Here is a 65,837-nt window from a genome sequence, read left to right as displayed (position 1 = left end):
TCTAATGATTAAAACTATGACTAAAACCCATTATCTTAAAAAACAATCGATATTACACAAACAATATTAGCAATCATAAATACACATAACTTAATGGTCAGAAGAGGGGGGGGGTATGTGCTATTTGCCCCATGCCTGGCGACATAGATAGGTCTCACAAGGGCAACGTTTTTTCCCTCTAATTCTAGCAAATAGTTTGTGAGGTGAATTCCTGGGAGGACCCTCACTTTGTGTCCCCCCCCCAAATAAAATCATCAGCAAAAATGGCTGATATCTTGGGGCAGTCTCCCAAAGGACATCTAAATGAGGTCCCCAAGGTCATGTTTTCCATTTCTAGCCCTGTGGCCTGTTTGGCAATGGCCTCAAACCTGGAAAAAAAAATCACTTTAACCCCTATGCAGTCTGCTCTTTAGTCTCAAGGACGTTCTTGGAATGGGGCTGCCCTCAAATGAGAGGAACAAAAAGGCCCAGTTTCCTTTCTCCACAGCTTCCTCCCCATTGGAAATACTGTATTCTGTTCTTGTTCTGCAGCTGTGGATTTCAAAAAAATCTCTACTGTGAAGGTAGAGATGACCCTGATCAATTTTCTGCTTTTAGTTATTCTAGGTGCCCATCTTACGCAACATAACCTTAATTTTCTGCTTTTAGTTATTCTAGGTGCCCATCTTACGCAACATAACCTTGGGCGGCTTGCAAAGAGCAGTAAAAGCATTAGGCACAATAAAAGCATAAAAACCATTACATCAAACTCTTGGCGTCTACAATAACGTACATCCTCCTCAAAAAAACCTTTCTGCTTTATCCTACCCCCAGTGCTTGTGAGAAAAGTTAGGTCTTTTGTGGCTTTGTAGCTACAACTGTTTGCTAAGAGAGAGACAAGCAGGAATTTGGAGAGTCGGACAGTTCTAAGAAAAGTCACACAAAGAATGAGAGATCTTTAATCCTACAATTTTGCAGCTGCAGCTTCTGTTTTCTAGAACTATTTGGTGACCATGATGGGAAGGTGTGAAAGAAACCTCCATGTAAAGAACAGTATCACTACTCTTAGCAATCATTTGGAAATTATTTGCTCTTCCCTAACTTTGTGCACATATGCGCAGGGGCGGAGGAATGCAGGGGAGGTTGAGTATGCATGCAAGGGGGGGGTCATGCACGCATGCACGTGGGAAGGAGGAATCACACATTGCATTATGGGTGCGTGCACGCATGCATGCGTACTTTTGACACACAATGATAAAAAGGTTAGCCATCACTGGTATATATCAAGCACATTAGACTACATAAAGAACTGTCCTATATTATACTTTTTGTATAGGAAATTGAATAATTAACTATTTTCACCTTAACCAGGAGGAGGCAAAATTTCTTTTGAAAGTGTTTCTCTCTCTTAAAACTGCTTTTTTCAAAAATAACAACGGAAACACCAAAACATTTCATTTTTAAAATAAAGGACTAATTAAATTGTATTTCATCAATTATTTTAAATACATCTACAAATATTGGCAGCTGGAAAGAGAGAGACGTATACCAGACAAGGTGTTAGACCGGAACCAAGGGGGTCTCAATTCAATTGGATGAGTGAGTCATTGGTCTCTTGCTGCCAAGTATACAGGTAATCCTCGACTTACAACCAACCAACCTGTTCAAAGTTACAATGGCAATGAAAAATGGGACGTTACAACCGACGTAGCATCGCCACAATCACATGCCCAGGTTCGCCTGGTGCACCAGTTGCGGCCCTATTTGGATAGGGAGTCATTGCTCACAGTCACTCAAGCCCTTATCACCTTGAGGTTCGATTACTGCAACGCTCTCTACATGGGGCTACCTTTGAAAAGTGTTCGGAAACTCCAGATCGTGCAGAACGCAGCCGCAAGAGCCATCGTGGGGCTTCCCAGATTCGCCCACGTATCTACAACGCTCCGTGGCCTGCATTGGCTGCCGATCAGTTTCCGGTCACAATTCAAAGTGTTGGTCATGACCTTTAAAGCCCTACATGGCATTGGACCAGAATACCTCCGGAACCGCCTGCTACCGCACGAATCCCACCGGCCGATAAGGTCCCACAGAGTTGGCCTTCTCCGGGTCCCTTCGACTAAACAATGTTGTCTGGCGGGCCCCAGGGGAAGAGCCTTCTCTGTGGCAGCCCCGGCCCTCTGGAATCAACTCCCCCCGGAGATTAGAACTGCTCCCACCCTCCTTGTCTTCCGTAAATTACTTAAGACCCACCTATACCGCCAGGCATGGGGGATTTGAGACACCTTTCCCCCAGGCTTATTATAATTTATGTTTGGTATGTATGTGCTGTTTGGTTTTTAATTATGATAGGGTTTTTAGTTTTTGTTTGTTTGTTTGTTTTTTAATATTAGATTTGTGCCTGTATAATACTGTTTTTATCGTGTTGTGAGCCGTCCCGAGCATAGTTCCCTCTAAGCTGAGCAGTGAGCAATCGCTCACTTAAAAATCATCATCAACTCAGAGTTTTCCAAACCTGCCCAGAAGCCAAGAGGGAGAGAGTGAGAGGGAAGGAGAGAGAGAGGAAGAGAGAGAAACAGATAGAAAAAAGAGAGAAAGGAAAAGAGAAAGAAAATCAAAATCTAGTTTGAAACTAGCTCAACTATTTAAGTGGCATTTTGATATTGATAGAGTTGCCCTATTATGAGCTCACTGTTATAGACACACAGTACAGTATTTTATTTTGAAATTCTCTGAGGCAAAACAGGGTTGTTTGTTTGTTTGTTTATTTATTATTTCTGTGCCGCCCAGTCCCGAAGGGACTGCCGCTCAGACAGTATACTTTTCCGCCCACCCCCCAAAAAAATTAGAGGGAACACTGGTCCCGAGTCTTCGGAAAGGGGCGGCATACAAATCTAATAAATTATTATTATTATTATGATCAAAATTTGGTTGCTTTGCATTAAGCATTTATTTACAATGGTTGCAGCATTCTGAGGTCATGTGATCCCCATGGCTTCCAGCAAGCAAAGTTAATGGGAAAAACTAGAATTGTTTAAAGATGGCATGATTCACATAACAACAGCAGTGATTCATTCTCTATACGGGGCTGCCCTTGAAGAGCATCTGGAAGCTCCAGTTGGTGCAAAATGCAGTGGCCCGCACATACATGTGCATCTCCTACATGTGCCCTGCCCCCCGTGCAGGCACGGCAGAGACCCGAAAACCTGCTGGCCGGTGGGAGGTGGGTGCACATGCTTAGTGCAGCTGAGCTGGGGCGACGGCTCGTATGCTGGCAAAGAGGGCTCTTCTTGCCAACTGTGGCATGCATGCCATAGGCTCATCATCACGGCCTTAGGGAGATACACCTGGTGGGACCTTCTCTTAGGTGGCTCCCTCTCTCTGGAACATCATTCCCTCATAGATTAGAATGGCCCTCACTCTAACACTCTTCCAGAAGGTGCTAAAGACTTGATTCTGCCAGCATGCCTGGGAAACGCAGAGTGGGATGGAGCCCATTGGATGTCTTGTGTAATGTGTTGTCGCTGGGGTGGGGGGTTATTTAATTATTTTATTATATTAATTTATAATATGATTCTTTTATTAGTTTTATTGTTTTTTATGTGAGGTTTTTATATTCTTATAAGCCGCCATGTACGAATAGATGGCAATATACATTTCAAAAATTTCATAGATAGATGGATGGATGGATGGATGGATGGATGGATGGATGGATGGATAGATAGAATAACTTAAACTCACGGGACACAAGCCAGATACGTCCACCTCTATTTTAGCGAAGGGGGAAAAGTCACAATACATTACATGACAATGAGTTTGACACCCCTGGCTTAAAGCATCCAAAAGGTTGTAAAATTGGGTGCAACTCACACAACTGCCTTGCTTAACAATGGAAATTCTGATCTCAATTATGGTCATAAAGCAAGGACTACCTGTAACCATAGTTCCCTCTAAGCCGAGCAGTGAGCAATCGCTCACTTAAAAATCATCATCAACTCAGAGTTTTCCAAACCTGCCCAGAAGCCGAGAGGGAAAGAGTGAGAGGGAAGGAGAGAGAGAGGAAGAGAGGAAGAGAGAGAAACAGATAGAAAAAAGAGAGGAAGGAAAAGAGAAAGAAAAAGAATGGGAGTAAGGAAGAGAGAAAGAAAATCAAAATCTAGTTTGAAACTAGCTCAACTATTTAAGTGACATTTTGATATTGATAGAGTTGCCCTATTATGAGCTCACTGTTATAGACACACAGTACAGTATTTTATTTTAAAATTCTCTGAGGCAAAACAGGGTGGGTTTTTTATTTGTTTGTTTGTTTGTTTGTTTGTTTGTTTGTTTATTTATCTATTATTTCTGTGCCGCCCAGTCCCGAAGGGACTGCCGCTCAGACACTATACTTTTCCGCCCCCCCCCCCCCCCAAAAATTAGAGGGAACACTGCCTGTAACAGATAAAATGGTTACTCTGTCATCAAACCTATACAGGCTGCCATCTTGAACAATCAATAGAAATGCAGGAGAGCAATACAATCAAATGCAGTATCTATTTTGCAGATAGCGTGAAATAATGAAATAGTATTATTGCTTAAATTTGAAAATCCCACTTTAGGGAAATTCCAATCACGCTTTCTAGTTAGAGCAATTGAACAGAGTCAACTTTCACTATTTTCCCTAAATTGTAATTCAGACATTTCCCCTGAGCTGATGGGAATTCTTGGCCTCTTTGCAGCTTTATACAAGTATTCTATATCAAGCTATCATCTTCCGCCCTAAAATTTATTATTATTTTTATGTTGGTGAAAAAGCTATTTAATGTAAAAAAAAATTGATGCAGAATATGGTTGATCTGGAGAATTTACTACAGGAGATAATCATAATAATTTATGAGGCTAATACTTTGCTGAAAATAACATGCAAACCTTCAAGCAAATATAATTAGCTTTTCAGGGAAAAATTAAAAACAATAAATACCATTTATTAAAACAGCTTAGTCAACTAATTTGCTTTGAGATGACATTTATTTATTTAAAAGATTTAATATGGGCACCCATCTTGTAAAACCTAACTCTGGGCAGCTCACAACAATAAAACAGAGGAGAGGAGAAAAGAGAAAAGAGAAGAGAAGAACAGGTTGGGACCCCTTTGGGGGTCGAAAGACCATTTCATAGGGGTCGCCTAAGACTATGGGAAAAGACAAATTTCCCATGGTGTTAGGAATTAAAATTTCTATTCTGGCGCCTTGAAATATATTTTCACAATCTGACCAATCAGGCGTTTACAATGGGGGTGTCCCTCTGACCTTCCTGCCAATCAACTTAAAGCTCAGTTGGGAAAATTGGCGCTAGACTTATGATTGGGGGTAACCACAACATGAGGAACTGTATTAAGGGGTCGAGACATTAAAAAGGTTGAGAACTACTGATCTATATAATGCTTCAGTCCCTGGGGGGGTTAAAACCAACCCTTTACAGCTTTTCAGAAGGCTAAAAGCATAGGAGTCTGCCAGATCCCAGGGAGAAGGGTGTTTCACAGGGCAGTACTACTAATAGAAAAGGCATACTTGCTAGCCTCATTAAATAGCAACCCTTAAGGGATGGATCTCAGGGTGTGCCTATCCTGTCTGGCCTAGAGAAACAAGCAGACACCTTCAGGAGAGGCAGTCCTACAAAGAACTTGACTTTCTGCCATGTAGGGCTATAAAGGTGGTAAGCAGCACCTTAAATTAAGCCCAGAAAGAAACTGGGAGGCAGTGCAGCTCACATAGCAGGTGTAAACCAAGGGGTGCCCAGCACTGTGTGAGTTCCGGCATTCTGCACCACTTGTAATTTCCTAATGATCTATGTAGGACACACTGCATTTCCAAGAAGTAACCAAAGCATGAATGAGTGTGTGAGCAAGGCCTCAAAATCCAGGAGTGGAACAATTGGTGCACAGTTGTATCTCTGCAAAGCTCACTAAATGTGATTGCCACCTGCTCTTTGAGGCCACAAATTCAGAGGAGCTCCAAATTGCATACCAGCTCTGGCTGGTTTTCCTGGAGATATTTAAAGAGGAACAGTGAAACACCCAAGTCTTAAGGTGTTCCACATTGTGAGGAGCTAAAACTAGGTCCACACGAACACTGACTAGCTATGGAGAAACCACTCCAAAATAGTGCCTTTCCACTCTCAATCCCTGAAACTGGTCCATGATTGATGGTATTGAAAGCCACTGAGCGATCCAGTCGATCAAAACAGTCATACCACCTCTTTCCAGATCCCTCCAGAGGACACCCCAAAAATCAAACTGTTTTCATACAATATCGCCACCTCAGCCCTCTGCAGTTGAGACAACAACATTAACAAAAGTTTAAGCAACTCCAGAACATTGCAGACACCATAATATTTTTACCTGAGGATGACACAGAGTTTGGGAAGAGATCGTGTCTGCACATGTTACATTTCTAGACATTTTGTTCTGTAAACATTCACACCTACCTGTTTGACGCACTGCACAGAGAGCTGAAACGGGCAAATTCAGTTTTAAATAGGGGATCTTTGGAGTATGCTTAACAAATGCATAATGTACTAGTTTAGGACTACAATCCCCCCCCCAAAAAAAACATTGACTATCCTATCAGAGAAACACCATCATATGCTATTGTACGTAGCAATCTCCAAAACAGGGGAAGGAGCCTGCCTAATGCAGTTCTTAAAGATTCTTTTACTTAGATTAAAGTGGATGTTAGAAAAGTAAACATTCTTCATTAATTTGAATAGGATGAATGCTTTTAAACTTTACCAGATTCTCATCCTTTAGCTTTAAGGTTGCCTTCACCAATAACACGGCCATCCAATAGATTTGCTACAAGTAAGATTATTAGATGCCATCTAGATCTAGACTTGGGAAGAAACAAGGTCCCCAGCTTGTTGGTGAAATAGAATAGACTGCCTGATAATAATGTTTTGTTTACCTGTTGCAAGGTTAAGGTTGACCTCTTATGGGAAAGCAGCACTGCTTGCTAACCGTACTGCCATCTGTTGAGTTTCAGTACACGAGCAACAGTGACCCTGTTAAGCCTCGTACTCCTTTTCCAACAGTGTCTTCCTACACCAACTATTCTTGCACTGTTCTTTTTCCCTGAGGTACACTGGAACCTTCCCTTCGCCTGTCTCTTTAATCTTAAAAAAAAAATTGTGCAGCAGATACTCCACCTGCTGCATCTTCTGGGCTGGAGGACATGGTGGTCTTTTTCCCCCTCTTCTCTAACATCTTGGCAGAAAGATTAAGGAGGGTGATTTTCAAGCTCTACTTTCAGGGAGTGCATTTCACATCAATTTGCTGACCACAGAACCAGGACAAATGAGAAGGAGCAAGGAATGTTCTTAAAAAATTCATACGGAGATAACGGAGGGGTGGGGTTCCTTATGATTTCATACAGCAGGAATTGAATAGCAAGGGGCCAGTCAGCTTTTAAAGATTTCTTCGGTGAGAAATTGCAAGAAAAGCGAAGAAAAAAAATAGCTGAATTGGGAGAATTCATAGCTTTCAAACCTGCAATTCTCAGATCATCCCCATATGTTAGTGAACACCGCAGGGAAAACCTAGGGGCATGCAGATTTAAGGTAGGCATAGTTGCACCAGTAAGCATTGCTGCTAGGATACACATAATATTATTGCCCCCTTAGATTGGTTAGCAAGCTATGAAGAGTTCTTGGAAGATTTACACTGATTTTCTGCTGTCTCAAGCACATTCATTCTTTCCATGTCATGCTGAGCGAGACATGCTGATTCAAAATTGGGCTGGAATTTTGTTTTAAGGTGGAAGCTTGGGCTGGTTTGGTTTTGTTCTTCAAGCCATGTTCTTAGGAGATTTACTTCGAGCATCGGGTCAGATAAACTTGCAAAAGTTAGCTCTGGAGAGTAACATGGAACATCCATTCCTCCCCAACTTTCCAGTCCTCATTGCAATGCAAGGCAGGGAGACGGAATAGGCTTAGTCTTAGAATAACTTTGAATGTACAGTACACATTAGCATACATTAATCAGCAAACATAAAAATGAAATCTATCTATACTATATAAGCATGACAAAATAAATAAATAAATAAATTGCACATACCCAATCTATACTATATAAGCATGACAAAATAAATAAATAAATAAAATTGCACAACATGGGTACACATGCACACACCATTTCATTGGTTATGACTTATAAAGCCCTTCATGGCATCGGACCAGAATATCTCCGGGACCGCCTTCTGCCGCACAAATCCCAGCGACCGGTTAGGTCCCACAGAGTTGGCCTTCTCCGGGTCCCGTCGACTAAACAATGTCGTTTGGCGGGACCCAGGAGAAGAGCCTTCTCTGTGGCGGCCTCGACCCTCTGGAACCAGCTCCCCCCCGGAGATCAGAACTGCCCCCACCCTCCTTGCCTTTCGTAAAGTTCTTAAGACCCATCTCTGCCGTCAGGCATGGGGGAACTGAGACATCTCCCCCGGGCCTATATAGTTTATACATGGTATGTTTGTGTGTATGCTTGCTTTTAATAATGGGGTTTTTAGTGTTTTTTAAATTATTAGATTTGTTCTTACATTGTCTTTGTTATTGTTGTGAGCCGCCCCGAGTCTACGGAGAGGGGCGGCATACAAATCTAATAAATAAATAAATAAATAAATTTTCAGCCTTCTGGACATAGGCACAAGAGCATTCAGAAAAAGAACTATGTCCTCTTTGCAGCCTGTAGCTAACTCTGGAAATGGATTAAATAAGATTTTCGGAAATACATAAACCTCAATGTCTTTCCCAATTCTGCTTTGAATCACCATCCGTAAAAATACTAATTTTCCAATTCTACTTTAGATTGCTCATGCTATTTTGGAGAAGTCATTTGCCTCATTCTGCTAGTTCCCTTTATGCCTCTGAATTAAAACCAAAGATACTCTACAACAGAGAGGGACAGGAGACAATGGCAGCTCCAACAAGAAAGGTAAAAACTCCCTTTATTAGCTTTCCCTAGAAACAATATTGAAGCAGTTCGCCACTGCCATCTTCAAATAGGTTTTATCACCTTCCCAGAATATCTTATGGCCTTGGATTTCTCTAGAGATGCCCCACAAAAATAGAAAACTGCTATCGATGTGGCCTTGTTTCTATGGTGCGTTGGGGGCTCTGCTGATGTTTGTGCTTCGGCCCAATGAGCAAGAGTGATTTCAAGGGGACGCGAGAGGTAAAAATGCAAAGTTAATGAACAGGTTTTTTCCCCCCTGGGCTCTGTAACATAATAAGGAGCAAGATGGCATTCGTCTCAACCAACCTTATTTTCAGACATGATGAAAAAACACAAAGCATAACCACCACTCTTCACAAAGAGAGGACAAATTCTTTTCCCATCTCTTGAATTCCAGTTGTGGAAAGCGGCCTACAACTGAATATCCTACAATAGCCTAATCAAGAAACGACCACAGAGACAAACTATCAAACAGAAAATACCCTAATCAAGGAGCTACCAAAGAAAAGAGCCACCACCATCACCCCACTACCAAGACAGGCAGCATAAGCTGTAAATAAAGAGTGAATTCCACATATACCACAACTGGTGATGTTACCGAGTTGGGTAATTCAAAGTCTGCAAACAAAGAGCCAAGTTCAAAGAGTACCAAGGATGCCAAAGCTTTTCTTCCTTTGGCTTATAGATTTTTTTTTTTTAAAGTATCCATGTGGACTGACAAGGTTTTAACGAAATACCAGGCAGGTTGGGCGGTGGGAAGGAGCAATGGGGATTAGACCCAGACGAGTGTGTTGCTTTAAGAATGATTCAGACTATCATTCCACACTTCTCAAACCCCAAAGAAAAACATCTATTAATACCATAGAAAGGATATGGATAGATAAAGTGGAGATAAAGCAAGCAAATGATAGAATAAGACCACAAAGGAGCTACCTAGTTTTTCTGTTGTCACTCAAATTTGAACTACAGTGATCCCTCATTTTTCGCTGGGGATGCGTTCCAAGACCACCTGTGAAAAACAAATTTCCGTGAAGTAGAGGAAAGATATTTTTTTATGTATTTGATGAGTATTTGGACTTTTAAAACCCACCCTTTGCATTAAACAGTCATTCTATAATGTTTCTCAGCTGGAACTACATGTGATATCCTACCAGTTTCTTTAATAGAGTACAGTAGTACTGTAGAAGAATTTTATGAATTTTTAATGGATGTAAGCCCCCTTTGAAAACCCGTGAAATAGCGAATCCATGAAAAATGAACCGTGAAGTACAGAGGGATTACTGTATATCCAAAGTACCATGCATCTAGGCCAGTGATGGCAAACCTATGCCATGGGTGCCACAGATAGCATACGGAGCCATATCTGCTGGCACACGAGCCATTGCCCTAGCTCAGCTCCAACGTGCGTATGTGTGCCGGGCAGCTGATTTTTGGCTCGCACAGAGGCTCTGGGAGGGCTTCCAGAGAGCCTCCGGGAGGATGGGGCAGGGTGTTTTTACCCTCTCCCAGCTCCAGTGAAGCCTTTGGAGCCTGGGAAGGACAAAACACGAGCCTACTGGAAGTTGGGAAACAGGCCGTTTCCAGCCTCCAGAGGGCCTGTTTTCACCCTCCCCAGGCATTGAATTACGGGTGTGGGCACTCGTGCATGTACAATAGTGTGCGCTCACACTCTTTCGGCACCGGAGGAAAAAAAGGTTTGCCATCACTGACCTAGGCCTTCTGTGGGATAAAAGCTCATGGATTTTGAAAGCACAAGCTTGGCAACTGGGGAAAAAAATCAGGCACGTTCTGCAAGTGAAGCATGTACACACACATCTTTAAATGACTAATCCAGATAATTTGAACCAGAACCAGTGCAGAAATAGGCCCAAGGGAGAAAAAGAGCGAGAGAAAGAATAAAGAAGGGACATTGAATGGCTGGCATTGCTGTGTCTGAGTTGAAGCCCAAACAAAGGGCCAGGCAGCATCCTTTTTCAACTAATCCTTTCGTTTGAGCATAAGTCATCAAGAATTTGCTCTCTTCCACAAGATTTTGGGTTGTTTTAGAAACAGACACCCTACTATTTGAAAATGAGCTCCCAATACACATACACATCTCCCTCCCCCAAAGACATTCAAACAAAGCATAAAGGGGGCCAGAGGCTAAATCCTACCCATACACACAGAATTAAATATCCTGCTCTCCAAGTCCTGACATGGAATTATACGTCTCTGCACACAGAACCCAGCCTTATGCATACAGATTGGAACAGATAGTATAGCCCTGGTCCTTTTGCTGATAACAAGCGCACACAAGGAATTAGGCCATATTCTATGGCAGCGGTCCCCAACCCTTTCGGCTCTGCAGACCGGCAGTGGTAACAGCAGCGAGGTAGGGAAGGGGATATTTTTTCACACATTCCCACTGCTTACATAGAAACATAGAAGAATGACGGCAGAAAAAGACCTCCTGGTCCATCTTATATTATTTCCTGTATTTTATCTTAGGATGGATATGTGTTTATCCCAGGCATGTTTAAATTCAGTTACTGTGGATTTACCAACCACGTCTGCTGGAAGTTTGTTCCAAGCATCTACTACTCTTTCAGTAAAATAATATCTTCTCACGTTGCTTTTGATCTTTCTCCCAAGTAACCTAAGATTGTGCCCCTGCATAAATGGAGCACTCATGTGCTTTCAGCTGCTACTCCCATGGCCTAGTTCCAAATGGGCCACAGCCTGGGGACCCCTGTTCTGTGGTCTTGTACCATCAAAGGCAGGTATGGCAAACCTATGGCACATGTGCCATAGGTGGCATGCGGAGTCATACCTGCCGGCATGCAAGCTGTTGCCCTAGCTCAGCTCCAATGTGCATGTGCGTGCCAGTCAGCTGATTTCCAGCTTGCACAGAGGCTCTGGGGGGGATAAAGGGGGCGTTTTTGCATTCCCGAGGCTCCAGGGAAGCCTCTGAAGTTTGGGGAGGGTGAAAAATGGGCCTACCAGGCCCACCAGAAGTTGGAAAAATGGGGGGGGGCAGAAGTTGCCATTTTTGTCCTCCCCAGGGAATGAATTATGGGTGTGACACTCACGCATCCACGATAGCGTGCACACATGCTCTTTCGGCACCCAAGGAAAAAAAGGTTTGTCATCACTGATCTAAGGCATACGATCAGATTTTTAAAATCAAATGTCCAGCAAGCCACTTTTGAGTCTTTAGAGACCAGGATTGGGTTCATGCCATCCTTTGCTTAACCATAGCTTGGTGAGTGGCTTGGTTCATAAGAACATAAGTAGAGCTATGCTGAATCAGGCCAAAGACCATCGAGTCCAGCATTCTGTGTCACACAGTGGCGCACCAATTGTCCATGGGGATCTTGAGCAGAGAGAGAAGGCAGAACCCTCCCTTTCTCTTGACCCCCAACAAATGGTACCCAAGGGAACCCTGCCTGGATTCCTCTGGGTACCATTTGGGAACATGCAAATAGCATGTTCACGCATGCTATTTGCAAGGCACTTTATAACACTGGAAATGGAGCAGCCTAAAAACCAAAAATCAACAAACAGGACTGTAAACCATAGCTTGGTTCAGCCATTTTCCATATCATTATTTCTCAATTGCAAGGCTTTAAAACAATCTTTCAAGGCCCACTGCAACAATATCGCCAAAAAAGCCTCTAGAGTTGTTAACCTGATACTACGCAGCTTCTGCTCAGGCAACCCCACTCTACTCACAAGAGCCTACAAAACTTTTGCCAGACCCATCCTAGACTACTGCTCATCTGTCTGGAACCCATACCACATCTCAGACATCAACACCCTTGAAAATGTCCAAAGATATTTCACCAGAAGAGCCCTTCACTCCTCCACTCGAAACAGAATACCCTACGAAAATAGACTTACAATCCTAGGCCTAGAAAGCCTAGAACTACGGCGTCTAAAACATGATTTGAGTATTGCCCACAAGATCATATGCTGCAATGTCCTACCAGTCAATGACTACTTCAGCTTCAACCGCAACAACACAAGAGCACGCAACAAATTCAAACTCAATACGAACCGCGCCAAACTTGACTGTAAAAAATATGATTTCAACAATCGAGTTATCGAAGCGTGGAACTCATTACCGGACTCAATTGTGTCAACCCCTAACCCCCAACATTTCTCCCTTAAACTCTCCACGATTGACCTCTCCAGGTTCCTAAGAGGCCAGTAAGGGGCGTACATAAGTGCACTGGTGTGCCCTTCGTCCCCTGTCCAATTGTCTTTCCTTTCTCTCACTTATCATATATATTCTCTTTCTTTCATATATCTTTTCCTCTAAGCCCACTTTCACCCTTTTTATATTATCACATGTCTATTTTCTTCCTATATACTTGTGTATTGGACAAATGAATGAATAAATAAATAAATAAATAAAAAGCAATCTTTAAAACAATCTTTCAAGACAAGTACAACTGGCGATACCGTGTAACTTTTAACTCTTATGTAGAGGCCCGCCTTGCCATTGCAAATTCAAGTGTGCAAATCCACATGCTGTTGTCAAGCACATGATACACGTAAGATAAATGAACTGTTAGTCTGCTTCTCAGACGCTGAGAAACCCAGTCCTTCTGTTGGAAGGGTGCAGGCACCAGCCTTGAATATAGCACTCAGCAAAAAATCCCCTGAGGACACGAAGAATCCTCTCGTGTGTCATTTCACATCCTGACATGTTCTGGTGTGAATCATAAATATGTTTTTCCTAAATCCTCAATTCCACTTCCTTCATGTATGCGTACATCTTTTTGCTCAAGGCTTGCTTGTGCTGCAGTTTGCTGTGAAAAGGCATTACTCAGAATCATTCCATCAAGGTAAGAAATGCCTATTCAGGCCGTCAGCCCTCTCACTCAGCAGTTTTTTCTGTTTCCTGCAGACAGTTTTTCCCCCCCTCGGTTTACCCCAGCAGTGGTTGTTAGTCAGTTGCTTTCATTTTGCTCAGACTCCTCCAGGCAGCTAGATTTGCTGCTGCCTGCCTGCTGCTGCCCATCAGAATGTCGCAAGGTGATAAATTTTGCAGGTTTCCGCAGCAGTCTCTCTTTCGCTCGACCTGCATGGTACTGCTTTCCAAGAAGTGGGATGTGGCAGTGCATGTCACTCAAGAGCCAAAGGCAACTACAGTGATACCTCGTCTTACAAACACCTCATCATACAAACTTTTCGAGATACAAACCCAGGGTTTAAGATTTTTTTGCCTCTTCTTACAAACTATTTTCACCTTACAAACCCACCGCCGCCTCTGGGATGCCCTGCCTCCGGACTTCCGTTGCCAGCGAAGCACCCGTTTTTGCACTGCTGGGATTCCCCTGAGGCTCCCCTCCATGGGAAACTCCACCTCCGGACATCCGTATTTTTGTGATGCTGCAGGGGAATCCCAGCAGGGGAATCCCAGCAAAAACGGGCGCTTCGCTGGCAACGGAAGTCCGGAGGTGGGGTTTCCCAGCGAGGGGAGCCTCAGTGAAATTGCAGCATCGCAAAAACACAGAGGTCCGGAGGTGGGGGCTTCGAGGACTTCCATGTTTTTGCGATGCTGCAATTTCACTGATGCTCCCTTCGCTGGGAAGCCCCACCTCCAGACTTCCGTTGCCAGCGAAGTGCTCATTTTTGCAATGCTGGGATTCCCCTGCAGCCTCGCAAAAACACAGAAGTCTGGAGGTGGGGTTTCCCATGGAGGGGAGCCTCAGGGGGATCCCAGCAGCGCAAAAACGGGCACTTCGGCTGACAAAAGGGGTGAATTTTGGGCTTGCACGCATTAATCGCTTTTTCCATTGATTCCTATGGGAAACATTGTTTCGTCTTACAAACTTTTCACCTTAAGAACCTTGTCCCGGAACCAATTAAGTTTGTAAGATGAGGTATCACTGTATTTCCTAACAGTAGCAAATGATTTTTTAATTTAACATTTAAGTTGTAAAAAGCAGAGGCAGGAGAAGAACATACAGCACTGTTTTCTACTAAGCAGGAAGCCCAAGCTGGACAACTAAAGAATTCATGTTCCAAATTTGGCGGTTAGAGAAATGAGGAGGAAAAGTTTACACAAGTGGTATCATACAACTCCTCGACTTGGGTGCCAAGACAGAGGGTGTTTATGTATACATTTTGGGAAGGTCTAGTAGTGCAAAAATTCTGGAAAGCAGTGCAAGAGGAAACTAATAGGATGTTAAATATAAGTTGGACAATTACAAAGGAAATGGTGGTACAGTGGTACCTACTTATTTACTAATTTAATTCGTTCTGTGACCAGGTTCTTAAGTAGGAAAGTTTGTAAGAAGAAGCAATTTTTCCCATAGGAATCAATGTAAAAGCAAATAATGTGTGCGATTGGGGAAACCACAGGGAGATTTCTAGAGAGGCCCCACGGAGGCTTCTCCCCGCCTTTTCCGGCCCTGTTTCCTTCCAGGAGATTCCTATACAGGCCCCGCGGAGGCTTCTCCCTGCCTTTTCCAGTTACAGTTTTGGAGGCTTGGGTTTGTAAGTGGAAAATGGTTCTTGAGAAGAGGCAAAAAAAATCTTGAACACCCGGTTCTTATCTAGAAATGTTCGTAAGTAAAGGCGTTTGTAGGTAGAGGTAACACTGTATTAGTAAAAAGAAATGAAATGGGAGAGTTTAGAGAAATTAAAGAAGCAGCTATAGAAAGTACCCAAGTGGTAATAGTTTTAGGTTGGAAGGTTACAACAAAATGGACAATACAAAATTGGTGCCGATACACGGTGGAATTCGAGACCAAGCTACAAAGAATAAATTGGAATTACTTTATAATATGTAAATAGACATATTGATCTTAGTTTAAAAGGCTCTATATAAAGTGTACCCTCATTTTGGTGGTGGGGTTTGAATGTTGTCTAGTGCAGTGTTTCCCAACCTTGGCAACTTGAAGATATTTGGACTTCAACTCCCAGAATTCCCCAGCCAGCAAATGCAAATGCTGGCTGGGGAATTCTGGGAGTTGAAGTCCAAATATCTTCAAGTTGCCAAGGTTGGGAAACACTGGTCTAGTGGTGGGTGCACAGATCACTGAGCTATATGTAGTGTGTATGTTTTTATCATTACAAAATCAATAAAAATTTATTGTTTAAAAAAAAAAACAAATTTGGCCAAATAGGAGCCATTCACAAATTTAGCAATACACAGAGAGAGGGGGGGGGGGAGGAAGGGGGAGAGAGAGAGAGGGAGAGAGAGAAAGGGAGGGAGGGAGGGAGAGAAGAATGTTAACCAGACTGCCCAATTTACAATTTTGGAAAATTTAGCAGCAAATTAAAACCAAATCCAATAAAAGAGAACAGCTTTATTTATTCCAAAGACTGAGTCCCACCTACAGAAAGTTAAGTTGGATCCCATCCCTCTCAATGCACTCGAAATGGGGACGGTCTGCCCCAAGTTCAAATAATAAAATGGTGTCAAGATGTGAAGTAGAACAAAAGCATATGTTCCTGTCCTCTGAAGACCCAGCCACAACTACCACTATTACTACAGCGGAGCAAAAATAGCAGCGGAGCCTCAGGCCGACATACATCTGTTTATTTATAGCTGCAACTGGTCACAATGCCGTGTCTCCACACCGATCAGAAAGGGGGAAATTGCAGACAAGGAATGAATGTGCGTCTCCCACACACAAGGCCCTTAATCATTTTATTCTCTCATGATTATCCACCTACCACTCTGGGTAAAAGCAAGGGATAAGAAACTTGATGTCTAGCTTTTTTTTTAATAGCGTTTTCACACAGTCAAAGGCTCTTATGTGCAATATCCCACCAGATCCCTGTTATCGCTATGTTGAAAAGGAATTTGGGAAGCAGCCAAGAACAGGGGCTTGACAAAGGCTACATAGCAAGTGCATTGCAGGAGCCAAACAAATCTTCTCCCGGCTGGTCCTTAACCCTCCTCCATTTCATCCCTAATGTTAAAGGATAAGCAATCTGTACCACATTTGATGATCAGCTTTACGATTCATTTAATCAGTTTTATCCTGCCTTTCCTCCAAAGAGCTCGTGTTAACCCACATCTGCCTTGTCCTCCCCACTCCCACATCCCTTCCTCGAGATAGAAAACGAGATTAATCATTTATCTGAACCACATTGGAGAATCAGGCATTCGGGATCAGCTAGGAATTCAACTCGGATATCCCTTTTTGTAAGCATTTGAAGAGCCAGGACTTCATAGGCACCGGACCAGCAGGATGTAAACATAGATGGTGAGGCTGTTGTAGTGGCTTACGTGATTGCCTACAGCAGTGTTTCCCAACCTTGGCCACTTGAAGGTATCTGGACTTCAACTCCCAGAATTCCCCAGCCAGCATTCGCTGGCTGGGGAATTCTGGGAGTTGAAGTCCAGATACCTTCAAGTGGCCAAGGTTGGGAAACACTGGCCTACAGAGATGATCAGTTATAGTTACAGCACCTGTTACAGCTACCTTTGAAAAGTGTTCGGAAACTTCAGATCGTGCAGAATGCAGCTGCGAGAGCAATCATGGGCTTCCCCAGGTATGCCCATGTTACACCAACACTCCGTAGTCTGCACTGGTTGCCGATCGATTTCCGGTCACAATTCAAAGTGTTGGTTATGACCTATAAAGCCCTTCATGGCATCGGACCAGAATATCTCCGGGACCGCCTTCTGACGCACAAATCCCAGTGAATAGTCAGGTCCCACAGAGTTGGCCTTCTCCGGGTCCCGTCGACTAAACAATGTTGTTTCGCAGGACCCAGGAGAAGAGCCTTCTCTGTGGCGGCCCCGACCCTCTGGAACCAGCTCCTCCCAGATATCAGAGTTGCCCCCACCCTCCTTGCCTTTCGCAAGCTCCTTAAAACCCACCTCTGTCATCAGGCATGGGGGAATTGAAATTTTCCCTCCCCCCTAGGTTTATAGAATTTATACATGGTATGCTTGTTTGTATGATTGGTTTCTTAAATTGGGGGTTTTTTAGATTATTTTTTAATATTAGATTTGTTACATTGTTTTCTTTATTGTTGTTAGCAGCCCCGAGTCTTCGGAGAGGGGTGGCATACAAATCTAATAAATACAAATACAAATACCTGCCTCTGGTACACAGGTAGTCCTTGACTTACAACAGTTCATTTAGTGACCGTTCAATCAAAGTTGAAAAAAGCGACTGCTGACTGCTTGTCACGTGACCTTTACAGCACGTGACCTTTATAGCTTCCCATGGTCACATGATCAAAATTTGGATGCTTGGCAACTGATTCATATTCCTTTTCTGATTCATATTCATAGCCAGTTGCTGTGCCCATGGTCATGCATAACAGCTTTTGTGACCTTCTGACAAGCAAAGTCAATGGGGAAGCCATTCACTGAACAACCCTGTTACTAGCTTAATACCTGCAGTGATTCGCTTAGCAAATTGTGGCAAGAAAGATCGTAAAATGGCAATTAGCAGTATAAATTCTGGGTTCGACTGTGGTGGGACGTCAAGGACTATTTTCTTCTTATTGTTTGTGTTATATTCTAGATCAGTGATCGCGAACCTTTTTTTCCTTGGGTGCCAAATGAGCGTGCATATGTGCTATTATGCATGCACGAGTGCCCATAGCCAAAATTCAATGTCTGGGGAGGGCGAAAACAGCATTCCCCACCCCCTGGAGGCTGGAAATGGCCTGTTTCCCAACTTCTGGTGCGCCTTGTAGGCTCGTGTTTCGCCCTCCCCAGGCTCCAAAGGCTTCCCTGGAGCCAGGGAGGGTAAAAATGCCCACACCCATCCCCTTGAGGCTCTCTGGAAGCCAAAATGCCCTCCCAGAGCCTGTGTGCAAGCCGGAAATCAGCTGGCCAGCACACACGTGCATGTTGGAGCTGAGCTAAGGCAACAGCTCGCGTGCCAGCAGATATGGCTTCGCGTGCGACCTGTGGCCCCCGTGCCATAGGTTCGCCATCACTGATGCTTTAATTGGTTGCTAGACACCAATAACTTCATGGTAAGTGGATAGATGTGTAAGTTGAATGAAATGATATAGATATAGGATAGATAGACAATAGATAGATGATAGATAAACGATCGATAGATTGGTAGATGATAGATGGATGGAGAGAGAGAGAGAGAGAGAGAGAGAAACATAGAAGACTGACGGCAGAAAAAACCTCATGGTCCATCTAGTCTGCCCTTATACTATTTCCTGTATTTTATCTTACAATGGATATATGTTTATCCCAGGCATGTTTAAATTCAGTTACTGTGGATTTACCAACCACGTCTGCTGGAAGTTGTTCCAAGGATCTACTTACTACTCTTTCAGTGAAGTAATATTTTCTCACGTTGCTTTTGATCTTTCCCCCAACTAACTTCAGATTGTGTCCCCTTGTTCTTGTGTTCACTTTCCTATTAAAAACACTTCCCTCCTGAACCTTATTTAACCCTTTAACATATTTAAATGTTTCGATCATGTCCCCCCTTTTCCTTCTGTCCTCCAGTCTATACAGATTGAGTTCATTAAGTCTTTCCTGATACATTTTATGCTTAAGACCTTCCACCATTCTTGTAGCCCGTCTTTGGACCAGTTCAATTTTGTCAATATCTTTTTGTAGGTGAGGTCTCCAGAACTGAACACAGTATTCCAAATGTGGTCTCACCAGCGCTCTATATAAGGGGATCACAATCTCCCTCTTCCTGCTTGATAGATAGACGATAGATAGATAACTGATAGATCTGTGGATGAGATTGATAGATTAATTGATTGATGATAAATAGGTAGGTAGGTAGGTAGGTAGATAGGTAGGTAGATAGATAGGTAGGTAGATAGATAGATAGATAGATAGATAGATAGATAGATAGATAGATAGGATAAATGATTGATAGATCGGTGGATGAGATTGATAGATTAATTGATTGATAGATGATAAATAGGTAGGTAGGTTCACAAAGAGCATGGAATTTCTTAGTTACAGCCTCAGGAAGAAAAGCTGAATGTGGAGAAGCCATTGGTAAAACTCATGGTAGCGGAATTTTAAGCAGAGGAGGCAAATTCTCAATTAAAGTTCCACATTCACCAAACAAGTTTAGTCATGATTCCTGGGATGAATGGGAGAGCCAATTTGATGTAATGGTTAAGGCATCAGGCTAGAAACCTGCATACCATGAATTCTAGTCCTGTCTTAACACAAAGCCAGGAGGAGGCAAATGGCAAACCTTTTCTGAAAAGGTTTTGCCAAGAAAATCGCAGAGGTTCGTTCAGGCAGTCTCTGATTGAATAATAATAATAATAATAATAATTAATTAGATTTGTATGCCACCCTTCTCCGAAGACTCGGAGACTGAATGGAAGAAAGAAAAATAGACAATGGAGAAGAATGGGGAGGGGGAACGGGGGGGACATGTCAGAACCTATAGCAACTATGAATTCTTAATAATGATACCTAATGGCATATGCAAGAGGTACTAGATGGAGATAGAATAAAAACAGAGAACCGGACAAGGACAATTCCTGTGCATAAGGAATCACGTACTTATTCCTGAAGGAGGGCAACGTTGACTTTCATCAAGGCATAGTTTCAATGCCTAACTTTTTGTCCATCGTTTAAACTTGGGGGAGGGGAAAGCTTGTGTGTGTGTATGTTAGTATAGGTTTTTTTTTAAACTTTTAATATTTTAATTAATTGGATTATGTATTGGATTGTTTTTCACTTGTTGTGAGCCGCCCCGAGTCTTCGGAGAGGGGCGGCATACAAATCCAAATAATAAATAAATAAAATAAATAAGTATTCACTCGCGTCTACAGAAAACGAGTGAAAAGCAGGAGGCTGCTTAGGAAGTCACCTGCACCGAATCAGGGTGGCAGGGCGGGAGATGGGCAATCCTTACCACCCTTTCCAGTAAGCAGGACAGTTTCTGCTGATGTAGGCCAAAGTTCAGAATCTGATATCGCCTATAGCAGTGGTTCCCAACCTGGGGGTTGGGACCCCTTTGGGGGTCGAACGACCCTTTCACAGGGGTCGCCTAAGACTATGGAAAAAGACAAATTCCCCATGGTGTTAGGAACTAAAGCTTCTATTCTGGCGCCTTGGAACATATTTTTACAATCCGACCAATCAGGCGTTTACAGGGGGGGTGTCTGTCTGACCTTCCTGCCAATCAGCTTAAAGCTCTGTTGAGAGAATTGGCGCTAGACTTATGGTTGGGGGTCACATGAGCAATTGTATTAAGGGTTCGTGGCATTAGAAAGGTTGAGAACCACTGGCCTATAGCAACATTCTTCAGACATACTGTAATTCTTTCCCAGTCCTACCTAGAGATATCAAGAGTTGAACTTTCTAGGTTTTGTGTTGTTGTTGTTGTTGCTGTTTGCATATGTAAAGCAACTATTCTACCAGAGGTCTCCAACCGTGGCAACTTTAAAAACCTGTGGACTTTGACTCCCAGAGTTCTGGGAGTCGAAGTCCACAAGTCTTAAATTTGCCAAGGTTGGAGACCCCCCCCGATCTAAACCACTTTTGCCCCTTGTGACATACAATCACAAGGGATGTGTATGTGCAGGAAGAACAGAACCTACTCTTGTCTGGAGGGAGCCAGTTTGTCTTCTCTTTGGTACTGCGACAGCCTTCCCCAGACAGGCATGGCCCAGATCAAAGATAGGCAAATTTGGCTCTTCTATGACATGTGGGCTTCAACTCCCAGAGTTCCTGAGCTAGCATGATTGACTGAGGAATTCTGGGAATTGAAGTCCACAAGTCATAGAAGAGCCAACTTTGCCTACCCCTGGCCCAGATTATGCTGGACAGCGAGTAGTCTACAACCCCAACATTCTTAGAGACCAACACATTTAAAAGACCCAGGTTGGAGAAAAGTGCTCTATTAGTACCACACTTCTGGGAGGTTTTCTCCCCCATTGTTCCATATTAATATTGTAATTGGAGTTAAGGATGTAATTATCAGCTCCATACGTTCCAATCCATCCATTCAGCCTGGGTAACAGCAGCAGCAGCCGTCCACCGCATTTGCAAAGTGCACATTTTAAGCATCTTGTGTAAAGACCGAGTTTAGATTCCAGTTAGACAGCATATATATCTTAAAGATGTCTCCCCGAAGCTTCCTTCAGTTCCAGAGTTTTCATTCTGTTTGGCTGGGAAAGGATCCAAGATCATTTAACACTCAACACAAGGGAAGGGTTGTTGTTTTTCCCCAGATTCACACCCTGATGAAGCCAAGGAGATCAGAGGTCCTTTCCTTTTCCCTTTTCCAAACTGGGTCACTGCAGATAGTCCTCGACTTACAACAGTTCGTTTAGTGACCATTCTAAGTTACCATGGCATTGGGGGGGAAATGACTTAGAACCATTTTTCAAACTTATGACCACTGCAGCATCCCCATGGTCATGTGATCAAAATTCTTGTCAAAGGACTGGTGATTACAGTGTCCCAGAAAAAATGTGATCATTTTTTGCAACCTTCTGATAAACAAATTCTTCCCAAATTCTTTCCCAAATTCCATCACCTATAGCCGTGATGGCGAACCTATGGCATATGTGCCGCAGGTGCCACACGGAGCCATATCTGCCAGCACGCAAGCCATTGCCCTAGCTCAGCTCCGATGTACACGTGTGCGCCATCCAGCTGATTTTCAGCTTACGCAAAGACTCTAAGAGGGTGTTTGCGGCCTCCAAAGAGGGTGAGGGAGGCTATTTTCACCCTCCCCAGGCTTCAGGGAAGCCTCTGGACCCTGGAGAGGTGAAAAATGGACCTACAGGGCCAGGAGTGGGCAGCAGGCAGGACGGGGTGGAACGCAGTTCCACCAGTGGAAATGAAGATGCGTGCGCAGCTCCAGCTGATCGGCGGCTGTCACTTCCTGGATTACTGGTCTCGTCTCGTCTCTCCTTTTTCCCCCTGTTGCTGCTGCTGTGTCTGAGCTCCTTGCTTTTTTCCTCTTTCCTCCTTCCTGGTCTTAGACAAGTTTCCCTCTCCTGCCCAGCTCCCCTCCAGCCTCACGCAGCCACCTCCTGCCTGAGGTGCAAGCAGAAGGTGTGGATGGAAGCGGCGCTGGCAACATTTATGCTTCTGGCAGCACCCGTTCGCCTAGCTACCCAGCCTGACACGGGGGGATGACCCAGGAAGGAGACACTGGTAAGTTTGTAAGTCGAGGATTTAACAGTTCACTTGAACGATGATGATTGTTCAAGCCACTCCCACCTGGTCACATGGCCAGCAAGCCACTCCTACACAGCCACATGACCATTAAGCCACACCTACAAAATAAGCCACACCCACAGTGTGGCAGTAAAACCTTTGGCTGGCCATTACTGTATAGGGCCCATTGGAAGTCAGGAAACAGCGTAGCGGGGGCAGTTGTGTGTGCATGTATGGGGAATGGGGCAGCATGGGGTGGTGGTGTCACAAACACATGTGCAGTGGATGGGGCGCGTGGAGGGCATTGAGTCAGGGGTGTAAGCATACACATCAGCACTATCGCACATACTGAGTGCGCTTTCGGCACCCGAGGGACAAAAAGGTTCACCATCACTGACCTATAGACAAAGGAACATCTGACCTCTTACAATGAACCAAATTAACTTGGCTATCTAGTTGCAGTGTCTGCTAGAGTTGTGGCACGGTCAGTCTCTGCAATCTCCAAACAGCCTAGGTCAGTGATGGCGAACCTTTCCTGGTTCACATGCCAAGAGGGTGTGTGTGCGTGTGCTAGGACCTGCGCATGTGCCCACACCCATTCCCTCCCCTCCGCCCCCTGTGCTGCCCTTGTATATGTGCACAATTGTCCATCCCCATGCATGCGCACAGGCAGTGATGGGCTACCAAAATGTTTACTACCACACTATGGGCGTGGCTTATACATTTTGTTTCAACATCTTTCAATGCAAATTGGATGCTATGGGGTGGAGCTCCATTTTCGCTACCCCACTGCATTCCCCGCCATCTGGGCAGTAGCCCACCCCGATTATCTACTATATAAAGTGTCTGTACACACATGCACACACAGCCCTTCTAAAATTATACACATTCAACCTCATTTACTGCGATAGGAAAAACATACCCAGAGCCCAGAAGGGGGAAAAAAAGGGGGGGGGATCAAAATTTTGCTACCAGTACTGCGTACCTGACCGTACCCGTAGGAGCCCACCACTATGCACAGGCCTCACTGAAGCCTAGGACAGTGAAAAAATGGACAAACAGGCAAACCGGAAGTTCGGAAAAACAGACTTCCAGTTTCCTTGTTGTGCTGTTTTTAGCACTCCGGAACCTTCAGGAAGCTTCCCTGAAGACTCCAGAGTACAAAAAACAGCACAACGGGCAAAGCGGAAGTCTGTTTTTTTGAACTTCCGGTTTGCCCGTTTGGCAGTTTTTTGTACTCCAGGGCTTTCGTAAGATTCCCTGAAGCTTCCAGAGGGCAAAATGGCCTTCCCCAAGGCCGACAATCAGCTGGCTAGCACACGCATGCACATTGGAGCTAACACAGGGCAATGCATCGTATGCTTTCCGATATGGCTCCATGTGCCACAGGTTCGCCATCATGGGCCTAGCTCATCCAACTGCTTTCAGGCCAAAGATGGGAGTACAATTCAAAAGAGTATCCTCTCAGTTTCTACCTTTAGAAATTGAGGTGCCTTAATCAATACAGCAAACTGCCTTTCTTATGCAGTGCATACCTCCTAACAGTAAAGGTTTACCTGTTTATCTGACCTCTAATAATGGTTAGGGGGGTAATCATGATGCGAAATTAGGAAGAAGGGCTGGCTGGAATAACAGCACCACCAGCATTAGGAATTAAGTGTTGACTACTTCATAGAAACATAGAAGATTGACAGCAGAAAAAGACCTCATGGTCCATCTAGTCTCCCCTTATACTATTTCCTGTATTTTATCTTAGGATGGATCTAGGTTTATCCCAGGCATGTTTAAATTCAGTTACTGTGGGTTTACCAACCACGTCTACTAGAAGTTTGTTCCAAGCATCTACTACTCTTTCAGTAAAATATTTTCTCACGTTGCTTCTGATCTTTCCCCCAACTAACCTCAGATTTTGCCCCCTCGTTCTTGTGTTCACCTTCCTATTAAAAACACTTCTCTCCTTAACCTTATTTAATCCGTTAACATATTTAAATGTTTCGATCATGTCCCCCCCCCCCTTTCCCTTCTGTCCTCCAGACTCTACAGATTGAGTTCATTAAGTCTTTCCTGATAGGTTTTATGCTTAAGACCTTCCAACATTTTTGTAGCCCGTCTTTGGACCCGTTCAATTTTATCAATATCTTTTTGCAGGTGAGGTCTCCAGAACTGAACACAGTATTCCAAATGTGGTCTCACCAGCGTTCCATACAGCGGGATCACAACCTCCTTCTTCCTGCTTGTTATACCTCTAGCTATGCAGCCAAGCATTCTACTTGGTTTCCCTACTGCCTGACTGTTCACCCATTTTGAGACTGTCAGAAATCACTACCCCTAAATCCTTCCCTTCTGAAGTTTTTGCTAACATAGAACTGCCATAGAACTCCGAGTTTGCGGAGAGGGGCGGCATATAAATCCAATAAATCTAATCTAATCCAATACAATACTCAGACTGGGGATTCCTTTTGCTCAAGTGCATCTTCGATCTTCTCCAGCAGTGAAATCCAGTTAGGGTTTTTAAAAAACCCAAAATGGTGATGTCCTGGTGGGTGGGCGGAGTCTTGCATAGCTCCCGCTACCAGTATGCCCGAACCGGGCAGAACCTGTATCACCCCTGACCTTCTCCCACTACCTACACTGAAATGGATTGGAGCCTATTGCGCAAGCACCATCCCAGCTTGACTCCCCCAACAAGGGTTCAGTTGAATTAACCCAAAGTTTTGATCTCTTGTTTCCCGGTTATTCAAAGATGCACTTCTCCCCCCCCCCCCCCCCCCCGATCCCATTTTCCCTCTCCCTGCCCTACAGTAATGGCAGGAAATGGCACCACATCAACCAAAGAACGGGGGAAGTGAGATGCTGTCTGTAAGGAAAAGGAAAGCCAGCAATTGTGACGAGAACAATGGCATGAAAGTGCCCCTATGTCTCCCCCCCCAACCAGCAGTTTCAGTGGGGATCAGGATAAGGGAGCTGGGAAGGAAGGACGGGGGCACAAGGTCCAATGACTTAATCAAAGGGGAGAATTTTTCTCCACTTTTTCAATGGCTGCAACCCACCGATTTGTAAGCTGAGTCCAAAGAGAGGCTGTTTGTGGAACAGCTTAAACAACTTAAGTAAACAGCACACGACTCCACTGGTGGGGCCTGCAAAATTGATCTGACCAGACAGGATGGAGTCTAAACTGTAGCTGACGAGGAACAGCCAGGCGCCCAGCTTCATCTCCATTCAAAGCCAGGCATCAAATCCACGTGCTACAAGGAGTGAGCTAATTCAGTAAAGACCTTTAGTAAACTCACAATAACAGCTGCATTGTTTGCAAGGGCGGCAGGGGAGATGCGAAAACACATCCTGACCCATAGTGCTTTTACTGGTGCGGATTGATGTAAGTTTATTTGAATTTTGCTAAAATCCATAGTTGCAAATAAATGTTTAAATACAACTCACCATAAGTATGTGCAGAGGAAGTTGCTCAGAGTTTTTGTGTACAACCGGACCTCTCTTCTAATTAGTTCATCCTTGGGTCTGATAGTTCTGTTAAATGAGATGGAGTTGAGTGACCTCTCAATGGAGAACTATAGCAGAATATTGTCTGTCAAAATCGGATGCTTGTTGTACCTCTGAACAAATCCCTGCCTTTAATTTGTTAGATTGGAAGCAAAACTGAAAATTGGGAGGCTACTTTTCTGCAAAGCAGTTTGGACATGGGGAAAAAAATGACAAAAGAGTTTATATTTGTTAAAGAGTTTCCCAATACACTTGTGTGGGAAGTAACAGAGAAATTGGTAAAATAAAATAAATGAAGCCTATGTACGGCTCTGATACAGGTAGTCCTCAACTTATAACCGGTCACTTAGTTTAATGAAAAGAAGGACCAAGGGAGACATGACAGCAGTGTTCCACTATCTCAAGATATTGCCACAAAGAGAGTCAGGCTATTCTCCAAAGCACCTGAGGGTAGGACAGGAAGCAATGGGTGGAAACTAAACAAGGAGAGAAGCAACTTAGAACTAAGGATAAATTTTCTGACAGTTAGAACAATTCATTAATGGAAAAGCTTGACTCTAGAAGTTGTGAATGCACCAACACTGGAAATTTTAAAGAAAATGGTGGACAACCCTTTTGTCTGAAGTGGTGTAGGGTTTCCTGCCTAAGCAGGGGGTTGGACTAGAGGACCTCCAAGGTCCCTTCCAATTCTGTTGTTATTGTCATCGGTATTACTACTGCTGCTGCTACTACTACTACTAATTTAATTTAATTTATTCAACATATGCCACCCAATCCCGTAGGACAGTGTTTCCCAACCTTTTTTGAGCCGCGGCACATTATTCGTATTTTCAAAATCCTGGGGAACACTGAAAGGGGGGGGGGGGCGGGCTAAAGAAAAGTTTGGACAAAAAAACCCTCTCTCTTCCTCCTTTCGCTCTATTTCTCCCTCTTTCTCTCTTTTCCTTCCTTCCCTTCATTCTCTCTCTCCATCCCTCTTTCTTTCTTTCTTCCTCTCTTTTTTGCTCTCTTTCTCTCTCCCTCCTTCCCTTCCTCTATGTCTTTCTCTCTCCCTTGCTCTCTCTCTCTGTCTCTCTTGCTATCTCTTTCTTGCTTTTTTCTCTCTCTCTTGCTCTCTCTCTTTCACTGTCTTGCTATATGTCTCTTTCTTTCTCTTTGCCTCTCTTGCTATCTCTCTTTCTCTCTCTGTCTCTCTTGCTATGTCTCTCTTTCTTCTTTCTCTCTCTCTCTGTGCCTCTCTTGCTAAGTCTCTCCTTTTCTCTTGCTATGTCTCTCTTTCTTTTTCTCTCTCTCTGCCTCTCTTGCTATGTCTCTCTTTCTCTCTCTCTTTCTCTATCTCTCTTTCTCTGCCTCTCTTGCTGTCTCTCTTTCTTGCTCTGTCTCTCTTTCTCTGCCTCTCTTGCTATGTCTCTCTTTCTCTCTCCCTCTGCCTCTTATATGTCTCTCTTTCTCTCTCTCTCTCAGCTGACTGCAAGCGGGACCCCTGACGGCGGCAGCTGGACGTGGTGCTGGACACCGTATATGCCAGGCACGCAGCGCCAGCATGTACGACGTCCAGCAGCACGTCCAACCGCCACCGTCAGGGCTCCCACTTGCAGTCAGCTGAGAGAGAGAGAGAGAGAGCGATCCCTCTCGCCGCCGCCATCTCCCCTGACTGCCTGCGGCCGCTGCGGCCACCCCCCCCCCGCTCCCATCGGACACTTGCCGCCGAGAGAGAGAGAGAGAGAGCGATCCCTCTCGCCTCCGCCATCTCCCCCGACTGCCTGCGGCCGCTGCGGCCACCACCACCCCGCTCCCATCGGACACTTGCCGTCGAGAGAGAGAGAGAGAGCGATCCCTCTCGCCGCCGCCATCTCCCCCGACTGCCTGCAGCCGCTGCGCCCCCCCCGCTCCCATCGGACACTTGCCATCAAGAGAGAGAGAGAGAGCGATCCCTCTCGCCGCCGCCATCTCCCCCGACTGCCTGCGGCCGCTGCGGCCCCCCCCCACTCCCATCGGACACTTGCCGTCGACGCCAGAGGAGCTCCAGCTGGGCGGGACGCTGCCGGTACTTCCGTCCTGGGGCTCCCGCTCGCAGCTGTCCCCCGCCTCCTGCTCGATGCCGCGGTTTTCGGCGCTCTCCTGCTGGGCCCCAAAGAAAGAAGGCGGGAAAAAGGTGCCAAGAACGGAGCTCTCCTTCTTCCTGCCTTCCTTCTTTGGGGCCCAGCAGGAGAGCGCCGAAAACCGCGGCATCGAGCAGGAGGCGGGGGACAGCTGCGAGCGGGAGCCCCAGGACGGAAGTACCGGCAGCGCCCCGCCCAGCTGAAGCTTGGCGGCACACCTGGCCGCGGCACACCGGTTGGGAAACGCTGCCGTAGGATATCATCATTATTATTATTATTATTATTATTATTATTATTATTATTATTATTTCAGTACAACACAGCAAACGAGATCATTATGCTGGATTTCGTATTTCATCACCAGTCGGGCGCTTCCCAAGCACCTAGGACTGCGTGATGTAGTGGCGAATTATGTTTGCCGATCCCAGTAAAGCGGCCTTTTGCAATTGACAGATGGAGATTTTGTCAATTCTGATGGTTTTCAAATGTCCGCTGAGATCCTTTGGTACTGCGCTCAGTGAGCCAAGTACCACTGGGACCACTTTCACTGGTTTGTGCCAGAGTCATTGCAGCTCGATTTTTAGATCTTCGTATTTCACTAATTTCTCTAGCTGCTTCTCCTCAATTCTGCTGTCTCCTGGGATTGCGATGTCAATGATCCATACTTTCTTTTTCTCCATGATCACAATGTCTGGTGTGTTATGCTTCAGAATTTGGTCAGTCTGAAGTCAGAAGTCCCACAGTAGTTTTGCTTGCTCATTTTCGACCACTTTTTCGGGCTTATGATACCACCAGTTCTTTGCCACTGGTAAATGGTAGTTCCGGCACAAATTCCAGTCGATCATCTGTGCCACAGCATCATGTCTATGCTTGTAGTCAGTCTGTGCGATCTTTTTGCAGCAGCTGAGTATGTGATCGATTGTTTCATCTGTTTCTTTACAGAGTCTGCACTTTGGATCATCTGTTGATTTTTCAATTCTGGCTTTGACAGCATTTGTTCTAATGGCCTGTTCTTGTGCCACCAGTATCAGTCCGTCTCCTTTTTGAGTGTTCCACTTGTAAGCCATGACCAGGTCTTTTCTTTATCCACTTTGCCTTCAATCTTCTCCAAGAACTGTCCATGCAATGCTTTGTTCCGCCAACTGTCAATACGACATTGAGTTACATTTTTTCTGTACTGGTCCTTAGTTTGCTTCACCTTGAGAAGCTTCCTATTGTTGACTTCCATCAACACTGACTCTTTGCTCCCCTTCACATAGTCAGCTAATGCATGCTTCTCTTCTTCTACTGTCTGCTTCACTTGCAAAAGTCCTCTGCCGCCTATTTTCCTTGGTAAATACAGCCTGTCAACCTCACTGCGGGGGTGTAGTGCATGATGGATCGTCATTAATTTTCTGGTTTTCCTGTCCAGGTTGTCCAGCTAATAATAATAATAATAATAATAATAATAATAATAATAATAATAATAATAATAATAATAATATTTGGCAACAGTTTAAAGTTACAATGGATCTGAAAAAGGAGGCTTAATGACCAGGATTTAAAGTTCCAAGATCCAACGTACTCCACAGCCATGTGACCAGATTTTGGTGCTTGGCAGCTGGCCTGCATTTATGGTCATTTGCAGTTATGTGGCCACAATTTAAATTTCCCCCCCAGAAATTGGCATTCTAGAATTCACTCTGGGGTGGGCTTAGGGGGGGGACTTCCCATGGCGGCAATGGGTTTATTTAACAACCATAGTGTTCCCATAACCACTGCAGCATTAGTTTCATAACTGCCACAAAAAAAGTCCTACATTGACATGACCTGCTTTACAATGGTCTCTTGATGGTCACAAGTCAAGGACTATATCTGTAATAACAAAAGGAGAAGTTCCTTTTTTTTTTAAAAGAGTCCAGATTGTTGGCGAAGATGGCAGGGTGGGTAGACAGGAAAATCTCTTCTGAAAGCCTCTCTTTGTCCCTCGATGAGATCTAGGATCTCCGTTGCAACAAAAAAAGAGGCAACACCATCATCGCAAGCTTTTCTTCTTCGTCCCGAAGAAGCTCATCCTTCCTCAAGCTTTCTGGGGAAGAGGCAGCTTACTCCGGTGCTTGTCGCTGAGTCGGCTTGCTTAGAAAGAAAACGAATTCCCAAGATCCCTCTGCAATTGCTTCTTGTGGAGAAACAAAGGACTACACCTGGGATTGTCGCTGCCCTCACTTACTTAATATGGGCTGCTAGGGGAATTGCGGCTCAGCCCATCTGGAGAATGCAAGGTGGGAGGTTGGCTCCTAAGGTCCCAAGACCCACCTTGAAGGAAACCCTGGTCTTCTGGGTCCACTGCATGCCAGGCACGGATGGAGGGGAAAAAAGCAAAATCAAATCCCTCCATCCTTCAGTGGCAGATGCCACGGAGAAAAGGAGGTCACAGACGAAGGCACTGAATTGGCAGCTGGCCAGACAGCTGTCTTGTGGGAGAGAAAAAACACAAAGGCCTCCCCCGGGATACCCTCCCTTTCTTCTCTGTGTTCAGTAGAGGAGCCAGGGGTCTTGAGAGCCCTTCAGGCTCCATAACCGCGAACTGCACCTCTCCTGAAATACAGAACCTGGTTTTAAAAGAGGCTCCTCAAAATAAGCCTCAAATAGCAGGGGTGCACTTGTAAGAGTCACATCACAGGGGAAGTGGGCAGTAAAACAAACAAACAGTCAGACAGACTGACTAAATAATAATAATAATCATCATCATCATCATAATATATTAGATTTGTATGCCGCCCCTCTCTGAGGACTCGGAGCGGCTCACAACAAGTAAAACATCATATACAAATCCAATGTTAAAACAGTTTTAAAAACATCTATTAAAAACAATCATACAACCCAAACACACCATACATAAAGTGAAGACAGCTAAGGATATATCAATTCCTCCATACCTGGAGACATAGATGAGTTTTCAAAAGTTTATGAAAGGCGAGGACGGTAGGGGAAGTCCTAATCTCCGGGGGGAGCTGATTCCAGAGGGCCGGGGCCACCACAGAGAAGGCTCTTCCCCTGGGTCCCGCCAGATGGCATTGTTTAGTCGACGGGACCCAGAGAAGGCCAACTCGGTGGGACCTAATCGGTCTCTGGGATTCGTGCGGTAGCAGGTGGTCCCGGAGATATTCTGGTCCAATGCCATGTAGGGCTTTATAGGCCATAACCAACACTTTGAATTTTGACCGGAAACTGATAGGCAGCCAGTGCAGGCTGCGGAGTGATGACGAAACATGGGCATATCTGGGAATGCCCATGATAGCTCTCGCAGTCACATTCTGCATGATCTGAAGTTTCCGAACACTCTTCAAAGGTAGCCCCATGTAGAGAGCGTTGCAGTAGTCGAACCTCGAAGTGATGAGGGCATGAGCGATTGTGAGCAATGAGTCCCTGTCCAAATAGGGTCGCAACTGGTGCACCAGGCGAACCTGGGCAAACGCCTTCCTCGCCACAGCTGAAAGGTGGTGCTCTAATGTAAGCTGTGGATCGAGGAGAACGCCCAAGTTGCGGACCCTCTCCGAGGGGGGCAATAATTCCCCCCCCCAGGATGATGGACAGACAGATGGAATTGTCCTTGGGAGGCAAAACCCACAGCCACACTGTTTTGTCAGGGTTGAGTATGAGCCTGTTGACACCCATCCAGACCCTAACAGCCCCCAGGCACCGACTCATCACACTAACAAACTAGTAACTAACTCAGTCCCACCTTACAGATGCTCACAGTTTCTGACTCCTGCCCTACCAAGATATACCCATATCTCATCATCACTCCATGAGCTGCACTGGCTACCGATTGGTCTCCGAACGCAATTTAAAGTGTTGGTTACTACCTATAAAGCCCTACATGGCTTAGGACCAGATTACCTACGGGACCGTCTCCTGCCTCATATATCCCAGGCGGCAGTGAGATGAAGGGCCTTCTCTGTGGCAGCTCCGGTCCTCTGGAATCAACTCCCCCCAGGTATTTGCATTACCCCCACCTTCCTGGCCTTTCGAAAGGCTTTATAAACAGGCCTTTGCTGGCTGGCCTCTGGTATTGTATGAATCTTAGACTAATGGCTTTGTTTTAATGTTTGGGGTTTTAAGATTTTGTATTTGTTTTACCCTATATACTGCCCTTAGTCCACTAGAAGAGCGGCTTATAAATTTGAGTAAGTAAGTAAATAAATAAATAAATAAATTTCCATAGCAAATGCAAGAAAGGAATAGTTTTGACAGGTGGAGGTTTCCCCAGAGTAAGACCACTGAACAGCTTCTTGATAATAATAGTAAGAACACGTCCCTTTATGAATCATAAAATTATTATTCTGTAAGAGTTCTCATCCCCTCGCTATATAACTAATTCAAATCACTTGGCTGCCCACATCGGCTCTATCGACCTGCTCCTGTTAAAAATCTTTCATTTACCCCCACTCACTTCAACTCCCTCTATGAAACTCAGAATTAAACGTGATCAAGTAGGATTCACCGGTTCCAAGCAGAGAAATGGATTAAAACCATTTCTCTCCTCAAGATGAGCTTACAGAACTAAACCTTCAAGGGGGAAAAGAGCAGATTAACTACTACGGCTTGTACTTTTACAGGCCATTATATATTGATTGTCTGTATGCACCCACTATATCAGGGGTCTCCAACCTTGGCAACTTTAAGACTTGTGGACTTCAACTCCCAGAGTTCCTCAGCCAGCTTTGAAGTCCACAAGTCTTAAAGTTGCCAAGGTTGGAGACCCCTGCACTAGATTATATACAACTGTTTTGGAGTAGGGGGCCAATCTCCAAAACCTGCACGCAAGCCTTAGCAGATATGGCCAAGACTTCATATAAATTTATAGGTAGTCCTCAACTTACAGCAACTGAGTCCAAAGTTTCTGTTGTTAAGTGAGTTATGCCCCATTTTATTACCTTTCTTCCCACAATTGTTAAGTGATTCACTGCGGGACTAAACAGGGTGAATCTGGCATCCTCATTGAGTTTGCCTGTAAGAAAGTCACAAGAGGAATCATATGACTCTGGGACGTGGCAGCCATCATAAATACAAACCAGTTGCCAAACATCTGGATTTTGATCACATGACCACAGGGAAGGTTTAAATGGTCATGTGAAAAACTGCTGTTTGAATTGTGAGTAAGCAAGTAGTTGTAAGTCAAGGGCCACCCACACTTACTCAGAGCTTATTTTAGACAAGGATTTTAGAAGAGACAATGTGATTGGCAACTTTCCCCCTTTTGTCTCCAGCAAATCTGATTCCCACCCACAAAATGGCTGCCCTCTTATTACAATCTTCTTGTGTTCCATCAACCCAGCTAAACCCAGTCTGCATTGGTTGCCGATCAGTTTCCGGTCACAATTCAAAGTGTTGGTTATGACCTATAAAGCTCTTCATGGCACCGGACCAGAATATCTCCGGGACCGCCTCCTGCCGCACGAATCCCAGCGACCGGTTAGGTCCCACAGAGTTGGCCTTCTCCGGGTCCCGTCGACTAAACAATGCCATTTGGCGGGACCCAGGGGAAGAGCCTTCTCTGTGGTGGCCCCGGCCCTCTGGAACCAACTCCCCCCAGAGATTAGAATTGCCCCCACCCTCCTTGCCTTTCGTAAGCTCCTTAAAACCCACGTCTGCCGTCAGGCATGGGGGAACTGAGATATTCTTTCCCCCTAGGCCTTTATAATTTATGCATGGTATGTTTGTTTGTATGGATGTTTGGGTTTTACAATAAGGGTTTTTTAGTTGTTTTAGTATTGGATTTACATGCTGTTTTTTACTACTGTTGTTAGCCGCCCCGAGTCTACGGAGAGGGGCGGCATACAAATCCAATAATAATGATAATAATAATGATAATAATAATAATAATAATAATAATAATAATAATAATAATAATATTTTTTTTTTAAAAAAAATCTGATTCCCACCCACAAAATGGCTGCCCTCTTATTACAATCTTCTTGTGTTCCAGCAACCCAGCTAAAAACTGAGGTCAGCTTTTGACTCTTGATGAAGCAGGGCTTCATGAGGCAAGGCTGAAACAGGGCATGCTCCAACGGCTACTTGTCACTCACATGGATCCTAGGTGTTCAGTTTGAAAAGAATCATGACTGATACCTTTGCATAGATGGGGAAGACACAACAATCATTCATATGCTCAGCCTAAAAGCCTACTATTCATTCAGATCTAGGAGTGTTCCCTTTATTTTTTTGAGCAGTATACTTTCAGACTTGCAAGATTCTGTTAATGCATTCTTTCTGTAAAGTAGAATTAGTCCATCTAGTCAGGCTTCCTACCTGGACTATCTCTAGGCAGGCTGACATCAATCTTGCAAACCAGAACGTAACATTTCTCTCCCATCACTTTTACAACTAAAGAAACTAGGGAGGATGCTTTTTGAGACTGTTTTGTCATGCCCATGTTTTTTTGGAGGGCTAAGCTGCCTTTTGTGCCCTAGCTGTGGCTCTTCCCCATTTTCTCAGGTCATTACACATCTTCCCATCTCCCAGGTCATATATCATTACAATGCACAAGCCATGGGCTGAGTAGTAAAACCAAAGTCCAATTGAAATGGCTAATTAGTGAGCTGGAATAAAATTCCCAATGGATATCCCTGGCTGCAAAAGCAAACTGGGGAGCACTTTTCAAATTGGCAGATCACAGCGTAAAGACCTCCAATCTATCAGATTCATAAAAAATGAATATAATAGATACAGAGAAATGCAAATAATCCGTAAGAGTTTTGTGTCAAACACAGATGGAGGTAAAGATTTACCTCAACAGCTGATTTTCTTCAGAGACCTTGCAAAGAGCAGACCCTGCTACCTATCAGAGAAAAAATGAGGTGGATCATAGCCTGGAGAGCCAATTATAAATTAAATAGACAGACTAACTGACCCAATGACAAGCAAACAGACAGATAGAGATACGTGATAGATAGATAGATAGGTAGGTAGGTAGGTAGGTAGATGAGATATAGATAGATAGATAGATAGATGAGAGATAGATAGATAGATAGATAGATAGATAGATAGATAGATGAGAGATAGATAGATAGATGAGATATAGATAGATAGATAGATAGATAGATAGATAGATAGATAGATAGATAGATAGATAGATAGATAGAGGTAGATAGGTAGATAGATGATATATCTCTATCTATCTATCTATCTATCTATCTATCTATCTATCTATCTATCTATCTATCTATCTATCTATCTATCTATCTATCTATCTTTCGAGAGAGAGAGAGAGAGAGAGACCGGGAAATGAATAGCATTCTGATCCTTATGTTCAGGATCATTTCGGGATTGAAGGCGGCAGGTGGGTGAGCGCAGGGGCGGATACCGGACCCCAGAAAACCCAAACAAGCTGCGCTGGAATGCAAGCGACGTTAGTGGATTTAGTTTACTTCAACGTTTCAGCTAAGTCCAAACCGATTTTTCTTTCTTCTCTCCACTCCCACACACACCCGCTGCGCGTGCTTGGTGACCGCTGCACCCTCGGCGCGTTTCCCCAAAACGAAAACCCACCGACCTTCCTAAAATCACCGGGAGCGGCGCAACCGGCCGCGGAAAGGACCGGGCTTCACTTTAGGAGGAACGACCCTCAGCCCGAGGGAATTGAGAGAGGAAGTGGGGGAGGGGGGCGTCCTAGGGCTTCAAAGTGAAGGAGTTGCATCGCTAATCCACCCGCTGGCTCGGGAGGGTGAAGGAAGCCGGGCGTAAAAATGGCGGGAAAGAAGAAGTCGCAATATGGAAGAACTGCTCGTGAAAATACTCCTCGGATAAATGGCCCTCACATTTTGTTTATCGCAGTCAAATAGCCTCCCGTATCCAAGCTCAATGTTTAAAAAGCCTACCATGTTTATTAAAAAGAGTCGTCCATTAAAACGTCGTCTAACATAAAACTCAAACGGCCTCTCAAGTGAATAACAGCCCCAGAAACTCGTCGGAAGAGAATCTTTCTTAAAGCAAGGTGGTCCCCTAGATCGCAGCATACAGCTGCTCATCTGTTTTATAAGCCCCCTCAAACGGAATCAAAGTCCACTGGGGGAATCCTCACACAAACCAAAGCCCCCCCTCTGAAAAACTTAGCTCCCTGAGTGAACGCAGCCAACAGTTGCTCCTCCATAAGCCAAGCACACGCGCAAGTCTTCTAGCCAGAGCTCCACTTCTTAAACGTAAACTTCTTAAAACATCATTAGTCTTCTCATCATTTCTATCACCAATCTTCCCCCATTTATGACTGTAACTCGTTGCTTGTATCCTTAGGATTTATATTAATATTGTTTCCTGATTGCTTATTTGTACCCTATGACCAGTGAAGGGCTACCAATTTTTTTACTACCACACTGTGGCCGTGGCTTATGGAGAACACCCTGCATTTTCTTTCAACATCTTTCAGTGCAAATTGGGTGCTCTGGGGTGGAGCTCCATTTTTGCTTCCCCACTGCGTTCTCTCTCTCCCCCCTCCGGGCAGTGACTGCCTATGACTGCCCCTGCCTATGACCATCATTAAATGTTGTGCCTATTGATTCTTGATAAATGTATCTTTTCTTTTATGTACACTGACAGCATATGCACCAAAGACAAATTCCTTGTGTCTCCAATCACACTTAGCCAATAAAGAATTCTATTACTGTATTAAAAAAAAGTACAGAAATTGCATTTGCACGACTTTTAGCTGTATAATTTAGGATGGACACCCTTGGTTGTTGGGAACAGGAATGGATTTTGGGGTGGGGTGCAGACTTACAGGAACCAGGAGCACTACTCAGATGACCTTGAGGACACAGATAAACCTACAAGTGCTTAAAAGCACCTTTTATTTTATCCTATCACAATCATTAAGTGTTGTACCTCATGATCCTTGACAAATACATACATATGCAGTACACATTTGCATATACAGTACAGCAAAGACAAATTCCTTGTGTGTCCAGTCACAAGAACAAGGATACACATTCTGAGGTTAGTTGGGGGGGGGAATCAGAAGCAAGGTGAGAAAATATTATTTGACTGAAAGAGTAGTAGACGCTTGGGACAAACTTTCAACAGATGTGGTTGGTAAATCCACAGTGACTGAATTTAAACATGCCTGGGATAAACATAGATCCATCCTAAGATAAAATACAGGAAATAGTACAGTATAAGGGCAGTAGATTGACCATGAGGTCTTTCTCTGCGGGTCAGTTTTCTATGTTTCTATGTTTCTCTTCTGTTCTGTTCTGTTCTATTCTAATCTAATCTAGTCTATTATTCCATTCTATTCTGGTGCAAATTACCAGCTGTCTGCAAGGTAAATCCTTCCATTTCCCCCACTATCCTGTCAAAGCTGAAGAAGCTTCTTGAATGACAAGCCAAACGTCTTCAAAGGAAAAAAAAACCAAACAAGAAAGTCCAGTTGCTTCCTTCAAAAAAAAGCACCTTTGTGACAAGCATGACCTGGATGACTGACAAGTCTCTACAGTCCATTCGCAGGACAACCTGAACTGCAGCTAGTACGTGTTAGTTTTGCGTAATGTACCCACGTGAATTTCGGTATATCTGGCGAATCCAAGCAAATGGGATTGAGTGAACCACGGACAAACGTATCGTGTAAACGCATCCAACAAGTTCTGGTGGGTCAGTGTTCGCTCCTTCCCCCAACTATGCACCGATGACTTGCTAAAATAACTCCGCTGCCTGGCTTCCTACACCACACGTAACCTTAGGTTATACCCTACTAGAGCTGCATTTCCTTCACTTCAAATTCATCACTCCACCCCCCCCAAAAAAACCTATTCCGGCTTCGGCAATGCAACTCAGTGGGGGCCCCAAGGACAAACGCGGCCTCGGTGCTGGGGCGGTTGGGATGCTGGCGACCCTCAAACACGAGATCTGGCTCAACGGGCGAACACCGCGTCCCTCCCCGTGCCCCCCCCCCCCTTCACCGGCAACGCAATCGGCCCTACGGGAGTGACTCCTCGCATCCCGGTTGGAGGAGATGCTCCGGAAAGAGCCGCAGAGCAGCGAAGGGAGCGGAGGCCCTCTCCCTTCGCAACTCACCCCGCGCGATGTTACTGGTGGCGAGCGGGGTTTATAGGGCCACCCCAAAACAGCGGAGATCGCTCCGCAGGCGCCTCGCCGCATTGCCCGCAGCAGCAGCAGCAGCCGCCGCGGCCGGATCTCGCAGCTTCCTCGCTTCCCAAGGCCGCTTCCGAAGAAAGTGATGTCATGGCTTTTCAAACGGCGGGACTCCTCCCTGCATGCTGACCCGCGGCAGCCAATGGGGGCCTGGTCCAGGCTTGACTTGGCGCCAGATGTTGCTTTCCCGTTTAGCACCGGGATCCCAGCTTCCCTCCTTGCTGCACCAGTGCCAGTAGCTCCACGATGGCGGTAGTAAGCAGCTACAGCAGCAGCAGCAGCGGTGGGATTGCTGTGAGTGTCTTGACACGTTGGAAGGAACGAGCGAGGAGCTGGAGTGCTTTGTTAGCTTTGCATGTTGGTGCTGCTGTTGAGCTCATCCTGGATCTCATAGTTTTTATCTATCTATCTATCTGTCTTATCTACTTAACTACCTCCTTACCTACCTTATCTATCTTACTTACCTACCTCCTTACCTACCTTATGTCTGTCTGCCTACTTACCTACCTCCTTACCTACCTTTATCTATCTATCTATCTATCTATCTATCTATCTATCTATCTATCTATCTATCTAAACGTTTACAAGATAATAGGTATGGTATAAACATAAACAAAAGATAAGTAGGCATAGGTAACTTTGGACAAATAGGGCAGTAGGACAGGGATGGTAGGCAGGCATCGTTCACTTATTCACGCCCCTTACAGACCTCTTAGGAATGGGGTGAAGTCGACTGTAGACAGTCTAAGGTTAAAGTTTTTGGGGTTTGGGGAAGAAACCACAAAGTCAGGTAGTGCATTCCATGCATTGATCACTCTGTTGCTGAAGTTGTATTTCCTGCAGTCGAGTTTACATTGAGTTTGAATCTATTTTGTGGGTGTGTGTTGTTGCAGTTGAAGCTTAAGTATTCATTGACCCTCCCCATGGAGGAGCTTTCTCTTGATATTTTTAAAGCCCCCAATCTTTTCATTGCTATCCAGCTGGAACTTAAGTACGAAGCTTTAGGATGAACAAGATTTAAAGATTACAAAGATTACAAGATTTCAAACAAAAAAGCTGCGATTCTAGAGATAAACAGGGTCTTTTTCAATGTAGGTTTGCAACTATTTCTGGGAGTTATGGCTGGTGTTCACACAACAAACTAGTGGTCAGCCATGAATGTATGGATGGCTGTAATTATTTTAAATTGAAATATTTTTATATTGATCCATGTTTATTTTTTGTGAGCTACCGTGAGTCCCTAGCACCACGTAATGTTTAAAATGGCTGTTTGTTATTTGCTGCAGGGAGGTAAGTCAATAAAACAATTCTTTATTGGCCAAGTGTGATTGGACACACAAGAAATTTGTCTTTGGTGCATATGCTCTCAGTGCACATAAAAGAAAAAGATACATTTGTCAAGAATAATGAGATACAACACTTAATGATTGTCATAACTATAAATGCTTATAGTGTGTTCAAATTATTAGACTTTTGTTTAAAGACTGCTTTATTATTGTTCTGGACAATAAATGCTTGATCTGAAGAGGCTCAGTGCTACTGGATCTTTTTTTAAACAGCAGAGAATAACTATACTTCCAGAAATCCACACCAACTTTAACAGGATCTGTAAAAGTATAATCTACATACAGCAGTGGTCCTGTTTAATATTAAGGTAAACCCTGACTTAGTCATGTTTGAAGTAGATCTATTTAAATAATTGGGAGGAGTTAGCATGACTACATTTAAGAAAACTTTCTGACATTAATATACTGCCATAATGTACAGTTCTCCAATTCTTTGCTATTTCTGTGGTTCAGGCACACATGCACAGAAATACACAGCCAACTGTGTATATCATCTGTGCTGTTTGCTCTGTGGCAAATTGCTGGGAGACAGAGGCAGATTTGTTTTTTCCCTTGTTTTCCTCCCTCAAAACTAAGGTGCGTCTTATACTCCGAAAAATGTGGTAATACAAGAGAGTGGCTACAGCATTGTGAAAAATGATTCAAATTCCCCTCATTTCAACTTTCAGACACCTCTGCTGAAACTGTCTTGGAAATATTTCAAGCTGGGAAGACTATTTTGAACTTGGAACATTTCCTAAAGAGCTCATTACAAAATGTAGTTGTTATGACCATTTGTTCAGTGGCCATTTAGTTATAGCAGCACTGAATGCCCCCTGAAGTTAGGACCATTGCAATCCCTTCAGTTACATGATCAAAATTTGGGCACTTGGCAGCATATTCATACTTAAAACAGCAAGGGTGTTTCAATTCCTCTTACCCTTTTCCCATCTATGCCCTTTTGGTCCCCTGAACTCCATAGCCCTTGCCACCCTCCCTAGCTGGTTTTCACAATTTTTCTACTGTTCCAAGCATACCCAACTTGGTCCTTTGCAGCGCCAGCTGCTGCCACATGACTTTCTTCCCTAGACATATTTCTCTCTAGATGGCCTCATGTGACCAGCAGCTACCTTGTGAGCAGCCAAGCTAAAACACTGACTGTAGCTTTGCACTGTGCTATTGGGCCAGGCTGGGGCTGAGTTTCATGCTATGAAAGGCTTCATGCTACAAGTGCAATTGGGGGGCTTTTTGCAGCCTCAGAGCTTTGGCACACCAAGAGGCAGTTTTAAGCAAAACTGTTGGGCTAGTGGGTTTCCAAGGCTTCGTGTTGCAGATCAGGGGCTTCCTGCAGCCCCCAAGTGGGGTCTGTTGTTCTAGGGCTGTTTGCCATCCTGCACGGTAGTATACAGGGCAGCCAAATGGGCAGAGATGGGAAGGAATAGACAACTGGGAGTTGGAGGCAGCCCTGTACCTTATCAAAGCTCATGACTAAGAGAGGAGAAACCAAGTCCACAATGGCTTGGAGTGGGCAGTCAACAGCTAACAACTGGCCAAATTTAATTAATGATGGTATTGGGTAGTACTGGGATTGCCATTGTTAAGTGATGTAGGCATGTGACATTCTGCTTTGCAATGGATTCCAATCTCAGTTATAGTTGTAAGTTGAGGTCCACCTATAGACGCAACCATTTTGAATTAAAAGTTTGAATGTGAGCCATTTTGCACAGTATTCGTTCAGGGGGGGGGGGAAACCCAATGATTTTTTGTAACACTGGCTTCTATTTGAAGGCAGTGGAACAACTGTAAGGTTTGGGATACGAAGGCATAGAACCAACACTTTGAGGGAACTCCATAAGTGCCCTTCATCACAACCTAAATGTTGTCCTATATTGGACGTAACAAAATGGAGAATGGTAATTGGTAAAATTTGACGTTTCAAAAGTTTGCATCGAAAGTGAGCAAGGAAATTATATTCATGTCTTTGAATCCTTGGGTTCCAATGCAAGATACACTGTATTATGTTTCCTTTCTCCTTCCCCTTTCTACCTGGGGGGGGCAAATAATCATTTAATTGGCTCTGTAATTTCTTCTCTCTAGACAGTTTGGCAAAGGAACTAATTACATTAATACGATTGGTAGAGCAAGCTATAAAATGTATCCAGTATTTTTATTTTTATACTACAAGGGATTTTATACACATTATAATGTAGAAGTGGAAAATTGCTTATACGGGCTTCAGTGCTAAAGGAAAAGAGAAAAAATCCAGCTATGTGCACATTATACATCAACAGGCTAGTGTACAGTACAGTTAATAAAAAGCTCTGCTTTTAGCATGGCTCAGCCTGTGACTTCAAATACACTCCCAATAATTCAACTATGGAAAATACTCTTAAGCCATTTCCTCTTATCAGGGCCTATGACTACAATAAGGCAGAGGCTTTTGCTTTTTGTATTAATTGAACATTAAGATCTTCTGTTTCTCTCTCCATTTATACCAGAAACCAAAAGGCATTCCCTGAAATGAGATCTGAAAGAAGTCACTCAAACATGCTAAAGCTGCCTCTCACATGGTTTTCCAGATAGACATTAAATCTGGGCAAGATTTAATAGAGAGCTGGCAAAGCACCAGAAGCCAAAATGAGTTCGAGAGCAGCAGCAGGTGTTTTATCGGACAGGAGACAGGGTTTTTTCCTATCTCAGTTGATAGCGGTTGGTTCTGAATTCCCATTGGTTGCAGGTTCATCTTTCTTACTGTCCTCCAACTTTGATCCGCTTGTCACAAGATGCTGCGTAATCTAATAGAGATAGATAATTGATCCTGTAATTTTTATAATAATACAAATTGCAATATTAATGCATTAGCCTACTAAAAGAATAAAAAATGCATTAGCCTAGATATCAACCAGATATGAATAAAATGTTTTTTTCTTTCTGGATGTTATGAAAATAAGAAGGCTTCTCAGATACACAATCTGTATGCAAAAGTTGTCTATATTCTAAGCCAAGTCAACAACAAAGCAACTGAGAAGATATTTCAAGAGAAATTGCTTGAATGTTTACCAACTAAAACTCTGACAATTCAAAGGCTTCCACCACCTGCCAGTTTTTAAAACACCCCCCCCCCCCATATTACTACTTACCAGCTGTGGTGGGGTGGGGGGTTTTTGGAGGGGGGAAAAGGGGGAAGTAATGATCCTTTCCTCAAACTTTCCCCCAACCCATGCAGCAAGCAGATGGCTAATCCCCTTGACAAACAAAATTGGCTCCTCATTTCCTTTATGGTCGGCCTGTGTATATGAAAAGGCTGGCTGGCTTTTCAAGGAGGCCTTTATAGAATAGGTTGTTCTAACAGTAACACTTGGCAACTAACTAACTAAAACAAAAGGAAGCCCACCGGAGGAAAAGAGTGGATCTTCTCCGGGTCCCGTCAACTAAGCAATGTCGCCAGGGGAAGAGCCTTCTCTGTGGCGGCCCCGGCCCTCTGGAACCAACTCCCCCCAGAGATTAGAACTGCCCCCACCCTCCTTGCCTTTCGTAAACAACTTAAAACCCACCTCTGCCGCCAGGCATGGGGGAACTGAGATCCTCTTTCCCCCTAGGCATTTACAATTCTATGCATGGTATGTATGTATGTATGTTTGGTTTTTATATTAATGGATTTTTAATCATTTCTAATACCAAATTACTATTGTACACTGTTTTATTGTCGCTGTTAGCCGCCCCGAGTCTCCAGAGAGGGACGGCATACAAATCCAATAAATAAATAAATAAATCCTCCAAACCTAGCACAGTACCTGCAGTGATGGCTCTTGTGGAGGTTCTGATGCAAGAAGTGTGATCTGTCTGGGGAAACTTCCCCTTCCTGCCTCTGTTAGAAGTCCTTGTCGAATAGATTCTTCATCTGAGCAGAAAATTATGGGAGTTTCCGCCACATTTTTGCTCAGTTGGTTCTCAAGGGTAGCAGAGGCATCAGCAAGCAGAGGAGAAGGGGGACACTGCATGCCATCTCCAACAACATCCAAATCCTATCAGAAATAACAGAGAAGCCCATTTGGGGTTGGGGTAACACAGTTCTGGAAACTAGCTTTTTCCTCCCTCCTAACCAATTTTTGTGTGTACATACAACATAGGAAGGCATAAAAATCAGCCCCACTTTTAATTAAAAAGGATGAAAAAAAATAACTCTTGGCAGTCTGACTAAGCTTCATTTCATTTACGTAGAATAGTCCTCAACTTACAACCATTTGTTTAGCAACAATTCAAAGTTACAAGAGTACTGAAAAAAGTGACTTATGACTGGTTTCAACGCTTACAACTGTTGCACCATCCCCATCAAAATTTGAATGCTAGGCAACTGGCATGTATTTATGACAGTTGCCCTGTCCCAGGATCATGTCATCAGCCTCTGTAACCTTCCCAGTGGGCTCTCCAACAAGGACAGTCAACGGGGGAAGCCAGATTTGCTTAATAATCACATGATTTGCTTAACAATTGCAGTGCTTCACTTAACTCTGGCAACAGGTTGCAAAATAGTGCAACATTAATCATTTAACATTTGTCTTGCTTAGCAACAGAAATTGCTGGTTCTATTGTGCTTGTAAGCTGAGGATTACCTGCATTCTACTAACACAGGTAAGTTTGCTGAGCGGGCTTGCTGTCTTAGAGGGTATGCATCTTTTTTCCTTTTTTTTTAAAAAGTGAGATGAAATTAAAAGGGGGCGTTTATAGATCCAAAGCAGCCAGTTTGTTGAGCAAGGCTTTCCAAGCATAGAGGCTTTTTAATGTAAAATTGTTATTTTAAACTTTAATATTAGATTTGTTACTGTATATTGTTTTTATCATTGCTGTGAGCCGCCCCGAGTCTGCGGAGAGGGGCGGCATACAAATCTAATTAATAATAATAATAATAATAATAATAATAATAATAATAATAATAATAATATAGATGCCAAGTGTATCTACTGATTATAACAAAATGGATTTTAATAAAAATACGTTCTCTAGAAGATTGCCTCAAAAATACAAAACAATATTTAGGAGGATTTTTTTATAAATGATTGGGCAGATGATAAATGTTTTCCTATTAGGATTCATATGAAGCACTGTATTAAAAACTACAAGTAGTCCTCAACTTTCAACAGTTCAGTGACTGTTTGAATGGTCAGGTGACAAAATCCAGAAGCTCGGCAACACTCTTATTTATAACAATTGCAGTGTCCCAAGGTCACGACATCACTTTCTACTACTTTCTGATGACAAAATCAGTGGGGAAAACAGACTTACTTAACAACCATGTACTAACTTAACAACTCCAATAATTTACTTAACAATGACGGAAGAAAAAGACCTCATGGTCCATCTAGTCTGCCCTTATACTATTTCCTGTATTTTATCTTAGGATGGATATATGTTTATCCCAGGCATGTTTAAATTCAGTTTCTGTGGATTTTCCAACCACATCTGCTGGAGGTTTGCTCCAAACATCTACTACTCTTTCAGTAAAATAATATTTTCTCATGTTACTTCCCCCAACTAACCTCAGATTGAGCCCCCTTGTTCTTGTGTTCACTTTCCTATTAAAAACACGTCCCTCCTGAACCTTATTTAACCCTTTAACATATTTAAATATTTCGATCATGTCCCCCCTTTCCCTTCTGTCCTCCAGTACCATCAAATAATTTCATTTTAAAGAATTATAAAGAGGATAAGAAATGTGTTGGTAAGCGGCTTACTCATTGTTGTACAAGTAACATTAAAAACACTTTAACTTTCACTGCCTATGGGATATTACGATGAACTGAACCATATATACTGTAATCGGAAAAGCCATGTTATACACCCTAAGTCATCTTCTCCTGTTGGGTGGGTTTACACATTGGATGAATAGAAAAATGACTATTTCACTTTGTAACTCTGATTATCTTACTTTTCTTAATTGTTTACCTCTCTTTGCTTTCATAAAGTTTGATACAAGTACTGTATGTATTTGCGTCTTCCCTATATTCTTTGATAGGCAGGCTCATGGCCAGCTCAAAGATCAAGGATGGCGTCTTCTGCAATGCTTCATAAGATACTCACATCACTGAACTCCAGTGGCAAACTCTCCGTGGGGCAGAGTTCAGCTGCACTCAAGTAGAGATCTGTGGAAACAGCTTCCAATTCCTCAGGAACACACAGTACTTGCTCAGGAATATACATCTGAGGTGGCAGCTGCAGATGGAGTGGGCAGCAGGGATTTTCAGAAAGGTTTACAGGCACTGTTTTGCTGCAGGGGGCTTCTTCTAACCCTTGGCACAATTTAAATAGGAGTTGATTGGTGTCCTGGCAAATATCTGACGATGGAGTCAAGGATATTTGGTAAATTTTGCAATGCATAGTAGGTATAAAAAGTAGACCTTTAAGCAAGTGATCTGACCTTGGAAATGTACAGTGTCAACTAGGGAAATAAAGAGGGACTTTACTACCTTTTTGCTTGGAGAATCTTGTATGAGTTAGAAAATATTGGGCGTTAAATATGAGTTTAGTATACATTAGTATAATCTGTTAACCAATAATAAAAATCAACTTTTGATTTAGAACTGGGATATTGTTCTATACTAGTGGACTGATTCTGTTCTCTAAGTTCAGAATAAAAATGGGTGTCAAAACTACACAAATGTTGAATTTTTAGTAGCAACATTTATACATGACTGAAAATGTAATTTCCTGCAAAGAAATTTAAATTTACAACAGAATTTAGCTCAGTCCATCAGCTTCCAACCAATATCACAGCATAGTGAATTCTAAACATTACTTTTTTGCTGGCCTAAAATTTAACATTAAGCCTTTTAGAAGAGCGTTTTTTTATATGCATTCACACATCGGACTGAAATGATCCAAATAATTTGAGATTTTTTAAAAAAATTATTTGAGTTGGAAGGAACCTTCTAGGTCATTTAGTGCAACTGCCTGCTCAGGCAGGAGTCCCTATACCTGTGATGGTGAACCTATGGCATATGTGCCACAGGGAGCACACAGAGCCGTATCGGAGGGCACACAAGCTGTGTGTCAGCTCCAGCGCGCATGTGCGTGCTGTCCAGCTGATTTTCAGCCTTGGAAAAAGCTGTTTAATTCTCTGGACATTTTAGGGAAGCATTCCTGAAGCCCCAGAGGCAAGAGTTCAGAAAAACGCACTTCCAGTTTGTACGTTGGGTGATTATGTTTTTTCACCTCTGGGAAGTGGTGGGCTCCTAACGCTGCGGTCGAGTGCCGCACTGGTAGGAACCCACTGATGATGCAATTTTCAACAATTTTTTCCCCCAGCGTCCCCGTTGGAAGAAGCCCTCACACCCACCCTCATCTTAATGCTCACCTTTATTCTTCATACGAAGCACAGCTGAGAAACTTCTTCTCAGGAGAGGCCAGGAGAAAACATCGCCAAAAATTGTGTCAGCAATCAAAATTGCGTCAATCCTACCAGTGCGGCTGCAATAGGAACCACCACTTCCTCCATGGCTTCAGAAAGGCCATGTGTATGTGTGGAGGGCAGCATGGTGTGCATGTATGCATGTGAGGGGAGGGGGTGGATATGTGAACGCATGCTATCATGCCCACACACCCCCTTTTGATACGTGAACCAAAAAAGGTTCGCCATCACTGCCCTATACTATTTCGGACAAATGGTAGACCAATCTCCCCTTGAGAGTCTCAAGTGTTGGGAGCCCTTACAACCTCCACAGGCAAACTGTTCCCCTGGTTGATTGCTCTCGCTGTCAGTTTTATTTCAGGCTGTAGCTTAACTGTAATTTTGTGAGATTTTATTGTTGCTTCCAACTGAATTGACTGTTCCAGTGTAATTCTGAAGCTATGGAGCAGCCAACAGACCATTGGAAGTAATTTCTTTGGGCTCCTGCTTGAAACCAGAGGCTACAGCAAGCCACCAGCCTTGATTCAGGGCCAAGAAAAGCACAAAGGTGGAAAACCTTTGGGACAGATTGAGTTTCGATAATACGAATATCTTACACTTATACAAGGGGGAAAAAACTTGGAAGGAAAATCATTTTAGTGAAGAGTTTGGTGGAAGCAGGGATGATGGCTTTAAATCAATGACTGTGATATTTAAGTCACTTCTTGTGAGATGGTTGGCTACATAAATTCGATTAATAACTGTTCACACACCCACATTCTGCACCAGATGAAGTTCCTGGATGCTTTTCAAGACCAGAGCCATGTGTAACATGTTAAAATGATCCATTCTGGAAGTGACCAGGGTATGAATGATAATGAGTGCAGCCTCATGGTCCAGGAAGGGGTACAGCTGGTGCACAATACAAAACTGTACAAAGTGTCTCCTAACCATAGCTGTCCTCTGCTCTTTGAGCAGAAGCCAAGAGTTTAGTAGGACTCCCAAGGATATGCAGTGATTCTCTCTGGGACAATAAACCCCCCTCCAGTACCAAAGATGTTGAATCACATATCAAAGCTTTGGAGTTTGACTCTATGAGGAATTGAGTTTGTATCAAACCTGAATGATGGCAAAAAAGAATATTAAGAATATTCCAGATATCAAAGGAATGGTTGCCAGAAATGTGCAATCTACCTATTTTGGAAAAGATAATTATTTTTTATCAATCAAAGGATGCAACAATGTGTATTAATATGGCAGAGATTCTGTTATCAGAATTGATACTATTTTAAGATATTTCTATCTTTATTTTTTTAATGTTTTATTTTTAAAATTAAAGATTTTGTTAAAATGTACTTATTAATTTTAAAAAACTCAAACGTGTTTAATTGGTCTAATTGTGAGAAATATGAATACTAAGACCAGTGAGAAAAAGGATACGGATAAGGCAATGTCTTGTCATTGGGAGAGACTGGTTGGAACATCGAACATCATCTACAAAGGCCAAACACCTCTGGCTAGAACGGGTAGTGTGTGCCTGGAAGGTACAAAACAAACACAAGATAAAATTTTAGAGAAGCCACTGTTTCAATATACACTCTGAAATACAGTGAACCCTCGATCATCGCGAGGGTTCCGTTCCAGGACCCCACGCGATGATCGATTTTTAGCGAAGTAGCGGTGCGGAAGTAAAAACACCATCTGCGCTTGCGCAGATGGTGTTTTTGCTTCTACTGCCGCCCGCCCTTCGCCCGCCCACCCCGTTGCTCGCACAACGGCTTCCCTGGGTGCCCGCTCGCTTGGGAACATCCCAGCTTCGCTCCCCAGCTGGGAAGCGGATCTAGGGAGTCCCCACCGCGCGCGCGTTGCTGGGGAAAGCGCGCGCGCTTGGGAACATCCCAGCTTTCGCCTTGGGATGTTCCCAAGCGCGCGCGCTTTCCCCAGCAACGCGCGCGCGGTGGGGGACTCCCTAGATCCGCTCCCCAGCTGGGAGCGAAGCTGGGATGTTCCCAAGCGCGCGCGCTTTCCCCAGCAACGCGCGCGCGGTGGGGACTCCCTAGATCCGCTTCCCAGCTGGGGAGCGGAGCTAGGCTGCCCCAAGCTCGCGCGCGCCGCCCGCCCGCCCACGCTGTTGCCGGCTCCGCTTCCCAGCTGGGAAGCGGAGCTAGGGTGCCCCAAGCTCTCGCTCCAGCCCACCGCCGCTGGGGTCTTACGGGGCAAGAGGGGGAAGACCCAGGGAAGCCTCTGCCCGGCGGGGAAACTCCACCATCTACGCATGCGTGGAAGGGCACGCATGCGCAGATGGTGGAGTTTACTTCCGGGTTGCAAACTAGCGAAATAGCCCTTTCGCGATCCTTGAGGACGCGAAACTCGAGGGTTCACTGTATACACATCAACTCCTCCTGTGTTTTCATAATCATACAACAGACTGAACTTATGAATAGCATAAAAAGCAGGCTAAAAAGTGCTTCATCGTGAAGACGTTTTACTCTTCCCAAATTGATGTTCCCTTGAATTCTGCACGTGGAACAGAGCCTGCACGTATATGGAAATTAAGGGAAATTAAGGGTTACTTAATGCCTTGTTTTCATAAAATAACCAGGCACCCAATTTCTATCACCACTGGACCAAACAGAGAAGCAAATAACTCAATTACCTGCTGGCCAGCACCCTCTGTAGCCAGCATTCTGCGTTCCTTCAGTTGCCGATGCAAGAGAGCCTCCACACCATAGCGTTGTCGATAACGCCTTAAGTATTTCAACTGCTTCAAGTTTTCACGTTCTTTAGACATAAGACCCTCTGGGCCTGTCAGGAGACTGCTACCTGGAAGACATTAAGAATGCATCCACAATGTAGAATTAAAGTATTATACCCTTCTACTACAGATCAAAAGAGTTCTTAGATTTCTTCTGGGAGTTTACTCATTCTGTTTTGGGAAAGAAACTGCTTTAGCCCAATTCTTATAGATTTGATTGTTGCTTCAGAGAAGAAATACAAAATGATCACCATAATTCTACTGCAGGGATGAGCAACCTGAAGCTTACTTCCACTCCAAATTGTATTGTTATTACAATAGTGTGATTTTCAATGCTAGGTTCCCTACTTCCATTACACTCTGCCCATCCCTACCCCTCTCAGCCTTAAAATGGCTCCTTTGGGATCTAACGCTAGCCTGTTTTGAAAGAATTTTAAGGTTGGCAATTGGTCAGATTGGAAAGCTGTCTTGCGTCCCCCAACTCTTAAAATGCTGCCCATCCCTGTTCTGTAAAACTATGATGTCTGTAAGGTTCTGCTACTCTGAGAATAAATGTAGCACTTCACAAGATTTTTAAAAGGTAAGTAAAAAAGAATCAAGGTGCAATCTAGAGGAAGCACCATCTTCCAGCAGCGCTGTCATGGAAGACTTTTAGGGTGATGTTTTCAGAACACATATTTCAAATCTCTACTCTGTAATATACCGTATTTTTGGAGTATAAGACGCACCTTTTTCCCTCCTAAAAGAGGGTGAAAATCTGGGTGCATCTTATACGCTGAATGCAGCCTTGCCCAGCCTCTCTAACGGAGCTTTTGGAGGCTGAAACAGTCTCTCAAATGGAGCTTTAAAAGGCTGAAAAAACAGCCTTTCAAATGGAGCTTTGCAAGGCTAATATACCAAATCCAAGCTGTTTGCTAAGGACACTAGCCAGATGGATGCTGAGAGGCAGAATTTGTTTTCTTATTTTCCTATCCAAGAACTAGGTTGTTATATTATATTCCAGTGCGTCGTATAGTCCGAAAAAATACGGTATATAAAAGCACTTTGTTAGAACTAATTAAAATAACTTTTGAAACAATTAAGAAATGTTTCCTTAGTCTCAAAGGAAAACTGATGTGATATTTATGCAAACACTTTCTCTTCATGAAATAATGAAGTTTTTATTAATTATAGGAGCCAAATATTCTCTTAATGATTACAGCAAAACTCTGAATTCAGACATGTGGTATATGAAGCTCTCGTGGCTACAATGCAGTTCTCCTTTTTTAAAGGAACAGATGGTGCTCAAATGCTGAACATTTCTAATTAATCTGAACATCACCTTAATAAGTACCACTTCAAGTAAACATTAACAGGCAAAAGAAAATATCAAGCTATAACTACAAAAAAAGGAGTTCCCAAGCTCTAAGCTCTTGGTAAACTGACTCTGATAGAGCTGCTCTAATGAATTTCACAGCAAATTTTGTGATGTCTTCCGCTTATGATCAGAGTTGTAGCCATTTACCTATGGCTTCATGTTCCACCTTCCGACTGTGCAAATACCGGCGCTTCTTCTCTTTCAGAAGGTGCTGAAGCCGTTTGAACTGATCAATATACAGAGATTGTAGCCGGATCAGTTTTTCTCGCATGATCAGTGCCACCTCCTCAGCCGTATACACACCAGCATGTCTGCACAAACAGGATCCAATCACAACTCATCCTCTCTAATCATTAACATGGAGAATCACCTAAAGCAGTGTCAGGTAACAAAAGTAAGCTATTTAAAAGCACAGAAATCAATCAGCAAGACCTGTGACCTTCAGCAGAAAATATTTAATACAAAACATTTTGAAACCACAATGCTAACTTGAGGAAGTTCAACGCAGTATCTCCTGGAGTACCCCTCAAGAGCTTAGGAGCTACACATCTACAGCTTGCAGTACTGTCCTAAGTACAAGCAATGATCCGAAATATTTTTGTACACTTTAAAGGATGAAAAAATATGAGCTTTCAAAAATGCATTCTACAAGGCCTTCTCTCAACAATTGTTTATAATCTTTAGTTAATGTGAAATGTGATTCATACATTACCCAGTTGCTGCTTAACTGCACACCAGAACATATGGCAAATTACACATGTGGAATAACCTCACAGGTTACATACAAATATTTGAAATTCTATTGGACTGCAAATAAAGTCATAAATGAAGAAGAAATGGACTAATATACTTTCTCCTAAGTGCCTCGGGGAAAAAGGGCAGGCCAAACAAGACATCAGATATAAAGATCAACATTAATTTGCTTTAATTCTTAACAGTCAAAATATTCAATATATATATATTTACAAGTACAGGTTGGGACTCGAGAGTTTTGTGCACAAAGTAGGACTGATGAAACAAGTCTCTCTGCATGTCACTAACCACAGCTTTCAATCATAAGTCAGTACAGTACATCCAATGAGAGGGGATGCTGCACTTTGTAGTTTAAAAAACATTTAAAGCTTCCTACCTACATACCCCATCAGCAATATTATTCTGGTGCTCCTAAAGAGAACTAGTCAAAATTGATGCTGGGAAGAATGACCCAAATTGTTCTGGAGGAGAAAGGATTATGCTAAAGCAAGAACTTTGTCTTTGAAAGCTCATACTCAATATGAGTATGTTCAAATACATTTTTGGGGAAATGAATTATATCTACTGCACAACTCTGCAGCAATTATTCACACAACTTTAATCAAGAGACTTACTTTAAAGGATCCTCTTGGTCACTATCAATGCTATCTGCTTCACTATCAGGATCACCTCTCCATGTCTGATCCACAGTAAGAGGCTCCTGATCTCCATCACTCCAACTGTCTTCATCTGGAAAAACAAAAAAGAAGAAAAGTATGTTGACAGTCTACATTCTTTAGTAAAATTAGTTTAATGTCATCAATATAATCTAAAATAGACGTACCAAAGTGAAAATCTCATATGAACATGCCCTTCTATAAGCTGATATAAGCTGATGTCCATCAACTAGAACAGTAGGACATCCATAAAATACTCATTTAATCACAAACTCTACATTAAAACTAATCACTAGAGCATCATTGGAAAACCTCACCTTTCTATTTATCTAAATGCCAGACCAATACATCCATAATATAAACCTTGATTTGGTAAGGAAACAAACCTAGCACCATAATCAACATATCATATTTTTCGGAGTACAAGACACATCGGAGTATAAGATGTACCTTAATTTGGGGGGAGAAAATCAAGGGAAAAAATTCTGCCTCTGCCTCCCAGCAATTTGCCTCCCAACAAACAGCACAGATAATATACACTGTTTTCTGTGAATTTTTGTGCGCGTGTGTCTGACTCACAGAAATAGCAAAGAATTGGAGAAGTATACTGTCAGGCCAAAGCCAGAATGCTTGGAGCTTTTGGCCTGCCACATCATGCTATGTTCTTTTGGAATGTTTCTTGCTGTGGGAACTTGGGGGAGGTTGGCTGCATGCCATTACACATTCCTTTTAGGTTCCCAAGGTTAGAAGTTGCTGGCCGGAAGCTGCTGGGTGTTGCAGGATACGCTGGCAGAAAATGTCTGGTTCATGTGATGGGCTTATGGGAGGAGATGCAAGGAAATAAACTCTAACCTGGGTGGAGATACCCTTGTAACTTTAGATTCAGGTTTATCCAGTTGTGCTAACATGGCTCAGTTAATAAATTGGAACTTTGAAAAAGGCAAAGCTTTGGACTCTGATTTATTTCTTGGATGCTATTGGAATGCTGACATATACATTATGGCAGTAGTATTAATCCCAGAAAGTTTTCTTAAATGTAATCACGCTAAGTCCTCCCAATTATTTAAATAGATCTACTCCAAACATTACTAAGTAAAGATTTAACTCAGCTGCCTTGTCTTAATACTAAAATGGGACACTGTCAGATTATACTTGTGCAAATGCTGTTAAAATTGATGTGGCTTTCTGGAAGTATACATTATTCTCTGCTAGTTAACAAAAGATATAACAGTACCGGGCCTCTTCAGAACATTTATTTTAAAAAGCTTCTTCATTTTGTTAAGTAGTCTAGAATAATAATAAAGCAATCTTTAAAAAATAAATCTAATAATTTGAACTTTTTATAGACTTATAGCTATTGACTTACCTCCTTGCATCCAGTTTCAGCAGTCTGATTAGCACAAGAAAATAAAATTCTTCCTCTATCTCCCAGCAATTTGCCTCCTTGCAACTAGTTTCACTTTCAGTTTCAGCAGTGGCCTGTCTGCAACCTCAATCAGCTGTGGGTCAAGAGGCCAATAATCAGTTGCTTATGCTAATCAGACTCTGTGCTATTTGCTGCAAGGAGGTAAATTGTTGAGAGGCAGTTGGAGTGGCTGGATGGGTCTACACTCTGTGCATAAGACGCATCCAAGTTTCACCCTCTTTTGGGGGGTAAAAAGGTGCGTCTTATACTCCGAAAAATAGAGTATTTATTTGCTCATCTTATTTGGCAAAAGGAAGAGATTTATGTGGTTGAGGTTTTTTAAAGTATAAACCATAAAGACCATTCACAAATTCACCTCCACATCTAATTTTACTTATTCACCAATTAATATATGCTGCATCCATTATCAACTTAATATTTTAAATTTCTTCCATTCTTCATCCAACTACCTACAGGGAAGCGAAGGCAAATTCTTTTTAAAAAACTGAGTTGGTTACTTGCAGAGAGCTCTCAAAAATTAAGGCCGAGATCTCTGTAAAAAATAAACCAAAGGCACAGGATGCCATCCTGATAAAGGATATTCTTATCTTTTACAGCTTACTCAGAAAACTATATTTTCTAAGTATTCAGATTATTCTACAAATGGGTCCATGTGATTTATAGGATTTATCAGTAAACATATTATTTTAAATGTAACTTCCCTCTAGAGTAATTCCTAAATTAAACAATGTAACCAAAACAACAAAATGTGTATGCTTTATGACTTCTGAATGCAGAGTCAATGCCCTTAGCTAAAATATAAATTTGTGATTTCTCAAGATATTTAAGTTGAACCTATTATTAAAAAAACTATTATTATTAAAAGGAAAACATAAAGGTAAAGATTCCCCTCACACATACTGCTAGTTGTTCCCGACTCTAGGGGGCAGTGCTCATCTCCATTTCAAAACCGAAGAGACAGTGCTCTCCAAAGACATCTTCGTGGCCATGTGGCGGTCATGACTAAATGTTGAAGGTGCATAGAACGATGTTACCTGCCTACCAAAAGTAGTTCTTATTTTTTCTCCTTGCATTTTTACATGCTTTCAAACTGCTAGGTTGGCAGAAACTGGGACAAGTAATGGGAGATCACTCCGTTACGCGGCGATTGGGATTCGAACCATCAACCTTTCTGATTGACAAGCTCAGTATCTTAGCCAATAAGCCACTGCGTCCCTAAAGAGAAACATAAATTTATTATTTGGATTTCTAGGCCGCTCTTCTCCATAAACTCAGGGCAGCCTGGAAATCCAAATAATAGAATAGAATAGAATAGAATTTTATTGGCCAAGTGTGATTGGACACACAAGGAATTTGTCTTGGTGCATATGCTCTCAACGTACATAAAATAAAATATACATTTGTTTATAGTTTTTCATTCATTCATTCATTCATCAGGGCATGTAATTAGAAACATTTTAACCTAATACTGAGTGAGACTGAACATTATCTGCTTCCATCTTCTCTCTGGGTTGCTTTGTTTTAAACTACTTATTGAAAAAGGTTTGTTAGAATATGATCAAGCTGCCCTGTTTCCTCCAAAATAAGACATCCCCTGATAATAAGCCCAATCAGACTTTTGATTACATGGCAATAAGGCCAACCACTTATTTCAGGGTTCAAAATAATATAAAGACAGGGTCTCACTTTCAAGGAAACACGGTATATAAAATTCCACCTTTGCATCGGATTTTAAAAGAATAAAAAATGCCTAAGAGACTGTAACATTATCATCTCTTCCACTTACCCAATATCCTGCTGCCCTCACTACGGTTATTTTCTGCAGTTTGAGAGCCCTGCTCCGTCTTGGCATAGGAACTCAGCTGACAGAGAAGAGACTCTCTCACAGGGCTAGGATTAGACTTCTTCATTTGAGCCTGTAAGGCCAACACGTTTCTGCGAGCATGTTCAGCACAGAATGACACACTAGGCAAAGAGGTGAAACAGCAAGTTATGTATTGTAATTTCCAAAATAATTAATACCGAAACGATTCCATATTGTTTAAAGAAAGAAGACTTCCAAGGTCCCTTCCAACTCTGGTACCCTGTTTCCCCGATAGTAAGACACCCCCGATTGTAAGACGTATCGGGGGTTTCAGGGGGGTCGGCTAATATAAGCCGTACCCCGAAAGTAAGACATATGTCTTACTTTCGGGGAAACACCGCCTCTTCCCCAGCTTGGCAAAGCGAAGGACGGCGCTGGTCCGAAGCGAGCCAAGCGGGCGGCGGCTTGCAGCGAAGGCGCTCGTCCCAGCAACCGAGTCCTGCCGAGGCTCGGCTGCAGGCGGCCAGCGAGGCCGACCAGCTCCGAGGCGAGCGGCCAGAGCTGCGCCCTCCTTCGCCCGCCTCCTTTCCGGCAGGCAGGTGGGGCTGCCCAACTGCGCAGAGCGGCTCCTCCTCTCCAGACACACGCTTCCCCGACACGCGTCTGTGGCTTCACGCGTGCACGCCGCTTGGAGCCCTGAGGTTGAACTTGGAAAAGGGCTCACGAGGCTCCTGTCCTGCGGCTGCCCTTCTGGACTCTGGGGAGATGCCTTCGGGAACGCGACCCTTTCAATTTTTTGCCAATGTAAGACATACCCCGAAAGTAAGACATAGTGGGGCTTTTGGGGGTAAAAAGAAAGTAAGACACTGTCTTACTTTCGGGGAAACATGGTATTAAATTATTTGGAATCAATAAAGTGAATATACCTAGAAGTTGCTCAGTTTGGGAGATGTTGCACTAAGACGTTGCACTCCTGCTGACATGCTCATCTCAGTCCCACTTTCTTTGCTTCCTTTTCTTACTAGGCTAGACAGCCTTTAACTCAGTCTCATCTGTTTTCTTCTCCTTAATGAAATCAATCTAAGTTCTTCCCAAATCACTTATAGCTCTTTACCAGATTCTCTGCTACCACCCATTTCCTTTTAATAGAAAAATATTTTTTTTCATTAAAGTACACAATTTTTTACATTACAGGGTAGTACTGTTGCGATTGTAATATTATTGTATTATCCCACAGTACAGTAGTTTTCAACTTACAGTAGTTCATTTAGTGACCGTTCAGTTATAACGGCACTGAAAAGTAAGATGTCTGTTTTTCAGTTACAACCTTTGTAGCATCCCCATGATTATGTGATCAAAATTCAGATGCTTGGGCAACTGGTTCATATTTATGATCATTGCAGTGTCCGGGGTATGTTTGGTTGGGGTTTTTTTTTTTGTTTTTTGAAAACGTCTGAGAAGCAAAGTCAATGGAGAAACCAGATTCACTTAACAACTGTATTGTTAACTTAATTGCATTGATTCACTTAACAAATGTGGCAGGAAATGTCGTAAAATGGGACTAAACTCCCTTAACAAATTCTCACTTAACATAATAATTTTGGTCATAAACATAGGACTAATTGTCAGCAGGAGTGCAACCTCTTAATGCATAGGACTAATTGTAGTAATATAGGGCTATTTAGTGCTAGTCCTTGACTTGTGACCATCTGAAGTTACAAGGATCTCCCTGGGGGCACTTATGACCTAATTCTGAAGTTCTGATAGTCAAGGGCCTCCACAGTCGCATGGACATATTTTGGGCACTCAGCAACCAGCCCACATTCAAGCTGATTGTAGCGTCCCAGTGATGTGTTTTACATCACTTTTGCCAAAACCATTTATTCCAGGTTTTTTGAAAAACTGGCCAGTTTTGCCAAAACTGTAGCGTAAAAACTTAAGCTCTAGCTTAATGACCATAACATTTACATAACTGCCAGAAAAAGGATATATCCTCTCCTGCATCAATGGAGCTTCGTGCATGAGCTCAAGTGCATGCCACTTGTGTGAGTGGAATTTCACACACAAGCGAAAGCTCCTGTCACTCATGTGCAAAACTCCATTGACATGAGTGGAGGGCATATGCACCCGTCATTTGGACTAGTGGAGTTGTGTGCACACACATCCACTTCCCATTCACTCCCCCACCTGCGCTGGGTCCATCAAGCTGGTAAGGCTGGGGACTACTGCTCTAAAGCATTTCTTTAACGCCCTTTAAAGCAAGCAAACCTAAGAAGTCTTTTTCCTGGAGGCCAAAAGCAAGGATTCCTACTTGCACATTTGGCAGTTCACATTTAAACAAAACACTCATAAGAGTGTTTGGAATGTAGAATCATGATTAAACACTGAAGCAGGCAATTTGCCCTCAAGCATTTTGAAAAAAAGGAACCAAAATGAAGAGAACTACTTACATGGTACAAATTAGAAAATAAACAATAAAGCAATGATTTCCAAATTGTTAAACTTACTTCCTTCAGAACAAAAATGATATATGCCATTCTTACAGCAGCCTTCCCTGACTGGGTGCCCTTAAGTCTATACAGTACTTCCATAATCCCAATACCTCTAAAGGTGTCCAGTTTGGATTATTAACGTGCTCCAGTTCTCAAAAAATACACATTATACTTAAGGTCTATGTATTGAAGTCTCCAATCCTCTTCTAAGAAAGCTGCAAACTCAAGAAATCTATACAGTACTTTCATATTCAATTTGTTATTTGAAATTGAGATGTTTGTGGCTTTCCAGACACTTGAGATTGGGATTCCCATTTTCCTTGACCAATGGCCAATATGTGTGCACTGACAAGAACCAGATTTCTACAAAGTCTGACAATCACATATATATCATAAACGTTTATCCAGCAGGTGTCTACATTCCACTGTTAGGACCTTGATCTTGTTGTTACATGACTCAAGAACCCATTCCATTACTGTTAACATTGGATGATTAGTAAAAGCTCCTAAATGAGCATATTTCAAACCAATTGTGATTTAATAAAATGTTTTAACTGTTAAAATGGAAATATAAGTTTCTGATTTATTCCTCATGATTGTGGAGAATAAAGGGTAAAGGAGAATGTATAAATGAAGGCTTGTGATTTGAAATTTAATGCTAAGGAAGTTTCAAAGACACAGCCATTTTTTTCTCAATGAATCCCAATCTGCAGTGAAAAAAGGTAAAACTAGCACAAGTAAACAGTATCCATCATTGTTAGTTCCATAATCCAGAGTACATGCTTGGCTTTTGTCCTCAGCCATGAAACAAACCATCACATTTCAGAGGGGCTTTTTCGGCCCAACTTACCAAACATGGTTGTTGTCAGCAACTCTAGGAGAAAACTCTGTATGTTGCTTTAAATTTCTGTACAAAAAGCAGGATATACATTTAACCTAATAATTTAAATCAATGCTCCTGTATCTTTCCCAATTATTATTTCATCTAAGGGCACAGTGGCTCTCATGGTTAGGATGCTGGGTTAGAAGTTAGCAAGCCCGAGTTTGAGACCTGAGTGCTGCTTGCTGCCATAGGGTGGGGTGAACTCTCTTGTCCCTTGTTCCAGCTCCTGTCAGGGATGTGAAAGGAGGCTCCAACTGGGCTCAGGCAACTGTGATGTTACTGGTTAATCCTTTCAACACGGAAGTGCCTCAGTGCTTGTTTCCACGAGTGCAAAAATTTTATCTGTCCATATAATTGTATTGTAAACAATGCTTTAGAATTCCATTTATATTTTTCTAAGAACTTCTTAAAGAATGTCAATTCAACTGCCAATCTTTTAAGGTGGACCATGTCAGGAAACAGACATTTCAAGAATTGAGTTGGCTATAAGAGAATTTGAAACCCTGATTATATTGTTCCTTTTTTCCTTCTTGTAGCCAATGAGTGAAAACAGTCAGTTTAAATTCCCTTTTAATGTATTTTTTATTTCTAATCTCTTGATTTACCAGGCTTCAGGTAAACAGATTTGTAACTTTCACTGCATTTCTCAAAGATCTCTGTATAGTAGTTCTACCCAGCAATCCAATCAAAGGCTTTGAAAAACAAAGACTGGAGTTTTTAATAATTTAGAAATTGGGTAGAAACATGTATTTAGTAACAACTTTAGCTTATTTAAATGTGTTATTTTGTATACTATTCTTTTTAATTAACTTTTAATTAACCATTAACTTTGTCCCGATCTTTTAAGCCTGTGATTAGCACTGAGCTAGGTCTGTAAAACAAACTTGACTTTGGATGTTTTGGGAGGAAATATGAGCAACTGTCCAGCTACCTCACAATTGTACATCGGTATGTGACAATTCCTTATTTTTAATCAACAGATGCTCTGGAATTATTTGAGAAGTATAAGATATGAAAATGTTCTTTAGAACAGAGGTCCCCAACTCCTGGACTGTGACCCATTTACAACTGGGCTGCGTAAGCGTGCAAAGCTCCATTTCTGCAAGCATGCTCGCCTGCAAGGAACCATCCCCTCTTCCTCTCCCCACCCCGCCCAAGTTGGGACCACTGCTTTAGAACAAAGAAAGCTACCAAAGTAATCTGCCTCATATAAAGTACAGATATTGCTCATCTATTTAAGTACTATATCTGTGAACACAATAAAAATGGTTTGCACAGTCTTGACAGAGGATGATACAACTGCATGAATGTAACTTTAAGGTATTCCACAATTATTCTATGCAATATAGTAGTCTATGAGAACCCGGATTGTGGGGGAAATATACTGGCTCTGTTAAAAAGTGCTATTGCTAACATGTTGTAAGCCGCCCTGCGTCTAAGGAGAAGGGCGGCATAAACATCGAATAAATAAATAAAATAAATAAAATAATATTTTCATTAGACCTATGATACAAGAAGTGTTTATGATCTGCTCCAAAGGCTGAGTGAGAGAGAAGACAACATTTCAGCTCATCTCTAGATATAATGTGAACGTATAGAATGCATACCCATCTTTCTTCTCCGGCTTGGGAGCTGCATTTGGACACCTCCTGCCGTTTTTAGTGGAAATATAGCTGCACTGCTTGAAAGGTGCATTCCTGTCTTCAAGGATGTGCTTAATGCAGAACTCGAGTCCTTCCAAACGAGGCTGAGAGCATGGACGGTGAGCAAAGGCGCAGGACAAGGTTTCTTGTGGCCGTGGTACAGGAGTGAGCTGCCCCCGACTGGAAGGCAAAACATGAATGCGAATTCTGTTCATGCCAGTGCCTGTAAGGAACATGTTAGTACAGATTTAAGTTCAGTAAAAAGAGAGAGAGAGAGAGTCACTTCTGCTACTGTAAAAATCCCTTTGTTCCTCCCAACAAGGTTATTTCGCTTTTCCGTCTGACTCTCAAAAGCTTTCCTCGTGATCAATCTTGATTCACCACAGATTCTATATTTCAGACTACAGGCAAACCCTGGATTAACTGGAGCCTAAAACAATTCACACCACCCCGACCAGAACCCCGAAAAAGGCAATAAATTTTAAAAGAAGACTCTTGAGACGACTTTTTCCCCTCTTTTTCCCGTCCCAGTTTTCCTCAAACGGCTGGGTATTACCTTATTCTTTTCCCTCCCTCCTCACCCCCATTAACCCTTATTTTTAACCGCTTAAGCAGCTGCGGCTCCTGTGACTAAATACCAGATAAAGATCTTTTATACAATGGCGAGGATCCTCACGAAACGACGGCGAGCCTTCGTAACCGTAACGTATTTAAAGTTCATACAAAACATGTTCCCTCTTTTACCCTAAAAGGGATTAAAAGTCCCTCCCCCACCGCCGCCGCCGCCGCCTTTCTCTCCTCTGCGCTTCTAGAGCTTCGCTTAATTCAGACACGCGGGGGCGAAGCCTTCCCCAACCCAGTCGACAAGGAGCTGCTTGATCCCCCTCGAAGGGGACTCTGGTTCCTCGGCCACATGCGATTTCCCCACACCGGCTGCTTGTTTTCCCCCCTGGAGCCGTTGGGCAAGAGCTAGAGGAAAAGCCATCTTGAGAGGGGGGGGGGCAATCCGCCCTCACTTTTTTTTTTTTTGTCAGCGCAGCCACAGCCGCCATCTTACCTTCGTCCTCGCGCTCTGGCTCTCAGCAGGGCCTAGAGCTCGCACTCGCCAGCCAATCCGGAGATGACGTAGACCGAGACGAGATTAGGCAAAGGAAATGTCATTCAAGCCGGTGTAATGGGGCGGGCGGAAAAAGGCGGTCAGAACCGCCCTTTGATTTTTCACTAGGAAAAATGTTGGAGGGAAAGTGAAGGCGTCGGGCTTTTTAAGTGTGTATACATATATTTACATATTGATTATTTATTTATTGGATTTCTATGCCGTCCCTCTCCGAAGTACTCGGGGCGGTTGACAACATATAAAAAACAGTAAATTACAATAAAATCAATGCAATTAAATTAAAATTACAAAGCAATCTAAAATCCCTAATTAAATTAAAATCAGTCACACCCATTCGTACAGCAACCATACAATCATTCGTTAGCCAGGGGCTAAGATCTAATCGGCCCAAGCCTGACGACATAAATGAGTCTTAAGACTCTCTCTATACACTGCTCAAAAAAATAAAGGGAACACTCAAATCACAAGTCCTAGATCTAAAGCAGAGGTCCCCAACCTTTTTTGCACCAGGGACCGGCTTTAAGCTAGACCAATTTTCCACGGCCCGGGGGGGGGGAGCGTTGGTCATATGGGGGTGGGGTTATGGAGGGGTGGAGCTTAGTGACGCAGCCCTCCACTCTTCTCCACACGGCGGGGAGAATCAGGAGGCTCCTTTGGCGGCTGGGAGCTGCCTGGCTTTGTGATTTTGGCTGGGGGGGGGAGTTAGGAAGGTCCTACTTCTCCACCCCCCAGCCAAAAATTCAAAGCCTATCTGCTGGATACGGGCGATGAGTGGGACAGAGCGGCGCGGAAGCCTCTTGCAGCAGCTGCTACAGCCACCGGCTTCCGCGCCGGTCGTCCCACCCATCGCCCGTATCCAGCAGAAGCTGCTGCCTGAGTGCTCTTGGCCGGCGGGATTCAAAGTGCTGGGGTGGGGGGTGTCCCGACAGCCCCCCCACCCCAGTGCTTCGCCTCCCGCTGGGACACCCCCCACCCCAGCACTTTGAATCCCGCCAGCCAAGAGCACTCGGGCAGCAGCTTCTGCCAGACACGGGGAATGAGCGGGACGAGTGGCGCCGAAGCCGGTGGCTGTGGCAGCTGCTGCAAGAGGCTTCCGCGCCGCTCTGTCCCACTCATCGCCCGTATCCAGCAGATAGGCTTTGAGTTTTTGGCTGGGGGGGGGAGAAGTAGGACCTTCCTAACTCCCCCCCCAGCCAAAATCACAAAGCCAGGCAGCCCCCAGCCGCCAAAGGAGCCTCCTGATTCTCCCCGCCCTGCCCAACGCCCCACCCTGTCCTGTATAATGTCCTCTGCCGGGAGGGCAGCGGCGCCGCGGACCGGCTGGAAAACCCCAACGGCCCGGTCCCGGTCCGCGGACCGGCGGTTGGGGACCTCTGATCTAAAGGAATGAAATATTCTCATTGAATACTTTGTTCTGTACAAAGTTGAATGTGCTGACAACAAAATGAAATTGATTGTCAATCAGTGTTGCTTCCTAGGTAGACAGTTTGATTTCACAGAAGTTTGATTTAATTGGAGTTATATTCTGTTGCTTAAGTGTTCCCTTTAGTTTTTTGAGCAGTATACAGTGATACCTCTACTTAAGAACTTATTTCGTTCCCTGACCAGGTTCTTAAGTAGAAAAGTTTGTAAGTAGAAGCAATTTTTCCCATAGGAATCAATATAAAAGCAAATAAATGTGTGCAAACCCATTAGGAAAGAAATAAAAGCTGGGAATTTGGGTGGGAGGAGGAGGAGGAAGCAGAGGAGGAGGACAGTCGCTGTCGAAGGAAGAAGGTGAGATGGGGGGAATCAAAAAAATCCGAAACTTTACAGCTAAAAAAAAAAGGACTGAGGCCCTAAGGAGTATGCGCGAGGCTGCCTCCCATACACTGAGCCAGAGAGAGAAACTCAGGCAGGCGAGAGAGGGGAACCTCCTACTCCTTTGTCATTAGACTTGAAACAGACCATGTCCCCTCCTCCCCATGCCATCACTCTGCTAAACCAGGGGTCTCCAGCCTTGGAGTCCACAAGTCTTACAGTTGCCAAGGTTGGAGACCCCTGTGCTAAATAACTAATTCCCACAGCACTGTCAAACTAGTAAGGCTGTATTACTATTATTCTTCTCATGTTTCCTGTTTCCTAACTTCTTTTTTACTTACGATTTTGTTGCTTGTATATTGTTTTATTTAGTTTCTTAGCATGATTTATGTTGATTGCTTCTTTAGTATCCTATGACTAATTTAATTTATTTAACTAGTAAGCCGCCCAATTCCTAGTGGACTTTGGGTGGTGTGCAGTCATAGGCAATATAAAACAATAAAATATATAACATTAAAAAACACAAGAAATATAAACCAGTAAAAAAAAACCCAAACAAATATTCAATAAGTGTTGTATCTTATGATTTTTGAGGAATGTATTTTATGATCATGATTTATTACTTACATCTTTTATGTACACTGAGAGCTTGTGCACCAAAGACAAATTAGTACATGTTTGTTCACATGTACCTATTTGACCAATAAAGAATTCTATTCTATTTAAGCAATTGAGTTTGGTATTCTACTCAAGCAGGATGGAATTTAACAAAGTGGAAGGAGAGGTTTCCATTTCATGAAGTGGGAACTGCTGACTGCTTGTGCCTTAGTGCCGCAGAGCAAAAAGGAGAAACGATGTGAGGAGGTAGGTGAAGGAGATAGTTTCAGCTTAATTCTGAATGGTGTGTGTGTGAGAGAGAGAGAAAGAGAGAGTGTGCACACATGTGTATGTGGTTTCTTTTACAATATAGAAAATACAGTCATTTTGGAAAAAATTTCCTTCCCATCAGAGATAAATTAACTTCCGTGTCTACCTTCTCTGTCCAATTGTTCCCTATTATCAGTACCCATCTTAAACAATGTTATATCTATGTATATTACAAATGCATACTTGACAAAATAAATAAAATAAAAATAAACATATCGATAAACGAGACAAGAAAACTTTATAATGAATTCCTACCCTCCTTCCACAGTCTTTACAAATGTCTTTGGGGATTGAAGAGAGTCTTTTAGTCTTGTCCATCTCAGGGTCCTTTCTTTCATGTCTGCTGGGTGGCATTAGGCTTGGCCTGGTGGTAAGGGTGGTCAGTTAGACTTGGGAAGGTCTGCTCTACTCTGGTTGCTGCGATGACTCTTTTGCTGACTGGATTCAAACCCAATTCTCTGGCTCAAATGAATGGAAGGTCTCCTTTGGAGACAGTATCTGGATCCACGCGCTCTGCTTCTACAGGTTAGAGAGTCATTTGTGCAGGACTGGAAGACATTAGAACAGGGTCCACACACCCCTTCGCTGAGTGAGGAAAGGCATTGTAAAGAAATAAGAGATGGGTAGATAGCTTGCAGTTAGAGTTTTAAAAGAAACAACACATCAGTATTCTATTTAATATACAGATAAACCGGTAAGAATATGGGGATATAAGATGAGAAAAGGGAGCTGGATTCAGAAAGAGATA

At 43.3% G+C, this 65,837-nt stretch overlaps 1 protein-coding gene and 1 non-coding gene across 3 annotated transcripts; both read right to left on the bottom strand.

The window, feature by feature from the left end:
- Positions 1-42,240: 42,240 nt before the first annotated feature.
- KANSL2 (KAT8 regulatory NSL complex subunit 2) lies at positions 42,241-62,468 on the bottom strand. Of its 2 annotated transcripts, none has more exons than XM_070740660.1 (10): positions 62,303-62,468; positions 61,210-61,468; positions 56,210-56,388; positions 52,956-53,070; positions 51,736-51,899; positions 50,133-50,299; positions 48,917-49,013; positions 46,171-46,424; positions 43,887-44,117; positions 42,241-42,887 (listed from the first exon to the last, which is right to left on the bottom strand). In XM_070740660.1, exons 2-10 carry the CDS (start codon positions 61,458-61,460, stop codon positions 42,789-42,791), a joined length of 1,557 nt encoding a protein of 518 aa, XP_070596761.1. In that variant the 5' UTR covers positions 61,461-61,468; positions 62,303-62,468; the 3' UTR covers positions 42,241-42,788. The 2 variants fall into 2 exon arrangements, with proteins under 2 accessions (XP_070596761.1, XP_070596762.1); XM_070740661.1 differs by lacking the exon at positions 62,303-62,468 and adding an exon at positions 61,884-62,160.
- Positions 47,890-48,031, bottom strand: LOC139163274 (small nucleolar RNA SNORA2/SNORA34 family). The gene has a single exon (XR_011558440.1). It is a non-coding gene; the product is annotated as a small nucleolar RNA SNORA2/SNORA34 family (small nucleolar RNA).
- Positions 62,469-65,837: the final 3,369 nt, after the last annotated feature.

Source organism: Erythrolamprus reginae, chromosome 2 (assembly GCF_031021105.1).
Source record: "Erythrolamprus reginae isolate rEryReg1 chromosome 2, rEryReg1.hap1, whole genome shotgun sequence".
In the NCBI taxonomy this organism is placed as follows: Eukaryota; Metazoa; Chordata; class Lepidosauria; order Squamata; family Dipsadidae; genus Erythrolamprus; species Erythrolamprus reginae.
This window is presented reverse-complemented; position numbering and strand designations above follow the sequence as displayed.

Coding starts and splice junctions, on each gene's coding strand:
- KANSL2 (XM_070740660.1), bottom strand. CDS start 61,460: ATGAACAGAATTCGCATTCATGTTTTGCCTTCCAGTCGGGGGCAGCTC. Junction 56,389..61,209: donor AAGCCGGAGAAGAAAGATGG/GTATGCATTCTA, acceptor CTCTTTGCCTAG/TGTGTCATTCTGTGCTGAAC. Junction 44,118..46,170: donor TGCCACTGGAGTTCAGTGAT/GTGAGTATCTTA, acceptor TATTTCTGATAG/GATTTGGATGTTGTTGGAGA.